Source organism: Rhipicephalus microplus, chromosome 2 (genome assembly GCF_043290135.1).
Source record: "Rhipicephalus microplus isolate Deutch F79 chromosome 2, USDA_Rmic, whole genome shotgun sequence".
Taxonomy (NCBI): Eukaryota; Metazoa; Arthropoda; class Arachnida; order Ixodida; family Ixodidae; genus Rhipicephalus; species Rhipicephalus microplus.
In genome coordinates this window covers 260,704,063-260,776,151 of record NC_134701.1, presented here as the reverse complement: position 1 = coordinate 260,776,151, position 72,089 = coordinate 260,704,063, and positions in this window count along the sequence as shown.

Genomic DNA, 72,089 nt, shown 5'->3' with positions numbered 1-72,089 from the left:
TAAAAAATGTAACACGTAACTTCTTATATCGTTCGGCGGAGTTAAGAAAAACCAATTGGTTCATTCCCCCGCCCCGACTTTTTTTTCTAGACAACGTTCCAGATTTTGTGCTTGAGTTAGATGCAAAATACAGTTCTCTCTCTGTCAGGTGTTAATAGAGTGCTTTCTCTCTTTCTCGTTGATTTGATACTGTATCATTGGAGAGAGAAAGGGAAAGGAAGAAAAAGGGCTTAATAACAGTATATTAGGAGAAATGAAGGAAAGATTAGTACTCTATTCACAATAGACGCTCGAATTGAAGCTCTGGCTATGTGATGCACGTTCTTCTTCAAACAGAAGAGGTGATTTGACGAGAAAAATGGTGCTGTCGTGTGATCGGTTAAATGATCAATTTGAAATATTTATTCGTTTGGGGCTCACAAAGAACGAAACTGAAGAATTACCGTGTCTACAATATCTTCGTCGGCGACAATGTCACATCTCAAGGTAATAACTTTTTATAATGGTATGTGTAACACAAATAATGAACCCCTTATTAGTGTGTAATGTTTCTATAACCATGGTGTTAGCGTATGCATACGTGCACTTGGTTTCTGTCAAGCAAAGCACATGTGCCTTTCCCCCTTACATTCTTAGCACTGGTGTCTGGAACAGAGAGCTAAAGGAGTTTTCAGAAAAATGTGTGTCACTTAGTAATTATCTTCAAACAGCATTGGTAACAATGCTACGTCACAGCCTTGGGATAGGAGTGTCACTGTTTTTTTCTTCTTTTCTCACTTGTCGGTTGTATGAAAAAAAGAAGAGATGGCAGGACCCACTGAACGCTGAAGGCTGTATTGAAAGTAACGTACATAACAAACAATTATGGAGTTTTGCGCACCAGCCAGGTGATATAATTATGAAGTATGCCGCAGTGAGGCATTTCACAATAAAAACTGTCTAGGCATAACTTTCCAAATGTGTGCTTAAATTCAAATACATGGACGTGTTTTCATTTGGGCAGTTTTGAATTAAAGCATCACGTTGCCGGGGATGAATTCTGCGTGGTCGAATTGAATGGCACAACTCCTAACTGTTGGTTGGTTGAGTTGTTAGGATGTACAGCCGTGACCAATATGACAGGATACACTGAAATAAACCTTCGAAGTTCATAGGCATTCTCAAGACTAAATGCTCTAGCTTGACCCCTTTCGATTCATTGCGTCACATTCGTATCGACGTATTGCAAGTATTTGTTGAGTAGACACTAATTTGGTGTTCATTCGCATATTTCTTACGAATTTAAGTTCACGAAGTCACTCAGGCCCAGAGACACTATTGTGGATGGCTTCCAATAATTTCGATCACCTAGGGTATTTGAACGTGCACTAACATCGCACAGTACATACATGGACCTATATGCAGAACAAAATCACCATGGTTTGCTTCGAGGGTGTTGAAAACTCCCCGCTCAGTCCTTTTTTTTTTCTTTGTTTGCTAGTCGAAAGTTCGCAAGCCCGACACGTTTATAAATGACAGAACGGAAAGGGTGGGGAAAGCGAAAGCCCGGTAATCTCCACGGTGTTTGGGTCTGGTTTGAGAGCGAGTAGTTTCCGCACCTACAGCATAGATTGCTTTAAAGTTTCAACACGGAGTTTCCCCTCATGTGGTCGCGAGTGCTGGTGCGGCGGGAGGGCGACGTGGTCGGCATGTCAACTGGGGTGGTTGCAGGCGACACGAGGCAGTTCAGGCCTTCCTGGCCGTGCGCTGGCCCGTCGCTTCTGTGGTTGAGAACCTGAAGAGGTCATACACTTTTTCCCTTTTACTAGAGTCGAACTAGAACAATAAAATTCGTTTTCAGGTGATTATAGGAATGGGGGTGTTGGTGGAACGAGGTCTTATTTTATATTAAAGACGAAAGTCTTAGATGCCTTTTCAAACGCGAAAATTGACCGGCTATCCGCATCACTATTTCCCGTCGACCTTTACACCAGGGATGGGAGAAAAATGATCACGTCGTGACGTCGCCACGTGACGCCATCATGACGTCGCAAACCACTGAAACTTGTGACGTCACAAGACGTCTTATGGTGACGTCTTCACATGCACCTTAGTCTGATCAAGCATGGGACCATTACGCAAAACCAGGTGACGTGCCTCCGATCCTAGTGTCGATGTAAAACCCCTTAAGCTTTTAGAGGGTGGTGGCACAGGAACAATACATCGACTGAGAAGAAACAGAAGACGACTTTCCACTTCCAGCCATCTGAGGTGGCAGCATAAGGGTTCATGAGTGTTTTGTTTTATAAAATGCGTTTAAGAAGAGCTTGGTGCCCACGTATAACTCCTGCTACACCAAATCACAAGCATAATGATTTGTATCAGGGAGTGATCAATAGGCACGAGATATGTTCATATTTTGGCGTAACGTTCATCAAGTGGATCACACAACGGTCCCTCGCCACTTGCCTGCACTTTAAACACAGCTGTAACGAAACACGACAAACACAAGAAAACACGTGAAGTGTGTGACCAAAAGCATCCGACACTAGATAGCAAAGCAAACAGCAGATGCTTGTTTGAATCAGCCTCTTACTGATATACCTGGATCTTCTAAAAAAATGTACCTGTGTGCGTGGAGAAATCTCTTCAAACGTTTATATTGATCACGTGCTCATAATGTTTTATAGTGGTAGGCTATTAAGCCTATTTAGTTTTTTGAAGAATCTCTCACGGTGATCAGCATGTTGTGAAACATCGCTATAACTTTTCTGTGACTATTATGTAACAAACTAAACACGCAAGCTACGTTACTACGCTGATTCTGCAATAAAAAAGGGCTGAAAACTTTGATGGACATGTGAACATCTTGGCACGATCTTGTCTTCCCGAATATCAAGCAAAACTTGTTATTTATTTGTTTATTCCTTGATTCATTCATTACTATCATTCATTCATTTGAGCTGACATGGGGGTACAGTAATAGCTGTGCTCGGCTGCTGTCCAGAAGGAAACGGGTGTCTGACTTCAACCACGGCGATATCATTTCAATGAAGGCGACATACTGGAGGCCTGTATGTTTGAATAAAGTGCGTGTTAACTATCTCCAGGGGGACGAAATTTCCACAAGCTTCAATGGCACGACTCGTATCATATCATGGTTGTGGCATATACAACAGTATTTATTATTTGGCACGCAAAACGTCATTGTTCTTTAAACATATGGTCACACGCATATATTTAAGAGAAATAACAACGACGTCAGGTAATAACTACATTCGTTTTTTTATGTGTCTGAAAAAAAGAAACTTGATGGCAGAAACGCAAACGACACACTCACACAAATCCGAACCCTCACCTTCCCTCGAAAGAGTGGTCTGTGGTGGCGCCCTATGCTCAGCCCAATGTGGTGACTTCTTTTCGCTTTCGCTTTGTCGCCCTTTCTTTTCCCGTTCACAATAGGCCTTGTACGACGCCATACGCTTGTATTTTTTCGTGGTCTCTATTGAACGGCCCCCGCATCGGCATGGAACACTGCTCGACTGCAAAGTACTAGGCGTCAAAAAACAAAGCGTTAAACCTTGAAACAAGCAGCCTGGGAAGGGGCAGAACACATACGCAGAAATTCGGGGAGGCCGAGGCGAAATGCGGAACGTTCTGAGAACGGCTGCCCACGCAATCGAAGAGCGTCTATGGGGGAGCTGGATATCGGCGGAAAACGTATAAGTGCATGGCAAGATGGTAAAATGGCGGGAGGAAGTAGAGAGGGGGCAACTGAGATTGGTGCAAATAAGCAAAGCAAAAAACTTAACGGCACGGCGTTGTAACAGGGAGGCATCGTAGAAAACTGTCGCGATGGCGGCGCACTTGCGGTGGCTGTGTGAAACCGGGGCTCCTGTTGTCTCTCCGAGTCCGTTGTGAGAGGGTTTTGTTGTCGTTGCTTTCGCAACGGCTTCAACATGTCTTACATGCAGATGACCTCGCGTGTCTGTATGGACTTCACGTGAAATACTTCATTGCTGACGCACTCACTACAGCGTTCGGGAGAAACAAAAGCGGCTGTGGAAAACGCGGCATTGTCCAGTGACCACGTGACCCCATAACGTCACGTAGGATGTGTGTACTATAATGCGGTAGCTCTTTGAAATACGAATGGTTCGATGGTTCCAGATCTTGTAGAATAACGATTTTATTTATATTTGGTTGTGGAAAAAGGGATCGCAGCTGCTGATGTTGTAAAACAATGTCGGAACCATAACATGTCTTTTACAGCGCAGACGATTTCTTCTTTGGCACTTATTTACAGACAGGTTCATCAAAACCAGTCATACGACATGAATAATTATGTACGACTGTCAGAATATTGTCACCACATCTCCATATTATAGTACGTCACTCTATCTTTTTATGTTTGCGAGCACTTTTATTACAAAGAAAATTTCATTTTTAAAAGGTACAACCGCTCTCACCTTTTCCTGCGTCCCTTATTATTATCTGCAGTGTATCTGTATTCCAGCACCGCGGGATTCACAGATTAGGTGAACACATGCGTTAGGTTATAAAGAAGGTTTCGAGCGTGAATGCCACCTATCAGCGGAGTTGTCTCGCTTCTGACTTCAGTGGGCGCGCATTTGCTTCCTTCGGCTCACATAAATGGGCGGATGCCTTTTGGAGTGGATTTGGAATAATTTGCAATTTATTTGCGTGGTCGACGAGACTACAATAGCTGCTATTAGCGGCTTGAAGTAAACTTTGCTGCTTCATACACAGGCCAGCTCCACAAATGACAGGTAGAATAGGTTTCTGCATTTATTATGCACAAGCAGTTAGAATTTCAACTTCAAGCAGAAAAATATAAACATTTTGTTCAAACGTAACAAAAAAGTTGGTCGAATGAGCATAAGCCTCTTCCAGGAGTATTTTCAATCGTACATATATACGATGTAGCACTTTTAAAAACAAAAAAATGTTATATTTTCTGCTATATTATTCGTCGTGCCTGCCCCTCGTACCCAGGCGGCCATGCCTATATTCTTCGTTTGTGTTCCAGCAGCACTCGGTGTAAAGTCTGCAAAATGCACAAGAAAAAAAATCGAATAAAGAAGCGACAGTAGACAAAGGGTCATTGTTGCTTGGGGCCCACGCAGCATTTCTTTACTATGGCGAAGCGTGACTCGTACGTGGTACAGCGAAGATCCAGGGGTGTGCTCGGGTTTCGTTGCATCAGCATGAAAACCGCTTGCGCGGAACGGTCCCACCGAGGCCATGGAAATGCGACGGGTGCCCAAACGAGGCGTCGGAGAAGAATCGAACCGAGTGTCTTTATTAAATCAAGCCGAGGAAAGCCCCTGGAAGCTGCTTAAGAGCATGCCGCGTCTGTCGGTTCGAATTTATTCGTAAACCATTTTGTAGTGGTCGTCATGAAATAGTACATTTTTTTTATTGCCTATGTTTCCTCTACCAGTGCTAGCACGAAGGTCGCGAAAGTGCTTTGGGTGCCAAGGCTCCGGATGGGAAGGGAAAGTGGAACGTCGCGCTACGTTTGATTTATTGATTGATCGATGTGTGCGGTTTAACGCCCCAAAACCACCATATGAATGGGAGACGTCGCATTGGAGGGCTCCGAAAATTGGACCATCTGGGGTTCTTTAACGTGTATCCAGATTAGAGCACACGGGCCAACGGTATTTTCGCCTCCATCGAAAATGAAGCTGCCACAGCCGGGATTCAATACAGCGACCTCCGGGTCATCAGCCGAGTACCTAAGCCACAAGACCACTGCAGCGGGACTTTGCGCTGCGTTTGGCAGCTAGGCAGTGCCTTCGGCTCATACGACCATGCTTAACACCATCCCTCTATTTTCCCTCGTTCTCTTTCTGTAGCTGAAACAATTATGAATATTTAGGTTCGTTCACCAGATTCTGGTGATGTTGTTTAATGTCTGAAACTCTATCCAGCTTTTGTCAATAAATGCATTTTTTGATCTATGTAATGCATTAGTAAATGAATTTGAGGCGTTTCAATTTCTGTTGGTTTTATACTGTCTTTAGCTATAACCAGAGTTATATAGAGGTTGAAATTCTTTCAGACGCACTAGAACAAAAGTGATAATATTAATAATAATAATAATACTTTATTCTGGCATGTGTACACATGCATGTATTAGAATAACATTATTGAAGGAACTGCCAGTAATGTGAGAATTTAGACCAATAAACAACTTTTTAAAAGCCTACCAATAGCCTGTAGCTTGTCTAAATGCATTAAAGGCTCCTAGGTGTATATATTCATTGTTTTTACAAAAGTATTGAACATTATATAGAGGTGGCCTTAGAACATTTCCTAAAGAGGGATCAACCACACTTTTGTATTCGACTTCTCGCATTTTTTTTTCTTCGGCTGCGAATTTGATACGAATGTTTGCTTAACCAGCAATGGCTGAGCTATAACACTGTGTCAGCTTATGGGCGTGATTTAGTTCTGGAAAAAGAAGGTCTTGATTGCATATGCACTGTATGCAACTGAAAGTACAGAGCATCAAAAGTTGCAATACCTTAGAAAAAACCAAGTCTTGTTGTTGTTGTTTTCCTCTTTCTTTTTTTCATTTTTTTAGACTGCATAGAAGAAATCCATTCAAACAATCAGTGCGTTGTTATACAACGGGGCTACGAATCTGAAAATTTTTAGAGAAAGTGTGATTGCTATATAAGTGCGTGTTCTTGGTGACATTAAGCAAGCTGCTATATGCTAAACTGTGACCCGTACCTACCAGCAGTTATAGAACTATTGGAAATGTAGGATGGCCTAATAAAGCTTGAGCTACACATGATTTCCAGGCTAATCTTTCGTCACAACCTGAGGGCATTAGACGGTATATTTTCACCATGACACAGTTCGTGCTTACCCAGTTAAATAGTTTTAGGGTTAAGATCACGTAAACAGACACGTCCCAATAAACGCTAATACTTAACAGTAAAGCTTGCGTGTTTGGGCGAAAATGTTGTATTTATCACTAATCAACAAATAGTGTCACTTTGTCAGCTTTCTTTCAGTCAGTCTTTATTAAAAAATTGTGGTCTCTGCAGGCCATAAGGCATCAAACAGTGCAGGGCTATACGAAACGCAGACATCGTCGCTTATACTAAAATTAATACAGAGATATAAACTGTACAAAGTGGTAATGGGTTGGAAGAAGCAACAGTCCAGGTGCCTTGAGAAGCGCGCAACGAACATCCGTTACATCATGGTTGTGCAGATAGGCCATGAATAGTTATTTTTGTTCAGTTGCTGCTATGCCCCCTGCTTGGAAGGAAATATCTGTGCAAAGCTCACTAAAGACTGTGTGGGAAAAAAAAACTCCTAAGTTATGCACCCCTTCAAAAGCAGAATGTCATCCTGAGTGAATACAATTTCCAAGCATACGTTTACACCTATTGAAACTGGCGCTTTCGCAGCTAGTTTTGCAGAAATTTCGGCGTTGGCGTCGTTAGTTTTGAGCGAAAAATTGTGATCTTATGTGTGACCGAAACATCGAGAACGACGCAAATAAAATAAATGATATAAATTTTGAGTCAGAGTGCGGATCGAACCTGGGTCGTGATTATCATAACGACTTCGTAGTTTAAAAGTGGTTACCCACTGCAAAAGGTACACACGCTACTGCGCCCCTTTCCTTAAGGCCACGTACTGCGTGCATAGCAAGTTCGAAACGGTTTCATGCACTAAGTGTTTGACGTACGCAGTAGGAACAGGATATCACTACCCCGTTCAACTCCCTAAGACGTTGATTTAGCGTCCCCTAATTTTTTTCTCACTCTTTATCATGCCAAGCCTAGCTTAATTAGTTGTTCACCAACCAGATATTCATCAAACAGTTTTTAGGAATAGAATGCTCGCTGAAATTATTTATTAAGTGAATAAATAAATAAATAAATAAATAAATAAATAAATAATGATTGAAAGAAACATAGAACGAAAGAAAAAAAGAAAGATGCAGGGATTTTTTAAAACAAAGTTGAGTGCTACCGGAGCGACTGATTCGGAAAGACTTTACCAACAGACCAGTGGTCTTTCTAAATTCTATAACATCACAAGTAAACAAACCAAAACTCCATATATATAGCGCTTGTTGGATCACCAACAAACGCCCAAGAACCCAAGTGCGTGCAATGCGACGGGATATAATCACCCTGTTTTCTTTTCCTAAATTCTCTTCTGTCTCTTTCAGTGCTCGTCTTTAGTGAGCATAGCGTCTCACTGAACGTCCCCTTGCTCTTGGAGGACGTGTATGTAGTCTTTGGAAGTATACGATACGCTCATGCTATTGCTCGCATTCTGCCAATCGAGATTATTGAGATGCCCGCTTTCCACTTTCATTCCGTGCATCGTCTATTTTTATTTCAACGGTCGAGGGTCTCTCTTCGACGTTAAGACATGCGCTGGCCGCCTTGTGCGCGCGCCGTTTTCAAAAAAAAAAAAAGAAAAGCTGACGCCATTTTCGTTCTAGCCTGGCGTCGCCCAGTATCGTGTGTCTGCCAATGTGGCTCGAGGCAGAGCCATCTCACGCTTGACCGGACCCTTCCTCTTCCCCAGCCTGTCGTCATCGAGTGGATAAAATACTGCTCCTCCTTCGCAACGCCACATCAAGAACAAGAAAAATGAGGAAAACAAAGACGCTTGCGTGTGTGTGCGGGGAAGTGAAACTCACTCACTCACTACTCTCACTCGCGTCACCAACTCCGTTATTCTCTCCCTCCTTCCCTTTCCATGCAAATATTTGCACCATGCGTGAGACACACTCCGAGGGTGTCAGCTTGCGCGAGCCCCGCACTCTACGGCCCCGCTCGACGATGCGTCTCGGACCGATATCTAATTTTGAGACTGATGCTACATTGGGTTCCTCAGAACCCGAGCACGTCCCATCGACAGGAAGGACGTTTCGGGAATTTCCATTCTTCCTCCAGCTTCGTCGCTGTCCCCTTCTTTCTCTCGTTATCTGCCTAGTCTTCTTTTCCTGTATACAATTGAATGGTATGAAGTATTATTCATGATTAGTCGGTACTAAGGTTGCTGGTGCGTTTAAACCAATGAAGTACGTTGGACTATGTCAGGTACTTTCAGCGCATATAATCAAGCGACGATAGCTGTATATACTTACTATGCGCGAAAACAACAAAAGAGCATCAGTCAGCAAAATAATACTGTAGATTCATGCCGTGAATGCTGATAATAGAGTGAAGCTATTCGGAAGCAAGTCTATGTCATTTTTATTTTATTAAGTGCGGCGCCATTAAACGATGCGCGAGCGCGGCACGGTCTAAGTGAGAGTGGTTTGCGAGCAATTCAGCGCGTTGTACACGGCTTTTATGCGCGCTTTTGGGTACGACTACGAAGAGCGCGGTGCCAGCGCGACACTTGCGCGTGGTCTGCACACAAGCTGCATGTGCTATGCCAACGATTCTGCCAATGACGTCACGACCTTCATCAATACGTTTCCTGAGTGTGTGTCGGAGCAGCGCCGCAGCTGTTTCGACGGCCGACGAAGACCTGCGACAACAACCGCGACAACGAACACTGTGCGAGCCCGAGGAGCTTCGCAGCTAAAAACAACTCCTTCGTTTTCTCATTCGGGGGTTGTTATTTTTGCAAACAAAATGTGAGGAATTATTACATAGCATCGGGGAACATTAAAGCACAAAAATAGACATTCACATAGAACGAGAGACGCAGGGTCAAGTTTTTATGTGCACGTTATGCGGACACCACAGGTTTTTTTTTCATATGGCTCCTACATTACTGGTCGGTAAGCTTCAAAGTGTGTTTACTGGTTGTAGCTTCAAAGTGTGTTCTATACCCAATTTTTTAATACTTCTGTATGACTGCATCTGTCAAATTTATTGTGGTAACAATATTTTCGCAAAAGACAACGCCGAAGGCCATCCTTTTTTTCTTGCTTATAACCCAAATACCAGTTAATAACTTCAAAGCCAAGTTGCGGTGTAAGGCCATAGTTATTATTCCTCTTTTTATAATTAAAAGTGACCGTTGTCATCGTTATAACCTCTTAATATCATTGACCGCAACGTAGCAGTCATCTACCGAGTTTTCCTTGGTGCTTGTGTAAACGAAGTTCACTGCAGTGGCCATGTACTGATAATTCTTAGGACTTGGTCGGCGCTCACACTGACATAACTGCGTAATGCGTTTCGCCTTGATTCAAGCTCTGCGATCACCAGTAAGATGCATTGTGCCATTTTATTAAACGTCACCCTAGCCGATTCAAAGGTGCGTTCGGGCTCAATTGTAGTGAAGATTCGATGACACTGCGCAGTTGGAAGTTAATCACTATAATTGTCAAATGCCTTACGACTAAACTCAGGGCATGTGAATGAAAATTCAGTGATAGTATATGCCGAATCTCTGCAAAGAGTGCTTGTGGAAATGAAAAAAAAAAAGAACGAACGTTGGGCGTAGCACAGCTTCTCTACAAGCTGTAACCCCGCAATTCCGAGACGCGTATCCACGCAGATTTATACGCTGCTACGGGCCAGGCGCTCGTTAATTTGACGCGAACGGCCCCGTAATTGATTTTCGGAGTTTCGCGAAAGTTGGATGCAATTTAGAATTCATCGGAGAAGTTCCGCTAATGAGGGCTTTGCTACGTCAGGCTTTCGGAGGTGGTCCGTCCTCTTGTAGGGTATAGAGACTCGCCACCGCGACGGCGACCGAGCGCTACGGTTCAGTGGGGAGCATTAATTCATCATTATTTTGTTTACATCCACCGACAACATCTAGAGTCTGTTGCTTATTAGTGTCTTACTTGTGCTAATAATTACTACAGGAAAACAGTGCATGGGCACTGACACGGTCGCAAAAACGTGGAAAGGCACTGTTCCCAGTTGTTCCGAACACACACCAGAGCAAACAGTTTCTAAACATCCAATTCAACATACCCAAGTTGATCAAGAAGGTTCACGTGGTTAGATGGTGCAATGTAATACCCTGACGAAATAATTATTGTTGGGGTTCAACGCCCCTCAAACCACGATCGCGGCCGCTGGATAAAAAAACAATGTGCGGGCTGCTGCGTCGCTTTGCCGTCAATGGGCGAGTGCGTTAGGGCAAAGTTGACAGTTACGACGGCATGTTTGGGGAGGGCGATGACTCTCCACCTATCAAAGCGGATGGCACTTCGTGTTTCAGTGTGGTTGCGTGAGGATTTGTGCTTGTCCGTGGGCTTTTTCATGTGCTTTCTCATGCTTATTTTGTGTGTGATCATGTGTGGAGGGCAGTGTGACTCATGTTTCCTGTGATAAAGTACGATTCTTTGGTGCGCGCATCTGCCGCAGATCGTTTTTTAGTGGTGTGACGCTGCGAAGCTGTTGTGTGCCACAGAGCAGCTCAAACGCGAAAAAAGACGCTACATTAAAGCAAGACCTATCCACCAGTGATCTACAGCTTCAAGAAACGTATCAGAATGCGTATTTATTCGTAACAGAGCACTTAGTTTTGTCACGAACGAGCGTTGAAGCAGACGCGCACCGCCGCCACCAGCCGACCACATCAAATCAACGTGCCAAGCGTTTCCGGTGCTCTCGCAGTGCTTTTCGGTGGGCCGATACGTCAGCCCTTGGAATCTGCCCGTCGATTGCCCCCCTATGAACGGAATCAGTGGCCATTTTCAGTTCAAGTCAATTGAACGGCCAGCGTTCATGGATAGTATTGAGATCAATACTCCACGAATGATTGGCCCTCCTAGGGCGACTGTTCACATATGTGGGGTAATAGGTACTCCTAACTGTTCAAAATCCTACTTGTGATACGCAGCTAGAAAACACATTATTTATGGCCTACTTTCCCGCGCTGAAATGCGTGTGAAAGCGTTTCTCTTGGGAGAGGTGGTGGCGCCAGAACGGGCGCGAGGTGAACTAAGCCCGTCGCGCTACTTTGGCGGCATACAGTGGGCCGCACAATGTTTTAAATTCGAAGCATTTCTTAGCAAACTTCGGTGACTTTTAGCGTATCTATCTATCTATCTATCTATCTATCTATCTATCTATCTATCTAGCCACCTACGACTTTTAGCTCTCCTGGCCGTTTCGATAATGGTATCGATACCAAACTTGTTATGGCATACCATGAGTGTATGAAAAAACATATTTGACTATCATTCATTAATTATAAAAATCAATGAATGAGCAGACAATATGTCTACCATACTATCTTTCCGAGGTGCTGTCGGGAATACCAGAGAGAAAAATCAAGTGAGAAGAAATACTTGTGCACCAAGAAATTCACACCATCTTCCACTGGAGGCAACTATAAGTAGCATGCGAAGGAGCGCATAGGTCTGTTCATAACGGCCACTTTGCCCAAGTTCAAGTTTCGTTCATCACGGCCACCTTGCCCGATGCTAACGTGTCCTTGCAAGTGATGCACGCCATGAATTCACTCAAGTTTCTGTTGCTGTTACTCGTCCCAAACTCTTGTTGGAGCACTCCACGCAGGTTTATCACCCCGCTACGCAGGAGCATGTAGGGCTTAATGCGAACCTGCCGAATATCGTTCCTTGTCGCCATCGTGTGATTGCTGTGAGAATGTATAGAGAAGAAGCCACATCCTCTTACACAGCCACTTACGCATGCCCGAAAATGCTAGCACGTGCCAGCGAGTTCTGGGTCTAAAGCGTTGGTTATTCTCGCATCCGCAGAATCTCGTTCCCCGATGCCTTTGCATGATTGCTGAGAGAGTTTAATGGGGGGAGGGGGAGGCAACAGTGCCTTAACTAGCCCTTTACAGAGGGCAGAACGCGCTAGCACACGAGCGTGTTATGGCAGTGCTTGGTTTAGTGGTTGCGCATTGGCAATAAGGGTTGTCACGCCGCACACCACTGGATTGAACTGCGCCATGAGCTTTGCATCTAAAACTGTATTGAGTACTATATCAAGGAACGTAGTGCAGCATCTTTTTACATAACCACTAAAGAGCGTTTTTAGAACACAGCGAATTTTCCAAGAGTTCAATATTCTCAAAAGCTGAGAGTACAATGACACTTTTCTGGTGGTAGTATCAAAACGCCTAGCAGACGTCGTGCTCTCGTCTCATATAATTGTTTGTATTTTTTTATAAAATTATGAAACAACCCATGTCGAAGAGTTGGATCTGAAATTTTGGTGCTGAGGAGAGTGTCGGTGCCACAATTGCTAATTAGTGGTAGCCTCATCAAGTGCGTTCGATGTGCCAAAACTCAAGTGCAATGCTATGAAATCATAAGCCTTAAGTAAAAGCGTGCGTAGCACTTGAACTAGAAAAGTGATCGTCTGTGGCGTTGGCGTCAGCGTGAACAATAAAAAATAATCAGCAGGTGACAGTGTCAGTTTACGTTATTGTGAAGAGGTCAGAAAGATTTGTTGAGCTATCACGAAGTAACAACTGCGTCACACAAAATGGTGTCACATGACGAAGTCGTCAGCTGAGATCACCTCTTTGTCAAAGACTACCACAGGGAAACTCCAAAGCCCCGTGAGGTGGATAAAGAAGATTCCGATTTTCCTGGTGCTAAAACATGTTAGAGGCAAAAGGCTTTCAGGAGGGAAGAGTAGAAATTAATACAATCGACTGAGATTTAAAAGAGTAGGAACATGGCTTTCGCCTTCGAGTCGTCTAGGCAGGCAGTATGAAGGACCGTGTGAGATCTTTTGGTTCACGCCCCGCCGCTGTGGTCTAGTGGCTAAGGTACTCGGCTGCTGACCCGCAGGGCGCGGGTTCGAATCCCGGCTGCGGCGGTTGCATTTCCTATGGAGGCGGAAATGTTGTAGGCCTGTGTGCTCAGATTTGGGTGCACGTTAAAGAACCCCAGGTGGTCAAAATTTCCGGAGCCCTCCACTACGGCGTCTCTCATAATCATATCGTGGTTTTGGGACGTTAAACCCCACAAATCAATCAATCACATCAATCACTCTTTCGGTTCACGCTAAACAAACTGGTGTTGTCAAAACAAATTGACAGCTCATAAACGAGATCTATTCCACACCTAATACACCGAGGCAGAATGTCTTAATTAGTTTGGTATTCATATTTCGCACTTTCTGTCTACTTTTTATTCCAAATGTTCTACTTATCTTCCTCCCAGCCGATCTTGCAATGGGCGATTCTGGAATGCGCTTTCTCACAACTACGTGCCTGTAAAGCGTGCTTTGCTTTTAACGTGGTTGTGAGTGAAAGAAGCCAACCTTGTTTATACGCGTGCTGAATTTTCTAAATCAAGAATTTTTAATTTATTCGCACACAAGATTAACACTCTTGATGCGTTTAATTTCTTAGCATAGCGTATATAAATACTTGGGTTACAATTATATATTACTTATTGCAACAACTATCCTTGATAATGTTGCGGGGCTCCACAAACCACATTACTTCTTTTCTGCTTTGAATATGTACAGAATGCTGTATAAATGACATACGTAATCACCAAGTCGACTGCGATCCCAAGGGCAACGGCACAGGTTCTCTTCGGAGTGCTGTAAAAAAAGGCGTCATTTTTATTGCATCACACAATACAAGTCCCTACAACTGTGAGTACATGTCGCTGGACGTGCTCTCAAATATTTCTAAAGATCCAGGTCGGAGATGAATTGCGGGACTTTTTTCGAAAAATAGCCGCTGTCTTCGAATACTTTGTAAAAATATTTACATATAAACAGAAGATTATTTCTTTTTAGAAGACCAGATTTATGGACAAGGTGATATATTATTCAATACCGATTTCTGCATCTTTCGTTTTTTTACGGAAAAAGCCTCATGTGCCTCATCAAACGCGAAAATTGGCCATTGGCCTAGTGCCACGTTAACACGAGTGATGCAAGAAATTGTGGTGAAGTCGCCATACGACGCCAGCATGGCGTCAAATATCTTCAGATTTGGTGACGTCACTGTGTAGTCATCATGACGCCAAAGAGCATCACGTCACTTGAAGACACTATCACATTACATTGTCGATTTGTCAAGAGCGTAACCAATATTTAGGCAGTACAAGTTCTTTCTTTTCTGTATTGCTGGCAATGCTTTCGGTAGCAGTGATGTCTCCTTGAGAGCTAGAGGTAAAGTTCTACAACACACACAGAGAGACAGAAAAAGACACGTAGTCGTTATAGAGAGATTAAAATGAGAAAAAGGCAGAACCGGAAATTGGAGAAACCGGTTTGCTACCCTGCACTAAGAGAAGGGGGAATGGGGAATAAAGATGGGAGAGAAAGCGAAGAGTAAAATAGATGCGCGAAAAAGAAAAAATGTGAGCTGAGGTGCTATAGCCTATACACTATTTATATACAATCATTTATATTACTTGGACTTGCGAATGGTAGGTGAAGCTTCTCACCCCACATCAGTGCTTTAATTGCACAAGGAAAATATCTGTGCCTGATTGTCTTTGTTTCTCTTTCTGAATTGGGCTTTATACACTAAGTGTAAGTCACAGATAGATGAATAAATGGAGGCTAATCAAAAGTAGTAAGTTCGTGTTTGCTGAGTTGGCACGCGAGTAGGATGTCTCGTGCCATCGCTTTCCCTCTGATGTACATTGGTCGGTGCAGATGAACTCGGTGAATAAACGGCTGCCACTGCATTAGCGATTAGAACTTGCTAGCGGGACACTTTTTCACTTTGCTTCAATTACGCTGAAGCACTGAATAAGCGCGTTTTTGGCATCCGGAACCCATGCAATTTTTTTTCGGTGCTGAAGGTGGCGCCTCTGAACTTCACCGAGGGTGTAGCATTGAGCCGCTTTCTTATGGAGTGATTCCAAAATAGAAGCAGTAGGCCTGAGAACGACGCAAATCTGTTTGGACTGTTAGTGGGGTCCAGAACCTGAGGCCAGCCGGGGTTCGCCGTTCACGCGTGCTTTTTCAGAAAAAGAGTCTGCTGTGAGACTAACTGGTGAGAGGTCCACCGCAGTTATTGCTGCTGGATACCATTAATTGTGTTAATTGACTGAAAGCAATGCCTTCGTTCGCAACTCACACAACCATTGTTCGAGCCATACAGAAACCACACTGCTCAGAACTAGTGTATTACAGGACTTGCAATGCTAACGTGAGGACCAAGCAGTGAAGGATCTCTTTAGTTAAGAATTTTTATCATCTTGTTAAAAACTAAACTCTGTTCGCTTAATATTTTCATCATATTATGCGTTGATAACGGTGATATGGCTTCACTCCAGATCACACTGACAGAAACAACGTTTATGGAATTGGTCCGAAGGTGTAACCTGACACAATGTTTTAGGCCACTACTCATTAAAGGGATCAGCAACGCATAAATAAAGTGTGTTATTGATAGCGTCAATCATTAGTGGACAGTCATTTATTGTAGTTTTTTGTTTTAATTACGCGTGGCTCCTATAGGTGTGCTTTTTTCGAAATGTTTAACTTCTGTATTGTATGATCTCTGACAATTCGATTAATTTTAGTATTGCATGAACAAAGAACACGCCTTAAAATTAAGAATATTTGGTTTGTTTTTTTTTGTCTCAATACACGTGAAGCAGCTGTTGTTTGGGATCGCCCAAAGACTGAAAAAAAAATTTTTTTTTTGAATTTAGAGGTGTGTAGCAAATAAGTGCAGTTGAATACCGTCATAATTCGTGCAGATCACTCCAGCGATCGCATTACTCTAAAGAATATGTAGCTGCAGGGAAACTTTTCTTATTCACGTTGCGCGGTTTATATGCCATTCTAGATCAGTGGACGATTGACATTATTCTACATTTGCCTTCTCGCAAGTAAACGTGGCGCCGACAGTTCAACGAGCACGACAACATGTGCAAGTTTCTCACAGATATCCCTATTCTCCTCTCTCCACTGTTCACTCACTCTCTCTCTCACTCATTCACTCACTCACTCATGTCTAGTCTAGTTTAGACTTCCTTATATTGTCCGCTCGATGCCCGAGTAGTTGGCCATGGTTTAATACGCCGACTGAGCATTTCGAGTAAACCTTATACAGACAAAGTTAGGTTCGCATACGCCTCAAAACTATATAAATATTTGAAGAATTGAACTAGCTGCAGCGGTTCGCTCACTGGTGTGGTGCTAGCGATAGTAAGGCACTCGTCTTTTTGTGCTATCGGTCTCAGCCACAAGTGGAAAGGAGGAGGGGCAGCACCAGAACGCAAGGTGAGGAAGAGGAACAAAAAATCCAGAGTATGAATAAATGAAAGATGGCCAGGTCACCACCTATCTCCCACCCGATGACTGACGGCGGTAATTTGCAAATTTTCTACCGCAGGACGCCACTTGATTGAGGCATCGATCGGCACTGCACGGCGCGATAATCACGACGTGTGAGAGCATGCCCCCGAGCATATCCATGCCGGCACAACAACAACCAAAAAGGTGGTAGGAAGGGAGGAAGGGCAGGAGCTACGTGGCTTGCTGAAGGTCCCTCGGGCAGTGGAGGCATGCCTGCGTTATAGGCTTTTGGCATCGTAGGCCCCATCGCAGTCATTACACTAGCGACACCACCGCTTCTCAGATGCCTAAAAGCGAAAAGAGAGAACAAACTACTCTGGAGGTTTTCTGGCGTTCAACCGCACTGCTTACGGCCTCCCCTCGTGTCCAGCGCCCATAGTAAAAGCCAGTGGTGCGCACCCTCAAACTCCCGCAGAGCACCACGGCCGTTTTGAAACGGGACTCTTTTTTCCGATGGCGCTGAGTTAGCCAGGATCCGGCGATCTGTCACGAATACGTTCTAGGCGATATCCTCACTTTTCAGAATTGCATGGCGCTTGACCTTCGGAGCCGACGCCAAACTGCATCAAGCTTTTTCGCCAACATAACATTACCTCTTACCCAGTTTTCCTCCGGCTCCCGCTACGCCGAAGCAATTACATTGTGAGACCCCCCTACACACTCGCGCACACGCACACGCACAGGTTAATTCGTTCGTCCCCTCGATCATAATTTCTTTTTCTTAATTTTCGATTGACAAGCACTGATATTCAAATATTCCCGGGCAGATCATGAAGGCTTCCCAAAATAGCAGAGTAAGAGTCCTGCAATGACTGCGCCATAGCATGCAACCCTAATTGTCGTGGCTTGTTCGCTATAACTGCAAGTGAGGCGGGAGCACTCCTGTGTGAGCGTTCTATGTAGCCACTGCTCCACCTGGCACTTTGTATGTACCCAAACAGAAAACAGGAGCGCGTGGCGCGCGTCCCTCAAGTCAGCGCTAAGAGGATGGGTCAGTGTATATACGTTTTTGTGTTGCTGTATCCGCATTTACTGTGTGCTGTTTTTCAGCCAGTGGTCATAAGCCACGCAACTTTGTTGCAGCGTTGTTGGCTCTATTTAAAAAAAACGGAGCTGCTCCACACCTACTTTTTTCTGAACACCCTTCTCCTTTCTTATGATATTCGCATCTTTGCCAATCAGCCAAATTCGGGTTGGTAGGAAGAGGCTTTTCAACCATAGCTCAGGTGTTTGCAAAAACGCTCGTGTTCATGAGATCAACAGTGGTGAGCTCTACTACGTGGGCTCTCTCAGAACATCAACTTGCTTTGTAACGTCTTCATCTATACTTCTTTTTGTTGTTTTTGTATTTTGAATTCATATTGTTCTTTTTGTTGTTCTTGTTGTTCTTTTCTTCACATATTTCGCTTCTTTTTTAATGCATTCGGTCGGGAAGTCAGTGGCATCTTTATAACAGCTATGACAGCGAAGCGAGCACATGGACAATACAAGAGTACAAAAAAAAAGATACGCTACCAGCCCGTATGCTCCACCAAGGCGACTCACAACAATGATTGAACTTAGGGCGAAAGCGTGCAACTTGAGAAAATCTTTTTCTTAGCCTAGCATTTCAGAAAAATGAACTCGACAAGGTATTTAGCATTAGCAAAGATATTGTGCTATGCAGCAGCTGGAAACACTCAGGAGGACCTATCTCTCTGCCATCGAAGTGGCGGCAGCGGCACGGATCCAAGGTGGCCGTCGAACGCCGAGGCTGGAGGACTTGTGGTCGTCTGAGATATCATTCTTTCTTCCTTATTTTTGTTTTTGTTGAAAGCTTTTAATTTATAAGTCAAGGAGTTAGTTTTTCATTATAAATGTTTAATAATTTAGCAGTGCAGGGAATAACTGATCGATTCTTATTGTAATGATGGAAGGAAGAAGCCAAAAGACAGGAAGGTGTTGTGTTTTATCAATAATGGTTTTGTTTATACCTGCAACCGAGTATATAAATGACCGAGTATCTAAATCTACACAGAAAGACGCGCGTTTTTCGGCACCTGCGTTGTGATCTTAACGCTTTCGCGATTGAAATCGGCGACCTATTCCTTGTGCACAAAACGCCAACATAGCCATATAGGCGTCAGTCCGCCCGGTTTGCCGCATCTCAGTGTAAGTGCAGGGAAGGCACTGGAGGCTCTCTGCCGAAGTCCGTGATGCTCAAGGAGAGTGAATGCTTCCCGGTGAACGATCTATGTGTATCCTCCTCTCCCCTGCCATTGTCTCATCGCCTCCGGTTCCGGACGGCACGCGTAGCATGTGAGGGGCTTCATCTCCTCCCGCGCCTCTTCCGTGCCAAATATACTAGCGACGCTATCGGCTCTGTTTCTTCGCTTCCACGCATCTTGTGGACGTCTGCCGCTTTATACCTCTACTCACCATCTTTCTCCTCTTTGGAACCTTCCGCCCTAACCCCCTCTTTCTCCTTTGTCTTCATGAATTTAGTGGGGCTTCGAGAACCACTCGGGCTGCCCGTCGTTTTGACCCTCTCCTTTCCCTGAAAGTGGTCTTACTTTTCCGTGTGATTTGAACTGCGTTACCCGTTCTGGCACAGCCTTCGCTTATACGCCAAATTTGATGTCAGCTTGCATTAAGCAGGACAAAGCGAGACGACCTCCGCGCGCGGCGCTATAGCCCTCGATGCGACGCTTTTGAACGCTGTCCCGCCATCGATTCTGCTCCCAATGGGCGTACTTTGTCTCTACCCCCTTTCAACAGCGTTCACTCGCAGAAACATTCTTTATTCTCGATTCGTTATCTAATTCTTTGTTTCTTTCGTGGGGACTTTCATTTTTTTCACGTTGCCGTATATATTAAGGATAAAAACATTTTGTTATTGTGGAAAGAAAGTGGTGAAGGTCCCTATTTGGGGACACCTATGGCAAACTCTGTGACAGCCCGGGCCCCCTGACCAAGCGCACTACAGAGTTTGGGGTTGCCATCGGGAAGAGTGCCTTCCCACTCCGCTGCTCGGGATATGGGTGGACCGAAGGATCGGTGGGAGGGTAGGGAAGTAGGCAGCGGCGCATTCTACGGGGACGTGAAAAGTCACGGGGACTTTGCAAAAGGTAGAAGAGCACCATGTTGGGCTAGTTGATTAGGCTCATTCTACTGCACACGTGCTGCATTTTACTTTCTTGGTTCCCTTGTTTCTATTATCGCAGATAGACTATTCAAGACTATGCAAAAAGTGTTTTTATTTCATACTTCCGCTTTGACAAACAATTTCTCTTGAGCCTTTGAACGCATAATTGCACGGACATTCACTTCACGAGTAAAAAGCTACCGGTACCCGGTACACCTCAGTAGATTGTCATTGCATGTAGTGGTCACAGTATACAAGTTTAGACAGATGAATATACGTATCCTGCATCGTTTGGCCTTTTGTCTTTTTTACATGCAACACTGACATAATATTACAAGGCTTTATTGGGAGATAAAAAGCCTTGTCCCCATTTTTGTGGCCTTTCGGTAGAGGAGGTATAGAAAAAATGACCTGCTCACCCTTAAACGCATCAGGATACGAAAACCCAGCTTTGCGGCACATGGTAGGCAAGATATTACTTACAGGTGTTAACTCGTACATTCGTGTTCTCTATGGTCTCATGCACTGTCCTTTTGTTATTCAGTTTCTTTTGTTGCTTATCTATTATGTTCATCGTTCGCTATTTTGATCTTATTGAGTTTGAACAGCGACCTTCCACTTTTTGTATTCATTTCGCTGCGACCCTCCTTCGCTGTGTCTCTCTCTCTGTTTTATCTTCTCCAGTGCACGGTATTCATCCTAGTGTGCCACGGCTGAACAGTTCTTTTGGTGCTCGTCAGCTGACCCGAAAGCCACGAGTTATATTCCAGCCATGGTGCTCACATTTCGATGTAGGTGCTGCTGTGCTGGAGACCAGCGTACTACTTCACGGAGCTCTTCCCTTCAGCGTATCTCATAACCACGTATTGGTGTTGGCACGTAAAATTATAGATAATACCATCAGTAATAATTGTCATTTGGACTCGGTGTTGCTCATCTGCCTAACTTTTATCTCCCGACTCTTGAAATTATGGTCTTTCTTGGCCTATCATGTAATTTGAATGCGATTACAACCGAAAAAATGGCCCCACCCTGATGATGCACTGCCGTAAAACACGTGTTTAGTGATGTTACTTCATCTGTCAAGTTTAGTTGCATACCCCCACCACTGAATAGCAGTAGCTAGCTTTGATTGGTGTGGTATAGGTGATGGCTAATGACGACTGGCGTTGAAAATGGCGGGCTAATTACGGCTATGTCTTTGCTATTTTTTGTTATAACACCATCATTGTATCCGCTAAATGTTGACGCAGTGATTGTGTTGTGTACCAACTGCACAAGGTCTTTTTCATAGCGGGGAACTACTGTCATTTCACTCTTCTCCTCCACTCTTTCTATTTGTCGCTATATCTACTCTCTCCAGTGCAAGAGACCAGAGCATCCATGCGTTGGGCTAATCTGGATGTCTTTCCTATATTTCTTTCTATTTGACTCACTTCAACACACTAACAACCATTCGTTTGGATATGGTCATCATTCTCATAGCCGTCAATTTAATATGAAATGTTGTGTCACAGGCAATAGCTTGACCTTCTAACAGAAAGCTTTAAAAAAGATTGGTATACCTTGTTGGGTGTGCATATTTTTGTAATAGCAACCGCTAACAGGTACACTAACAATACAGTTGTGTCACGAATGAAATTTGTGAAGCACATAAAAAGAATGCGTGCACTCTTTCTTTCTTTTTTGGTAGTAGTTGAGTTTTTATTTAGAAGAAAGAACTTGGAAGCCTTATATAATCGCTCTTGTGGTTCAATGGCTTGAGAGTTGTATAGTTTAGTCCGACATACTTGCATTGTCTATGGGACAGAATACACCCGTGAACAGCACTGAAGAAAGCCAGGCATTGAAAAAATAATCTGATAATGAAAACTGCTTTTTCACATGCAGAGTTTCACATTAACCGGACCAATCGTAAACCCCATCTCTCCTCTTTGATGCATATCTGCATGCATACTGGACTATGCTGAAGAAAGGCCACTTTGTTTAACGCTTATGACTGGGGGCATTGACGAAACTATTTTTTATTCTGCTTTGAAGTAGCCATCCTCGCTTCCTGCGATACCTCTAGGTGTGAGTAGATGCTACAGCATGCTCTCTGTGACTGTGGAGAAAATAATGTTCGAAGGCAGTCTACCACTATACCACGGATAAAAGTTTGTTGAAACCCTTCTTACATTTCGTCGAGAGAGGGCATCACAGCTGACGGTGACGAGTGCGCTCCTGGGGTTTTTATATAAATAGACTTGGACAAGCAGCTCTCACAGGTATGTCGTGTATTCCGAAAGCATGAAAGACTGTGACTGATTGTGTGTGCTGTGTTATATACTGTCTTTCTTTTACTTTTCATCTTTCCATCTTTCCCAGCATGTTCCTAAATGTAAGTTATCAGTATGATGGTCGTAAACTGGTTAACCTCCCTGCCTTTTTATCTTTGCCATCTCTTTTCCCTGTACGCATTTATTCTCCCAGCTCAGTTACAGTCCACCAAGATGTTTATATCATGTCTCTCATGTGGGCGGGATTTCACTAGCGAATTTGACTGCACCAAGGATCCTATGTCCCCAGAGTAAACTGTCGCTTTTGCGTCTACTTGCGCTCTAATCATTTGTCGATTATGAAAACAGCAGCACTGCGACCTGTCTCGAACACTCACGCGCAGTACCTTTATTGCATAAAAAGACATTTTAGTACTGCTAACGCGTGACTGCACTAGCAGTGCAGTTATTGCATATCATGCATATGGTCTTGATCGAGCCTGTTGATATAGTAAGCAGATGAAACCATCAGAAAAAACGTTGACGAGCGATGTCATCAGAACCGAGTCATTGCACCGCCTCATTGCGTAAACACCGAAGAATACAGGTGCCTTCGTAACGAGCTATAGCTCTCTCATATGCAGCGCATATGGATAACGTATGTTTCCTGTCGCGTCACCTCTCTGCTCGACTTCTCTTGCATAATGTGGCCGTGTTACGTATTACTTCGATCTTCTTTTGTCGGTTACCATAACCATCATGTTACAGTGGTCTACGGATGTACCGAGTTGGCACGTTGACCAATCGCTCTATGCTGTGAAACTTTCGCCACCTCAAAACGCTGCAAATTTGTACTGAACCTTCTCGAACATGCGTGAGAACGAGTGTACAATCACCACCCGCCAACGATCACTTGTATTATTTATTTATTCGTTTACTTATAGTTCATTTATTTACTCATTTATTTACTTAATTATTTATTTAGGTACCCTAAGGGTCCGTAGCGCATTAGATAGGGGGTGATTACTAAGGAGTGAAATACAATAACATTTCAGGCATTGAGCAGCTGAAAAAGGAATAAAATGCAGAAACAACATTTCACAGAAAAAAAACCGATTACACCAAGAAAATTTTCTGAGTTTGTTCTGTTTTTGTAACGAGCACAATAAAAGACGACACGCAGTATATAATACAACGAAGGAAATTGCAGAAAAGTGTTGTTATGCTCGAGAAAAAAAAGTGGAGTGCTTACAGGTAATACTACCACGTTCCATTTCCCAAGTTTTTGTTATCGTCCCAAAACACCACACCATTCTCAGCGCGAACCGCGCCTGCAGTTTTCGAGAAGGTTCCGGGCTGTAGTAGATCATTTCGATAAGATCACGCCCACTGTGCGAACGGTACAGATTGTTCTGGAACCTACGCCGCCGCCAGCGATAACGCTAGAACATTCGACGGCAAGAGTATAAATGCCGACGCGCTTCGCCGCTTGTCAGTTGTTGATCGAAGGCCAACGCTCCGTCCGCCGCTATCAGTCCGAGACTGCTATCTGTGCGAGACTGCTGCTGTAATTGGACTTTCCGTTTACCGGGCACAGGTCCGCCCAAATAAACAGTTAAATCCCAACACGAAGTCTCCTGTCTTCGGCCACGTCACGACCCCGTGACATCTGGTGGAGGTGCTGCTTCGTTCATGTACCGGACGCCCCCGTCAAGCCGTGAACCCAGCCCACGTCGCGGAGAAGACACCGACGCCAACCAGGAGCAGCGAACAAGTCGCCGACAGCAAGGGCTACCACCGGAGTACGGGATTCTAGAAGACAAGGCGCGGAAGACCAAGGCCATGACCCCGACTGCAGCGACAATGACAACCGCCGCATCCCAGCGCACGATGGTCATGCATCAACCCAGAAAACCACCAATTTTCCATGGGTCATCGTTCGAAGACCCGGAGTCCTGGCTGGAAACATACGACCGTGTGGCCGCCCTCAACCACTGGGACAACGAAGAAAAGCTCCGTCGTGTGAACTTCTACCTGGAAGACACCGCAAGGACCTGGCTAGAGAATCGTGAGTCCACGCTCCGAACGTGGGATATCTTCTGCGGCGCATTTCTGCAAACGTTCGCGAGCGTCGCTCGCAAAGAAAGGGCCGCTGCTCAAATAGAGACCCGGGTTCAGCTACTAAATGAGAAGGTTGGAATTTTCACAGAGTAGATGACCCGCCTATTTCGTCACGCTGACCCAGACATGCCTGAGGAGAAGAAAGTTCGTTTCCTCATGCGAGGGGTCAAACAGGAGCTCTTCGCGGGACTAATGAGGAATCCACTGAACACCGTCCAAGAATTTGTATCTGAGGCGACCACCATCGAAAAAACCCTTGACACGCGCACCAGACAGTATAATCATCGCATGACTCCAGAATGCGCTGCTGCTCAAACCAGTGACTCCGAAAACCTGCGTGAAACGATCCGAGCGATCGTGCGGGAAGAGCTGCGCAAACTGTTGCCTTCGGCGCACCCTCAAGTGGATTCGATCGCCGACATTGTGCGAGAAGAAGTTCGGCAATCACTTCGAATTCCCCAAACACCGCTGCCCGAGCCAGAAACTATGAGCTACGCCGCTGCAGTGCGCCACAACGCTCCTCCCCGTCCACGCCAAAACGCCGCGCCGTCGCACTTCCGTCGCCGGACACCACCGCCGCCACCACCCCCACCGACGACCTACCGTTCACCAGCGGGCCAGCGCAGTGCGCCGAGGAAAACCGACGTTTGGCGCACCCCTGACCACCGCCCACTGTGCTACCACTGCGGCGAGGCCGGGCACACTTACCGCCGTTGCCAGTACCGACAGATGGGACTGCGTGGCTTCGCCATCGATGCACCACGTCCGCAGCCAGGGGAACGGCCACGTGACATCGCCGACTACCTGACAGGAACTCAATGGACACGCCGAAGTCCTTCCCGTTCGCCGTCGCCCAGCCGCCGCATGTCACCGCACCCCCGGCAGTACTCCGGCCCAACGCGGGGCCGGTCTCCTAGCCCGTATCCGGGAAACTAAGGGCAGCAACCGGTGGAAGTGCGGTTGCTGTGCGACGAACTACCGAAGATCCTCCGACGACGACGACGCCGCGACGGAGCTTTCCGAACACAATGCCAACCAAGCAAAGCCCTGACGGCTAAAGCTCACTTACCGGAGGTGGCCTGACGACGCAACATCGAAGCAGCGGATCAAGCCGACGCAGCCGTGATTCGACGCCACGCCCTAACTGTAATGCGAGACGGCGAACTAGCGACATCGACGTTCTTATTGACGGCCACAGTGTGACCGCTCTCGTCGATACTGGAGCCGACTATTCTTTCATCAATGGGTCGTTCGCCACGAAGTTAAAGAAAGTTAGGACAGCTTGGAAAGGCCCTGAAATCCGCACAGCCGGAGGTCATCTTGTAACGCCTGCAGGAATCTGCACAGCGAGAGTCACCATTAACGGCCGTATTTATCCTACAGACTTCGTAGTCCTACAGCGTTGCTCGAGAGATGTCATCCTTGGCATGGACTTCTTATGCCTCCAAGGTGCAGTCATCAACCTAAAAACAAAGTCGATAACGTAATCCACAGAAGAAGCACTACCACCACGCACGCCATCAGGGCACCATGCTTTGAATGTGCTGGAAGAACAAGTCACCATTCCGCCTCGCTCAAGCGTCATTATTTCAGTCGGCGCTCCTAAATCACCTGACTTGGAAGGCGTCGTTGAAGGCAGTCAGCATCTGTTGGTCACCCGAAATATTTGCGTCGCAAGAGGAATAGCAGAGCTGCGGGGAGGCAAAGCAACGGTTATGCTCACGAATTTCAGCAATGAGTACAAGCATGTGAACAAAGGAACAACGGTCGCATACATCGAAGAAATTGTCGAAGCCACCAGTGCTTTCGCCCTCGCCGATTCTGCGGAACCTGCTCAGAGGAACCAAGCCCCTCCCATAGCTTTCGACGTCAATCCCAGACTACCGAACGATAAGCAAGAACAGCTCAAGGCCCTGCTCCTGCAATACGAAGATTGCTTTTCGTCGTCATCGAAAATTCGGCAGACCCCAATCACGAAACATCGCATCATAACCGAAGAAAATGCCAGACCACTCCGTCAGAGTCCGTACAAGGTTTCGACGCGAGAACGTGAGGCCATGAAGAGACAAGTTGATGAAATGCTGCGGGATGACATTATCCAGCCATCCAAGAGTCCATGGGCATCCCCCGTGGTGTTAGTGAAGAAAAAGGATGGGACACTACGTTTCTGCGTCGATTATCGCCGCCTGAACAAAATCACAAGAAAGGACGTGTATCCTCTCCCACGAATACACGACGCACTTGATCGGCTCCATAACGCCAAGTACTTTTCGTCAATGGACCTCAAGACTGGCTATTGGCAAATCGAAGTCGATGAAAGAGACCGAGAGAAGACGGCGTTTATAACACCGGACGGCCTCTTCGAGTTTAAGGTGATGCCCTTCGGCCTTTGCTCAGCGCCTGCAACTTTTCAACGCGTTATGAATACAGTACTGGCAGGATTGAAGTGGCAAACTTGCCTTGTGTACTTGGACGAGGTCGTCGTGTTTTCTTCGAGTTTCGACGAGCATCTTCGGCGCCTTGAAGCTGTACTTCAAGCCATCAAGACGTTCGAACTCACACTGAAGCCAGAAAAGTGCAGATTTGCGTATGAGGAGCTCTTGTTTCTGGGACACGTTATCAGCAAGTCTGGAGTTCGTCCCGATTCACGGAAAACAGCCGCCATCGCCGACTTCCCGCCGCCCACTGACAAGAAGGCCGTGCGCCGATTTCTGGGCCTGTGCGCCTATTATAGGCGGTTCGTGAAAAACTTTGCCCGCATGACTGATCCTCTCACTAACCTTACCAAGGCCGACGTGGAGTTCAAGTGGAAAACGCCACAGGAACACGCTTTCCAGGAGCTTAAACATCGCCTCCAGACGCCTCCGTTACTTGCCCATTTCGATGAATTCGCCGAGACAGAAATACATACTGACGCAAGCAGCGTAGGCCTTGGCGCCGTTCTTGTGCAGAGGGCTGACGGACTTGAAAGGGTTATTAGTTACGCCAGCCGATCGCTATCCAAAGCAGAAGCAAATTATTCCACCACAGAAAAGGAGTGCCTCGCCATCATCGTAGTGCCTCGCCATCATCTGGGCTACGTCGAAATTTCGCCCCTACCTCTACGGCAGGCCCTTCAAAGTTGTGAGCGACCACCACGCCTTGTGTTGGCTAGCCACCTTGAAGGACCCTTCAGGTCCCCTCGCACGGTGGAGCCTGAGATTTCAAGAGTATGACATTACTGTCATTTACAATTCCGGCAAAAAACACTCTGACGCCGACTGTCTCTCTCGTGCGCCTGTCGACCAACCGCTACCTGACGACCCGGATGACGAGTACTTCTTGGGAACGATAACTACCGACGACTTCGCTGAACGACAGCGGGCCGACCCGGAACTTAAGGCCCTAATAGAATACCTCGAAGGCAGGACCGCCGAAGTCCCGAAGGTATTCAAGCGCGCACTTGCGTGGTTCTTTCTACGAAACGGTCTTCTACAAAAGAAAAACCTTTCACCGCTTCGAGCTAAGTACCTCCTTGTGGTGCCTTCAGCTCTGCGACCAGAACTCCTGCAGGCCCTGCACGACGATCCGACGGCAGGGCACCTCGGTGTTTCCCGCACGCTCGCGAGGATACAAGAAAGGTACTACTGGCCATGCCTTACCACCGACGTCACTCGTTATGTGAGGACATGCCGGGACTGTCAGCGACGCAAGACACCGCCGACAAGGCCAGCGGGACTTCTGCAGCCAATTGATCCACCTTGCCGACCTTTCCAGCAGATTGGTATGGACCTACTGGGGCCGTTCCCGACGTCGACTTTCGGAAACAAGTGGATCGTGGTAGCTACCGACTACCTCACCCCCTACGCCGAGACAAAAGCCCTGCCAAAAGGCAGTGCATCCGAGGTAGCTAAGTTTTTCGTCGAAAATATCGTCCTACGTCACGGCGCCCCGGAGGTCCTTATCACCGACAGAGGAACGGCATTCACTGCCGACTTAACTCAAGCGATCTTGGCCTACAGCCAAACAAACCACCGCCGGACGACAGCGTACCACCCACAGACCAACGGCCTCACCGAGCGGCTTAACAAGACGATCGCCGACATGCTGTCAATGTACGTCGATGTCGAACACAAGACGTGGGACGCCATTCTTCCGTATGTGATCTTCGCATACAACACGGTGGTGCAGGAGACGACGCAGATATCTCCATACAAATTGGTCTACGGAAGGAGCCCGGCAACGACGCTCGATGCCATGTTACCCAACGTCACCGACGAAGAAAACCTCGATGTGAGCGAGTACCTTCAACGCGCCGAAGAAGCCCGACAACTTGCGCGTCTCGGTATCAAGAATCAACAGACGACCGACAGCCACCGTTACAACCTTCGACGACGCTTCGTGGAATACCAGCCCGGTGAACGTGTTTGGGTGTGGACGCCGATACGCCGACGTGGACTAAGTAAAAAGCTTCTGCGACGGTACTTCGGACCGTACAGGGTGGTTCGACGTCTCGGCCCACTTGATTACGAGGTTGTCCCTGACGTCATTACGAACTCTCAACGACGCCGATCGCGACCTGAAGTCGTACATGTCGCGCGCCTCAAGCCGTTTCATGCGCGTTAGCAAACTGAAACAGTGTTTTTTTTTTTGTATTATAGTTGTATCGTAACTTATTCATTGTACTTTCTAGCATTATTATTGGACCTTCCTCTTTAGTTAAAGCATCGGGACGATGCCTTTTTTTCAGAGGGGGGCAACGCCACGTTCCGTTTCCCAAGTTTTTGTTATCGTCCCGAAACACCACACCATTCTCAGCGCGAACCGCGCCTGCAGTTTTCGAGAAGGTTCCGGGCTGTAGTAGATCATTTCGATAAGATCACGCCCACTGTGCGAACGGTACAGATTGTTCTAGAACCTACGCAACCGCCAGCGATAACGCTAGAACATTCGACGGCAAGAGTATAAATGCCGACGCGCTTCGCCGCTTGTCAGTTGTTGATCGAATTAAGGGCGACGCTCCGTCCACCGCTATCTGTCCGAGACTGCTATCTGTGCGAGACTGCTGCTTTAATTGGACTTTCCGTTTACCGGGCACAGGTTCGCCCAAATAAACAGTTAAATCCCAACACGAAGTCTCCTGTCTTTGGCCACGTCACGACCCCGTGACAATACTGATTTTTGTTGATAGTGGCAGTGATAGATGGCAGTGAAATAAATTTATCTATTGGTAGTGCAAGAGGTCACTCCGGTATTTTTTAGTGTGAGAAGAAAATGGTTTGACTTTATAGGCGTGGTCTAACCTGTACGAGACGTGGTTCGCGAAATTATGTGATCGCGAAAAAACCTGCAGCTGTGGTAAAGCTACTGAAAGAAGAATAACTTTGAAATCGAGAATAAGATAGAATGAAACGGGCTTCTTTTTTTTAAACTGTCTCGCCGTGATTAAACCAAGTAAGGTGATGGGCATGCCAAAGAATGAATGCCTAATCTAATGAAGGACGAATGAGTGAGTTATAGGTTAATAACCTCGTGTCACGGTTCACGAGATGGAAGCATCGCTTTAAGAGGCCGAGCTTCTTAAGGGCTTTAGAAGTTGTGTACTCTTTGTTGTTGTTCCAGGTCAAGATCGAAATAAATATTACACCTTACTAAATATATGTCGAAATTCACAATTGAGTTTGTTTAAACACTTGCAATATATATGATGTAAAGAAGCACAAAGACGAAGAAGATATGCTTTAAATATATTATTTCAGCCTGAGTAAAAAAAGAAGTACCAGTGCTTGGTATTGTCTGACAATTCACAATCATCGTTTACCTTTACGACGTACTGAAAATCAGAAAGGTCACATTGATAATTCATTTGCGATTCAGAACCTCAGGTTTCTCTCATTCAAGTAAAATGTTACGCTAAGGTATTTATGCTCCAAGAAAAGGGCAAAGATTTTTGATGTCAATATATTTGTTATTGAAAATAAACGAGTATTAATCGTAATCTCCTTAGAACTATGCCGTAGAGCTTTGAGTAAATACGGGTTGGTAGCCATTATCCTTAGGCATCAATCGTTAACGTGTTTGTACGCATTAGGAAGCAAAGCGTAGATAAACGGAGCATTAGTTTACAAAAATTCATTTCTTTGACATAAACTTAAGCGTTTGAGGCACATGTAATTTTTATTGTTTTCGCTGAACACTAAAGCGTTGATGAAGCAGTCACTGACAGCCTTAGAATACAAGCGTTCAGTGTGATTGTAGCGAGTAATTAAAACTTTCTGTCGAGTTAGATAATGATCCTTGACTTCCTGAACTTCGGGGACACCACAAATAAACTCTCCCCAGCGATGATTTTCGCGATTCAATCACCCCTGTGCATATGCGTATACCTTACACAGAAAGAGTCACCGGTGCTAATCCTTTTAATCCACTCAACACATTCCTTATTCTTGCCCCTAATGATAGACAGAAATGAAAGATACAAGAGGATATAAAAGGTGATGGCGTAATCCTCTTAGCAATCCCCTAAGCGACACACTTCATAAAGTTGCCTAGGTATGCTTAATTTCCCTAGAATCGTGCGACTACCGCTTCATCAATCAACCGGTAATCCTTCCTTTTTATACAAATTATTTTCTTAATACCAAGCAAACAATTGAGCAGGTTGACACTTCAGGGAGGGACATGATTACTTCGTCTTCTGAACTCTGAAGCGCTCCCTATACCTTCTTGTAAAGATCTTATTCTTGGCTGGTTCATTTAATTTGACGATCAGAGCTTGAATGCTTGTGAACTCTGCGTCAAGCACCAAATTCTTCCTTTGGAAGTGTGGGTGCACTGTAGGGGTCATTAACAGTTTTGAGAACAATCTAAGCTAACTAAAACGTGGGATCTTATAAACAGTAGTAGCAGGCTGCATACTTTGATGAATTCCTTTGTTTTTGTCCCTCACAATTACGCTTCGTCCAAAAAACAGAACGAAGGAGAGCTAAATAATTTTAGAATGTCATCTCTTTCTTTCGATACCATACGTGAATTCATTAGGGTAAGCCAGAAACTGTATAACTGATATCGTCTTTTTTCATGGGCTGACACAATTAGTAAAGCAACCGACCAGAGCACAAAACACATTAGATATTTTTTTCATAAACAACCACGTCCTACAGCGCAACCCAAAAGTCTTTATACTTGAGAGAATTTCAGATCACAAAATGGTGTCTTACGCTAACAATAAACATACGATTAAATCCTCCTAAAAGTCAGCATTTCATTCCTGTTTTCTCACGTGCTAGCAATGTCGACATTCTTGATGCTTTAGGTAATGAGTTTTCTAAGTTTAGTAAGCCTTTCGAAATGCTTTAGTAAACCTTTCTAAATCACACGATGTATCCATTTATAGATGATGGTCCTTCTTTAAAAAAACTTGTTCACTAGTGCATCGGCAATTTTGTGCCAAAAAAAAACACGAAAAGTTATATGTGAAACGAATCCCTGGATGACACGAGATCTGTTGCGTCTTCGGCGAAAATTGAAAAAAAGCAAGGAAGAAGCACAAAGCTCGGCCATCCAGGACCAATTCCGATAAGCTAAGCAAATTTTGCTGACAGTTCAAAATTGGTATATCTAAAGCAAAAGACAACTACCAGAATGTTTCTCGTCAAACACTTTTTTTGTCATCCCAGGATAAGTTCTGGGAATACTTGTTGCCAAAACAGACCCACGTGTCTGATATTTGTGTTGACGGCACCATACTAACCGACAATCTTTAAGTTGTAAATGCTTCGAACGAGTACTTCTGCTCCCTATTTATGAATGACAATGGCGAGATACCACACAGAGCAATTGTTGAAGAGATTCAACCCATAGGTCCTCTCGATGTGAATGAAGCGGCAGTGCTGAGCATGCTTCTTGACTGGGATGTAAAAAAATAGCAGGGTGTCGATGAAATACCGAATGCCTTCCTCCGGAGATACGCCAAATGGTGCGCCAAATATCTTTGCATTATTTTCAAAAAATCGCTTTCACGTGCAAAAATACCTCATGATTGGAAGCATGCGAAAATTATACCTATCCCTATATTAACAAATCATTCACTGCTTGCCTCTTATCGTCCTATTTTGTTACTTTGCACCTCATCGAAATTCATGTAACACATTATATTTAAACACATTTCAGGCTTTATTGAAAATAATAACCAAGATCAGATTGACATATTTTTCATAGATCTTTAGAAGGCCTTTAACCGTGTATCCCATCAAATGTTGTTATTAAAACTAAAGCCTTTTCTTAAATATGACTGCCTTCTTCGATGGATAGAGGCGTATTTGACTAATAGGCGGCAGACAGTTGTTGTTGAAGACGCTGGATCTGTCTCATCCAATGTGCAGTCTGGCGTACCACAAGGATCAGTCCTAGGTCCTCTATTTTTCCTACTGTTTAGTAATGACATAGTAAAAAACATACAAGGTAAAATTCGGCTGTTTGCAGACGACTGTATACTTTACCAAGAAATTCGCAGTGAGGTAGATCAGGCCCTGCTGAATACATCTTTATCCGAAATACCTACAATGTGCTTAGAGTTTCAGATAAACCTTAACCTAAAAAAAGCAGTTTCGATGGTCATAACACGCAAAAAGAATCCATTACTCTTTGTATACAGCATCAACGGTCATAACTTATCATTTGTTACTGAATATAATATCTCGGCCTAGTGATTACGTTGGACTTTATGTGGAATAGTCACATAGCTTACATTAAAAATAAAGCCCTGATGAAGCTTGGATATCTGAGGAGGACCTTGCATAAATGCACGAGTAACTTAATATTACTGGCATACAAGACATACTTTAGGCCACTGTTAGAATATGCTGCTCCTGTCCCAGGTCCCTACAACCAGTCAACCACAAGTGAAATCTAGAGCATCTAACGAAAATCAGTCAGATTCATTTTCAATTTCTATCAGAGTCACACATCCGTAAGTGCTTTACTACAAGACGCGAACCTCTAGAGACACAACGCCATCGAGAAATACTTAAAGTTTTATACCTAATTCACCATGAACACATTAAAATAGACAAGGATTTGTACATCAAACCGTATGGCTGGCGCCCCACTCGCTTATCTCATTCGCTCAAATTAACTGAATATTCCTGCCGAACCAACATTTTCAAACAGTCTTTTTTTCCTCGTGCCATCCACGAATGGAATGCAATGCCTGAATACGTACTGCAGAGCAAAACCATATCGCCGTTTGTCCATGCTCTTATTATTCTATGACACAAAGTGTTTCAACACATATTCTTTTTGTCTGAGCTGACCACTCAGTAATCAAGTGCTGTTTTGCGCATTCTTGTAACGTTTTTTTTTCATTCCTCTAGCATTACTTTTTCTAGCTATGGTTTGTTTCTTTTGTTTTGTTTTTTTATCCATGTACTTGCTTGCCGGCATTTTTACCTGCAATGTTATGTGTTTTTTTATATTATACTGTTTCAACTATTTCAGACGCTGTAAATACTGTTCAAGACAGATCTCCTAACTTTTTTTTTCACACAACGTGTATTCAAAGATTGTTGCTTTTGTTTATTTTAGCTTTTTGTACATTTGTACAACCCACTTCTGCTTATGGCTTGCAAAGCAAACCAGCGATATATATATATATATATATATATATATATATATATATATATATATATATATATATATATATATATATATATATATGTATATATATATATATATATATATATATATATATATTAGAGGACCTAACAGAAGCTCTATAATGTCGGAACAACGTCCTCGAAAACAATGTATTTTTGTGCTTTTGTGTGACTGTCCGAAATTTTAAAAAAAATTAAATTGTGTCTTTCTGCTTGATTTTGCCTTAGACGTGGAATGACCTGACTGCTGACTGGTGTGATGCACCGGCTCGACGTTCCGTCGAATATCCCTCTGCTGGTGACCGGCGCTCTCCGCTCGTTGGGCGATGTCGTAGGCTTTGGAGAAGGTGAGACCCGTCTCCGCGAACAGGCGTTGTTGTAGGCCTGCGTCACGCAGTCCGCACACAAAACGGTCACGCAACATAACGTCCAAGAGGAGCATAGTGGTGTTAGCAGGTGTGGCAGTCGATCCTCCCTCCTGCGCAGTAGCTGCAGTTGTTGCGGTCAACGTCCCGAAATTGCAGTCAGCAGCGAGCTTTTTGAGAGCCGCTACGTATTCGGCCACTTTTTCGCCTTCCAGTTGGTCTCGCCGTTGGAAGCGGGCTCGACAGTAGACCTCCGATGGCCTTGGGTCATAGTGCTCTTGTAGCGCTGCTACGATGTCTTTGTAGTCAACGGCTGCTGGAGTGCGTGGCTGAATCAGGGCACAGAATGTGTCGTATGTCTGCTCCCCACACAGCGTTAGCAGGTTGGCCCTCTTCATTGCTACATCAGTGATGTTGTTAGCCTCGAAGTAAAATTGCAGGCGGTCAAACCACAATGAACATGATGAGCCGTTGAATTCGGGTAGCCGATTTGGGAGCCCGTGCGTAGCCATAGCTTGTAGCTTGTCAATATTGTTGCGTAGCGTTGGTCCAAATCCACTTCCTCGTCGCCACTGTTATGTCCGGTGTTGTCGTCGGCCCATAGACGTACGCGTTGGTCGCGGTAGTCCAAAAAGCTTAGACAGCCACGAACGGTTAAAGAAACAAGTTTATTCCCATTCGGATGGAGGCGGCGGCCGAACTGCCGGGGGAAACGACGGTGGCTCGTTTGCGCCGAGCGGGGAAAGGGGAGGAGTCAACATCTGGAAGCAGTTTCCGCAACCGGTTCTCCGCGGTTCGGAGCGCTCGTGACACAGGGGTGCTTGGAACACAACAACTTTAAACGACGGAAAATGGTTCAACTGGTATTGTCATTGAAGCCGTCATTGTGTCATTGTTTGTTAAAAATGAAGAGGTGTCCTGAGGGGGAACATCTTCTCCGGCAACATTCTGCGTTTCGTGATTTGTCATCACTGAAAACTGGCGTGTTTTAATGTTTCTCTGAGACGCAGAGAAAGATATTTAGGAGCGCCCACCTTGATTTGTATGGGATCTCTGTAAACCATCGTTTTAAAAACACAATATAAAGAATATACGATTTTCAAAAAATAATAGAGGCAGCATTTAAGACAACGTTTGTCCCACTGCTTAGACGAGCTACGCAAATGGAGTATCGATACGGACAAAGTTATCTTACAATTTCAATTGACCATTTTCTACTACTTAGCCATGTTTCATTCTGAAAAAAAAAGGTTTCTAAGGTCAGTGATGAACGATTGAATAATTTTCGTACCAAGAAGTATTTGTGACAGAATGAGTTAAATGTGGGCATGCAGAGTATGACTGATTTGCTGGCTTTAGTACTGAATATTCTATTGTTGGAATCAAACAGTGAAGCTTGGTTGCAAAAAAAAAAATTCCGCCATATCCACGAAGTGAATGATGATGAGTGGGCGAAGCTCCGGAGGTAAACCTGGTAAACCATGAATCCTCTGTACATTTTGCCCACTCGATTTTATTACATCGCTCCCCCTAGCGTACGTCGCCGCACTAAATCGAACGATTGCCTTCAACCAATGACACGCGCCATATGTGACATCATTCCTATTTATAAGATCTCGCGTCTTTCATCAACTACAAGTACCGCTTTCTAGTTTATAACATCTTGCATCTTTTCATCATCAGCTACAAGTACCACCATCTAGTAAACACTACAAGAACTAAACGAGAGGTGGCTACATACAGGAGACAGTACCGCCATCTAGTGAACACTGCAAGAACTAAACTAGAGGTGGCTACATACAGGGGACGGTACCGCCATCCAGTGAACACTGCAAGAACTAAACTAGAGGTGGCTACATACAGGGGACGGTACCGCCATCTAGTGAACACTGCAAGAACTAAACTAGAGGTGGCTACATACAGGCTACAGGGGACGCACAGCCCACGCCCTAAGGAGCTTCGCCCCTAAAAAAGAAGCGCGTAAAGCAAAGACCAGGCTCACCACCAAGGCTTGCCGCTCACCCCTTAACGCGTGTGTTATACACTTAAAATCCAAGCTGTTTACAATTTGACTCCAGTGCTTGTTGCCTTTTAACACACATTCCAACTTGAACTACAACTGATACTTTTGTTTGATAAATCAAAGTCGTTACCTACCGGAAAAACTGCTGCTACTCCCCCCCCCCCCCTGCCTCTTTACGTTCTAGACGCACGCATCTGCGAGTCTTCCGAGAGAGAAGTGCGAAGAAGTACTTATAAAAACAGGGTAAAATAAACAGACAGGTGTCGTTGTTTTCCGCAATGGTCGTTTGCTTCTCATCTCTCCGGTGTTTTCCTTTTGTGTTTGTTTAACCATCTCGGTCTTTCTAGTTTGGTATCGCGGGAGAGACATGCCGTAGAAAGAAGCGTCCGTCTCTTCTTCCGTCTTCTGCTCCAGATATATTGGAGCGGCCGCGCCATCGAGACCAGCCCTATTTTCGCGTTGTAATTGGCACTGTTTTCATATTGCTTTAGTTTTTCTTTTCATTCGTGGCAATGCGCTTCTTTTCACAGCTTCTAACAAAAAAGAAGAACATTTCAGCATCGGCGCTGAAAAGGTCGTGCACTGTTATGACGTATTTTCCTACCTTCCTACATCATTTCGCCTGTTTTGACGTCTTTGTTTCTGAGTCGATTCTTTCACTTTGTTATGACGTCTTGTCTTTTTGCTTAGTATATTGGAGTTTTGGTACGGATATATATATTTTTTTGCTGACTCGCTGTACCACTATGGCGCCTATATTTTTTATTCGTGGCATATTGTGCTATAGATACTGTGATGCTTTGCTTTCTTTGCGTAGTTATATTACTACGTTATGATATCTCTTCTTGCTTTATCTGTACGTGTTGTTCTGACATTTTTTTTCTTGATGAGTCCTTTCGAAATGTTATGGCGTCCTTCTTTTTGCTTCTTCTTATTTCATGCTCTTGCAACACCTTTACTCATTTTAGTTACACATGTCGCTTTTTTACGTTTTCCTTTTTTCTTATTTCGCTCCTTCTTGCGGAAACGCGCATTTTACTCTTTTGTCCCACCTGTGGTATTCTCTTCCGTGTCTTGCATTTGACCTTCGTACTTATTCGTCATTCACTGTCTGATTCCCGCCTCCGTTTGAGAGAGTACCAATAACGATGACAGGGAAAGGTGGGAGCTTGGGCAAGACGCACATCTGGTCAGGCGGTCCTATACACATGAGAAGAACGACGTAAGGGATAGAGAACGGTTTTAAAAAATAGGACAACAAAAGGACTTTGCCAAGTTCAAAAGCTAGCGCCACTTTGATCTTGCACTTTTTTCATTACTTCTTTTCTGTCAAATCATTTTCACTTCTTTTTTTCTCTTCCGAGCTACACTCTTGTGACACGGCTCGAGAGGATAATCCGTCTACTATAGACGTGTGTACTGTGCAGTTATTTATATTATGACTTCGTGGTATATGTACAGCCAGCCCAGTTTCCAGCTATCGTGCCCACTGGCCACTTTTTCTTTGTCTTTTAGCGCCATATGACAAAACTAAGTTGCGAAAAAATATTTCGTGGGCATGTGCTTGGCGAACATGCATTCGGCCACATGCTTTTTGGAACTTAATTTAGTCGTATGGCAAAGATACACAGTAAAAAGATCCGCTCCTGCATACTAGTTGAACATTTGGTCTACAGTACACCCTTGTACGATGGCAGTGTAACTGCAGACCTATAAGCTCACATGAAGAGGAAGCACTTTTTTGTTTACTGAAGACGATGGCGTTATACGAATGTCCTCGACTATGCGGTGCAGTTTCACGGTGGTCAGTAAGTTAATTGTATCTTTATTCAGGCGACAGCCTTATAAGCCTCCTTTAACGCGGAAAGTGGCCACCGGCGTAATTGGTGTTGTCAGGGGGGGGAAGGGGCTGGGGGCTTCAAGTCTTTCATATTTTTCAGTTATATATATATATATATATATATATATATATATATATATATATATATATATATATATATATATATATATATATATATATATATATATATATATATATATATACTGACACTCCCACGTTCAAGTTGACATAGATACCCAATAAAGTGACTGGGGGGATAGCTGTCGTGGTAGCTCAGTGGTAGAGCATCGAACGCGTTATACAAAGGTCGCAGGTTCTGATCCTGCCCATGACAAGTTGTCTTTTCACCCACTTTTTTTCTTCTCATTTACATTACAATTGGCCTAATAATTTCCCCTATACCTTCCTTGGCATTACTGTCTGTTATATCTCATTATTATTGTGTAAACACGAAAAACGAGCCCTTAAGTATACACTTGTTTCTCTTATTCATTACGAGGGTCTCGTACTGGCAGACTTGGTGCCTTTAGGTTGTATACGAGGGACTATTGGTCAGCTGCCAGTTCGTAATAAGTTCACGTGCTACGGGACGCCAAACAGGCTCATAATGAGTGTGCTACACTCGCCGCCATGGCTACTAGTGGCGCTGACTGACACTCCCACGTTTAAATTGACATAGATACCCAATAAAGTGGCTGGGGGATAGCTCTCGTGGTAGCTCAGTGGTAGAACATCGAATGCGTTACTCGAAGGTCACAGGTTCGAATCCTGCCCACGGCAAGTTATCTTTTCACCCACTTTTCTTTCTTCTCATTTACATTACAATTGGCCTAATTATTTCCCCTATACCTTTCTTGGCATTATTGTCTGTTATATCTCATTATTATTGTGTGAACACGAAAAACGAGCCCTTAAGTATACACTTGTTTCTCTTTTTCATTGCGAGGGTCTCGTACTGGCAGACTTAGTGCCTTTAGGTTGTATACGAGGGACTATTAGTCAGCTGCCAGTTCGTAATAAGTTCACGTGCTACGGGACGCCAAACAGGCTCATAATGAGTGTGCTACACTCGCCGCCGTGGCTACTAGTGGCGCTGACTGACACTCCCACGTTTAAATTGACATAGATACCCAATAAAGTGGCTGGGGGATAGCTCTCGTGGTAGCTCAGTGGTAGAACATCGAACGCGTTATTCGAAGGTCGCAGGTTCGGATCCTGCCCACGGCAAGTTATCTTTTCACCCACTTTTCTTTCTTCTCATTTACATTACAATTGGCCTAATTATTTCCCCTATACCTTCCTTGGCATTACTGTCTGTTATATCTCATTATTATTGTGTAAACACGAAAAACGAGCCCTTAAGTATACACTTTTTTCTCTTATATATATATATATATAAATATAAATATATATATATATATATATATATATATATATATATATATATATATTTATTTATTTATTTATTTATTTACCAACATTCCCATAACCACATTCACAATACCCCAATATATATGTACCCACATTCATGAAAACACACACATACTTACCTTTACAACACCTCCCCCCCCCTCCCCCATACCGCCAAGAAATTTCTGTCTAGAGTAAAGGTCGGTGTTGGCGGCGTCCCAGCAACCTTAGAGGTACAATAAATTATTATCAGCGAATGAAGAAGGAGAAAGAGAAGAAGAGGGAAGGGAAAGTGGCACTTGATCTCCCCTTCTCGTCTCCTTCGGTTGTGGGAGAGGGAAGCAAGCAAACAGATACGTTGCTAAGTGAGGCGGATGCAGCCTTGAAAAACACAAGACAGCTTGTCAAAACCTTGGCTAAGAATGTTTCATGCTGTAACGCTCTCACTTTGCCTTGAGCTTCTTTTTCATTTGGATTTCCTAATCGACTCCTCATGGTTCGAATGTCCACTCTCTCGTCGTCGGAAACTAGTGCCGTTCTCAAATGCTTCTTGCTTTGTCATTGTAACGGCTTACAGGAAACAGTGTGAATTGTGCAGTAGTACCAACATTGTCTCGAACTTTCTAGCTGAAAACCCCCTTTTTAAACACCAAAAAGCAGTGCTCTTAGCCGCACTAGGCCCGCTGGACAACTTCCGCTTACAGAAAGCAAATTTTTGTTCCCTGAAGTGCTAGTCGCTAGAAACGCGTTTGAGCGTTTACTACAAAACACCGAATTGGACGACGTACTGTCACTGTGCATTTTGCAGCGATTTTGTGAGTTGAAAATTGACATTGTCATCATGTATTCATGGGGCCTTCTAAACGTTTCTCGAATTGTAGATTTCATCACCCATTTTCCTACTTTCTCAAGTTAAGTATGTGCTGGTATCCAATTGGAGATTTTCTCAGGTCAACCGTAATGTATATCAGTTCTGTTTTCATCTCTCTCTCTCTCTCTCACTCACTATCTATCTCTACCTCTCTCTTTATCTCTCTTTTTCTGTCTCTTTTTGTCTCTTGTGTTATGTTAATATAGATTCTAAAGCTTTGATCTCTACGTTGCAGTAGTTACAGTATGGCTGTTTTAATTAGGCAGACTACGCCAATAGTCTGAGTCTTCTGTGTAAGATGACTAGAATGATTAACATGTAACAATAGTTGATGCTTTCTGTAATACCCGTGTGAGCTCCATAACGCTATTGGTTGTGCGCGAACGTCACTGTAGCGTACACTCACGTTGCCGTCGTTATGTATGGTTCAGGACTGCACCACCGGGCTGTAGAGTTTCTGAGAGCGTACAGAGCAGGTAGAGGTGATGCAGTACTAAACTACAGGACATAACCAGAACGGCAACTGAGGGGTGGCGCGCAGATAGTTCGGCTGCTGTGTGAAACACGGCTTCGGTTCTCTGCTGAGCGAGAAAGGAAGTGCGATGAACGTTTATGTAGAAGACAAGAACTCAACCGGGTCCTTGACGTGGCAGGATTTTCGCCGGGGCTATCAGCGTAGTACGTAGAAACGCGCTGCCAACAGGGGAGCGGTGGGAGACAAACACGGCACTGCCCGAGCACCTCGGCTGTGGACAATGCGGGCTGACTAGGCGTGAAAAGGGACTGGTATCTTTCATGGGGAAAGAAAGGCTGTTTCTATCTACGTACGACATTATCTTCATTTATTGATTTCTTGAGCGTGATGGCGTTGGTTCCTTCATCCTAAACTGACAGGCTGAAAGGCCTTATGCAGGAACGTCTAGCGTTGTTATTGTTTCTTTCTTAATTTCTATTCCTAAGGCTTATGCTACGAAAAATAAAATGCATTGAAAAACAAAAAAACAAAAATGGTCTCGGTACAAAAGAAAACTCGGAGAGATTATAAAACAAGCGGTATATCCGAGTAAGGAACCTAACAGGGGTTTTTCGTCTGATGCCTGCGCATGTCTTGGGAGTGAAGCAAGTCATGATAGACTCCGAGAGGATTTATGCTGTCAGAGGCGCTCTTTCCAGTTGCGCATGTGTGGACAGAGTTTCGTTGCTTTGCGAGGAGGGGTCACTTTTATTTTAGTTACTTATGGACGCTACCCTACCACGACGATCATGTTAGTGCTCATTCACTGTCCAGTATTAATCGCCGAAACAGAATTCTGGCCTTGATTAAGGTTCTTTCGATTCTATTGTTTACACGTTTATCTAGAATATTGCGAAATAAGTGACGTAACGTACATTGAAGGAAGTGGAAATTGTGACTATTATAGTCGTATTCATTTCTAAATACCATTTCACTACATATAAGGGATTCACAAGTTTTAAAACAAGTTGAGGCATCATCGAGCCCAAAGAAGATATTGTTTTCATACACAGCTTTTGTCTAACCAAAGACATGCTTGCGATATTTTCATGCAGGTGAAACACTGAGGGCCTGTGTTCTGCGCGACGACAGGGAAACTTGAGTAACACCAGATTGTCTAACATTTCCGGAAACCTCCACAACTGTGTGTATCATGATGATTTCGTAGTTATTACACGTAAAGCCTGTATATTGTAGTTACTTACACATTTTTTTCTTGGCAATAACTATTGCACTAATTGAAGACCATACTGAAGAGCCCAACGTAAACAAATTATATTAGCTAAGATTGCTGGAGAAAACGTCTTGCGGCGTAATTCTGTGTTATTCACAATTTTTCGCCTGAGATGCGAATAACCTAAACGTGCGCGGAAAGCTGAAATGTGACTTTTAAGTAGGACGTCAATAATGAATATGCACCCGACATGGTGGTGAAGTGGCTAAGAAACACGGCTGCTGGCTCGCAGTTCACGGGATCGAATCCCTGTCGCGGCGGCCACGTTTTCCATGGAGGCGAAAATGCTTGAGGCCCGTGTGCATAGATTTAGGTGCGTGTTAAACCCCTGGTGGTTGAAATTTCCCAAGCCCTCGACTTCAGTGTCTCTCACAATCACATGGAGATTTTCGGTAGTTAAACGTCATTAATTATTATAATTAATAGGTAATATGTATGCACGTAAAAATCACAGAACAAATGGTTAGACTTTGCTAATCTTCTTTTTTCATTCAGTTCAAAACATTTCTTATCATGAATGGTTCATGAAAGGCGAAATACATCGACGGCGGTTCGCGTGGTGTTTTCTAAAAGCATTCGCCTAGTCTTTGAGATAGCGAAAACAGAGCAGCCGGATTATTCGGAGATGAACAAAGTTCAGCTTCATGCATGGCGCAGTTACTCATGGCCTGTTTATCGTCAACCGTGAAACTTGGCTCTCGGCGGCAGCCTCCGAAATTGCGGCACGAGGAAAACAGCGTACTTCGGCAACGTTGTCCCAGAGGGCGCGAATAAAGGTTCCTGTTTTCTGATGACTTAGTGCTTCAGAAATCGTGCACCATTGCTGAACATAATTCAGATTGGCGGTGTCACCGCGAATAATTACCGCCCTTTCAATCAATCCTCACTGAAAGTCACATCCTCGAGCGTGAAGTCGGAAGTTATTTGAGCATCGTAGAAATACGGGCGTATGCGAGAATAAGACTTCTAGACGACCAATTAAATGTTGAACAGCATATTATAAGGAAACAGGAACGGGTACGTTGTATTATTATACACTAAGTACGATGACTGGAAGTAGATGGTCGTGTCATTTCTGAACACATATGTGATCCTACATGACAGCATTTTCATCAACTTAATGAGGCTTATGTGTTCCCTTCATACACATATGTCCTGTATATAGATGCAAGTACCTTGGCTGTTATATGATACGTTTGGCGTGCATAGAAATATAAACAAGCAAATATTGTGCACAAGTCAGCCAGTGAATTTGTAAAAAAGCCACGTTACAATAGGTGTTGGGATGTGGGCGTGTGGCAGATGGCAAGAGAGTGAGAGAGAAAGAGTTGGGGAGAGCTTTTTATGGAAACGCTGAGAACTCCGCCAGCGTATACAAATGACCGATTTGTCACTCTGTGTGGGGAAGGAAATGTGTGAAGGGAAAGACGAGAGGAGAAATGCACGAGAAAGTAAAGTATATGTTAAAACAATAGACGCAGATGAAGTTTGCCTAGCGGACAAATGCTATCTGAATATGTAAATAATAATTTCATTGCATGTCTCTGTTGGGTGAGGCATGCTAAAAAGCCTAAGGTAGGTGGTAGTGGTGGTGGTGGTTGCTGTTGCAACAGTCTGGGTTAGCCTGTTCTAAATGAGCAGCAATCGTCTTGGCTAAACATCTCCTGAATAAGAGTGGTGCTTCACGAATATTACACAGCCTAAGGTACAGTTCAATGGCTTGTGTGCTTATTGTCCTTTAGTCGCTTGAATTCTGTGCATGTAGAAATCCTCGTGCTGACATATTATTGTTCTTCTTTAACGGCACTGATCTAGATTACAAGGAAATATGCGTAAGAGCCAAAATGATAACAGGCAGGGTTTTTTTTTCACGCTTGTCTAATGAAGCAGCTATTTGGAAGCATGTACACAAAGCAGGTTTCTTTTTTCTTTGTTGTTTGTTTCTCATAGCGAAGAACGAGACACATAGTCTTGTTAAGCAGTGCCGGTACTGTAAGTATAGATTGCAACAGCAACTTGCTCGGCGGCAGGAAGTCTTCCCTCTGTACGCCCAATCCTCACGCCTCGACTGAAGAAAAACGTTTTCTGCTGACTTGCTGAGTCGGTAAGGTGAATTGCTGCAGGGTATACTATCTTCTATACGAGACAGTACGATCAAACTGTGCGGAGTCCAGACAGCGCTTCCCATTTCGTTTCCCTGTACGGGCCTAATGCCTTGCATTGTCACCCGCTACAAACATCGGCACTCAACAGTCCCTTTTTCAAGAGAAAAAATAAATGGAAGAGCAAATGAGCACGACCAGACAACATGGCGATTCCGGTCTTGCAGAGAGACATCCTCGAGAACTAGGTCTCCCTCGATCGTGGCCACAAATATACCGCGAGTTTTACTGGAAATCTAAGACAGTAGAGAGAGGAGGGAGCGAGTCAAGATGAAGTGCTACAGTGAATATGTTCGCAGCAGCAGCATCGGTGGCCGGGTTCTACACCAAGCACCAGGACGTCGAGCGTTACAGAGTACTGCCGCTTTGGGTGCTAACGTTTGTTTCGACCTGTTTCGTCCGAGGACAATGTGATAGCCAGAAAGCGTGCTTGTGCGTCTCTGTGGAAGAGAAGACGTGACTGACGGAGGCATTTCACGCAAAGCCCTCGTCCTCGCGGATGTTGCCAGCTCGGTTGACTAAAATAGAACACCTTTCTTACTTTTCTATTTCTATTTTTTACGAGCATCAGGCATTTTATTTTCATTCACCGCTGTGCGTGTGACGAAGATTGCCATGGACGGTGGCAGCGTCGAGAAACATTCTGCAGATTTCTGGCAAGAAAACTTTAACGGATTGACAGTAAGAAGAGCAAGTAACAACATAAGACAAAAACTTTAAAATGTTGAGTCGAACAGGAATGGTGTGAAGAGACGCTCGTAGCTGTTAAGCGACTCTTGTTCCCGAGTGCGCGTGGCGCTCCACATGTGATGCGCGGTGAATGCCGAAGAGCTCGGCTGTGGGACGGGGAATCGACTCGCGAGGGGAATCTAACGACGTGGACCGGTGCCAGCGCCTTCCGCCGCCCAGGGAACGCGCTTCAACGCTCTGGCTTTCCGCTGAGATGTTCTCGGCATTCGCTGCTACGCAAATTTTGGTTGCGTGTGGCCGCCTATTGTGAGAGATCGGCTTTCTTCTCGCTGGGATTTGGGAAGAATTCTGGCTGAGAAGTTTTGCTGGCTTTGTTTTTTTCGGTTCAAATATTTTGTTCCCTCAAGACGTATGCTCTAATTGCGTGGGTTACTTTTGATGTAGTCGTATATTTGGGAAATAATGACGTAATATTGTTGTGCGACCTTTACAAGTCCTTGTCGTTTTTACTGTTGTAGTTTTCTATACCTCGTCGCACGAACGCGTTTAATCAATAATAATATTTTGGTGCCTACTTATTGCAGTTTTTTAAGGAAAATATCTGTATAGCTTGAAGCAAACACCCTGTTTTACGAAAGCTATCTAAAATGTCTCAGAACTTCTATTACTTTGTATCTTCAACGCCAAAGCGTGAAGGCGTGATAAATTAGAGGGAATAAAAATATGAACGTTCGCCTACTTTACCATGGCTTCAGAAGATACGTCTTTCAGACACTGCAGGGAATAAAAAAAACTGTTTCTTTTATTCAGACGTTATTGGCAAAACAATTGTTTGTAATGAACTTCCTAAAAAATAAGAAACTAGAAAACCTTGCCGTATGCCGCACAGCCTGAAGTTGCGAAAGCGGGCGGTTCTGAAAACCAATATGATTTCGTCTGTATTTTCTAAGATAGGTGATACAGGTTGTATTTAGGTTGCTTCTTGGTCATTAATAGGCTTCATCTAGATGGCGTTGCGTCGTTACCACGTTGATTCTCATGCGCCTAGAGGTTCCAGTCAAACCACAAAGAATCCCAAACACGACACGGATATCCAAATCACAGAGACAGAAGCTCGAGCTGAAACCGATCATTCAGATCTACGGGCACGTCATCATTAGGAAAAGCCTTACATTGCTTTTGTGTCTTGTCACAGCCGCATTTGTCTTTCTTGTCTCCTATAGTGGTCTCACGTTATGCGTACGTAGCTTCTTCGTGTTACCGCCTTCGCTTCTTGAAAATTTGTTGTTGGTCTGTCTGTTTTTTTTTAAAGTGGCTGATTGGGCGAGTTGGTGACGCATGATTATTTAAAATACGAGCGCGATACGCAGATGCGCTTGTCTCTGTACTTTCTGTCCCTGTCTGAATATGACGCTCGTATTTCAAACTAACTGTTGCCTTATTCATCTTAGTTGAGCAGTCTTTAATAGCAAGATTTACAAAATTTCTATGGCCCATACACATATAGGATCCCACTTTTCGCGTAATATTTTTGGGGCATACCCTTAAGGCCACACAGATTAGGGCTATCATTGCCAGTTTCATTGTTAAAAGCACAGAATTTGTCGGAGCAACATAGTTATAGTTGTTCCTTATGCATTGTGTTGCTGCTCTCGTCTAAGTATTGTTTGCTTGTGGTGAAGTTAGTAAAGGTTAGTTCATAGAAACACTATTTGTAAACTCGTAGCCTAATTCAGTGCGACAGCGTCGCATAATTATGTGCTTTATAGGTCGGATAGGTATGCGGAATAGATGTGGACGACTGGGTTTGTTGGGGAAACGGGACAGGTGAATAGTTTAAAACAACAAGAGCTAGGAAATCGAACAACCATATTACAGAAAAGGACCCCCGTTAATGTACATCTTTACCTTGTCTTCAAAAACGTTATCACCAGTTCCTTCTTTGTGATATTTAATATAAAGCAAAACAAAGGTGGGTGGAGGCGAACCTACTTGTAGCTGGTATTTGTATTCTTGTTGGAATCTTTCGTTACAAATTGAGATAAATACTGCTGCGTCAATACAAGAAATGTCGGTTGTGCAATCATATGGGTTTATTGAGTGCATAAGTAACAAAAGAGCGATTAATAAGATAAAATGTAAGTAAATGTACGTGTTTTCTTGTCATCTTTAACTCATTCGTGTTGTTTTTGTATGTTTTGTTTTACAAGCGCGAACAAGAGTTCTTAGAGCGCAAGTATCTAGAGATGCATATATTCACAAACATAAATATTACTATTGAACGAATCAATCTGGCACGAAAAATTAGATTGTGTGATGCACTTTGAAAATCATAGTTGCACTAGACAACTCTTTCGTTCGCGCAGGAAGCAATAGCTACAAAGTTATATCGAATGTGACCCTAGTCTAAAGGCGCAATGGCACAACCCATATGGAGATGCAGTGTATATATGATACGATAAACCTTAAGCATTTGAATGCTATCGGCAGCTCTGCTCTTTGATTTACGAATTTTCAAAAGATTTCTTCCACTCCGGCCATTTCCAAGCCAAGAAGTAGTTTGTGGAGGGGGGTATGAAAGGGGTTGTTTCGAATAGCTTCAAAATGTCTTATTCCGCCCTCTATTTGCGGCAGGTGCCCGTGTTTTTGCGGTGAAGTCCTTCACCTCGGAGACACGAGCCCCTCTGGTGAAACTATAACCACCAGTTACTGCTGACCCGTCGTTCACGACACGCGAGCAGATTTGAACTATCGTCAAAGTCGAGGACAGCTCTGATGGCGGGAGGAGGAGACCTCGGCCCAGACTTTCTGGTTTTGATAGTTCGTTCTTGCATTTGTGGAAGCCGTTTTTTACGAGCAGGTTCCCCTGTCCGTCATTGCGATGTCCCGAGCAACTGTGTGTGGCGAATCGAGAAAGAAAAAGGAGTCCCTACCCTCACCACCCGCTGTGACGTCCTTTTATGCGCTACCAATTCAGGAAGCAGCAGGGGTTCGTTTCATGTGCGCGCCCTTTTCGTGGGCATCGCTCTTTACCGCGGCATGGTGCTGCGGTTGATTGGCGGCTGGTGCTTTTATCTCGGCTCGTAGATTTCCAACGCGGACCACGGCCGCAGAGGCGGCGCAAACTGGCATTTGGAGCGCCCGGGTGTTTTTACACCTGCGATCTAGCCGCCGCATAGCGTATCTCTTTATGTTGCCTGACTTCGTCAGGAAGATTCTCAACTGACAGATATGAAGAAATAGTAGAGCGCGTCTACGGGAAAAAAGGGAAGCATACCTTGTTTTCTCGTTTGCTGTGGCGGCGTCTTCCTCTATAAAACTGTTGCACCGCTTTCTCTTGTAATGAACGGTGCTGGTGTTTCGAATTCAAAGACACACAATTTATCGCCTTGAATGTGTCTAGATTTCCATTTCATTAGGCGCACCTACACTGTATGCGCTACAGGAACAAAGTTTTGCTTTTTTTTCCTCCCCGTGGCGGGGCGTTTGTAAAATATAAACAAGACGCAACAAAGCTGGTGGTGCCGGTAGTGCTATGCCTCGGGTGCGTCGGTAACATTTTTTTTTTGGGGGGGGGGGGGGGACGAAAATTTGAACTGTGGGAGCCTCGGCGGTGCATCGATGTACTCAGAAATATATCGTTTCCTCTGGAGTGGTGTTCGTTCGCATAAGTATGTGCCACCTCGCGATGCGTTCTTAGGTGTATGCATTTGGAAGGGCAGCAGCTTTGGGGTGAAGCTCGAGTCTACGCCACTGGCAGCGCCATGCTTTCTGCTATTTTTGTTTCCATCCTGAAAAACAAGTTTGAAAAACATGTGTCTAAGATAATTCGGAACTCCGTAAACTGGTACCCAGGTGCGTTTGCGGACCCATTCAACTTCGTTTAAATTACGCTCTGACATTTGCATCTGTACTAAGATTGCGTAGTGTTAACATTTAAAGAAAGCATTCTGGCCTTGTTTACCGGCAGGAAATATTTAGGCTTCCCCTAGCAGGTGCCATAGCGATTGATGTAGGCAAAATGATTGAGACCCACGTATTAGGAAATAGGTGCACCTTAGATAACCTAAAGTGGTCGAACAATTAGGAGTCCTCCACTATCGTATGAATCATAATTATATCGCCTTCCACCTCATGAACGCCCCGCAATTTTATTAAGGCATGCAAATAATCAAGCTGCACCATGCGGGAATACTTATGAGGGAGTATATAAACTTCATATATATTATGCAGGAATATATAGACTAGTCTGGCAGCTATTGCAGCTGTAGGTATTGATCCAAGCATAGCTCATAAAATAGTCCCGATGTATACTCCACGCGAGGCCTAATTAACTCGAACTTGTCTGTCTGTGGGTAATACGAAACTTCTTCTTATGTGCTTCGCCGAATGCTTTTTTATTCCGCACGAAACACGAATCTGCAATACCGAACATGTATAAAATGAATGGAACTTCTGAATGAAGAATAAAACAGAGCTTATACTCCATGAGTTTCCGAATTTACCTCGAAAGTAGTGACCACGCAGACTGAATGATTGACGTGACAGTGACCTACAGAAGTGCATCTCTCCGTGCGACCCACACAGGAAGCGTGCACGGGAAGAAGAACGAAGCCTGCAGAGTTTACAAGCACTCTGTGCAGCTCACGAAAAGTTGAACCTTTTCCATTTGATTTCTTTCGTTATTTAGCTTGCTGTTGTTAGTCTTTAATTGTCCATCTTGACCAGTTTACTCTACGTTTCGAGTAACGTTGACACAATGCTGCTAGGGCCGAGCGTGTCAAGTTACGAAGTCCATTGAAAGCTGAAAAAAGTAAAAATTGGTAATATTGATGGCGGACTTTGCGCAGGGTTCGAGAGCACACGCATTATGATGGATACATGGCACGCCTTGGTTGAAGTGAGTAAACTTAGGAATAAGAAAGATACAAGACTCTATTTCGCCCCCCCCCTCCCGCATCTTTAGAATCCTATGGCAGGGTGACCGAGGAGAAAGACGTCACCTTGGAAGACTGGGCCGCGATGGCGAGGCTTCAGCGCTCGCAAGATCGATTAACCCGCATTAGGAATTGCGAACGCTCCATCATCTCTGGCTGCCGACTCTCCAAGAGCTGCACCACCGAGGACGTGGGCCCGCCCAGCGTGGACAAAACGCCATTGTGCACCGACCAGAATATCTTGTGGCGGTTTGCAACGAAACAGGTCCCGTTCTTTCGCTGGAACTACACTTCAAAGCTCTACTTTCGTCTGTATCTTTGTGCCGCTGAAAAGGCAAAGCCCTGATTTTATTGAACCGAGCAACTTTTGACGTCTCAGGTCTCAGGAACGGCAGCAGACTCGACTTTCAACAGAAGAGAGTCAGGGGGTTGATCGTTAACATCTTAGGGTAATGCTTGAAGAAATAGATGTGGGAAGAGGGGTTTTGTGTATATCAATATAATCTTTAGAAATAAAAATTTTACATCAACCTACTCCAGCATGCATATCTTGGCGTACGCTAGTGCAAATGGGGTAGCCATAGAAGTGTGAAAAATCTCTGGGAAGTTGTTTGAATGAAATTCAAAATAATTAAGTGTGATGAATTACCATATATTCGACATTATGTGTTTGCTCGCTTTCCATGAAAGATTTATGTTGCGGAGTCACATGCCACGGCATCTGCCATAGTTAATTAGTAGTAGAGGTATTCCGCCACTAAGCCCAACACGGTGGCTAAAAGTCCGTTCGCATAATCTGCGTTGCTGGGTGGGTGTAAAGCAAATGCGCTTGTGCCTTGACATCAGCTACGCATCAATGTGACCCTGGTTGTAAAAGAAAAGCGACCCCATTGCACGACTAAGGAACCTGAGTGAGACGCTCAACTGACTGCTTTAAAGAACTTGCGATTAACTGTTAGTTAGCTCCTTCTTTTCAATGTATTGATCTTGACCCCTAACGTGCTTTTGTGTGGCCTTCAAGATTGAGGTCAGCGCAAGCTTTCTCCACCAACGCCTAACTAAGATTATATACCTTTCGGGATCCACAGACCCTTCACCATGCGTTATTTTCGTGTGGTGTCGTCATTATGCGACTACACTATGGCGTCATATTTACGTCACTTGTGGCAGCGTGTGACGTCCCGATGACGTAATCAAGCTGCAATCTGTGATCACATGTGTTTTTGCATTGTTCGTATTGACCCCAATGGTCGCTTGTCGTGCGTGATGAGGTATTTAGAGCTTGTGCCTTAAAACATAATGTGTCATTTGAATGGCATCAATCAATTTTATTCCTATTCGCTGGATCATTTATACTAATGGTTATACTGACTTCTGGTGATGTTGTGATTCCAGCTTTAATTCAAGACATTTCTCTGTTTCTTTATGGCATACAACTCTTATCTGTACTCATATCATCACATTTATTTGTTTTTATTTTTATCTCTGTTTTAGTACAACTTGCGCTGGGGCATGACAGAATCATCTGCAATATGACAAAGGGTGTCACTCGGTATTTTCATTATTGAAATTAAGCGACAAGTCCCCAATAAAGCATTTCCCATGGCCCTTGTTTTCCATTAGCATGTCAAAAACTACCAATAGTACAGCAAGACGTGTCTATCAGCAGACAGCGGTTGTAGCTAAAGTACCACTTGCCGCACTGGTCATGAGTCAATAAGCCTAGAGGGTGCTATAGCGTCTGAGAGAAGCCACATTATCCTCCATGCAGGTTTATGCGGCACCTGGAGAGAAAAAAAAAAGCTAGAAGGAGTTCGAGAAGTCAACCTATGTATGATCCTCTCTCATGAACGCACGTGTACGAGAAGTGAGCTCATAGCAACTTAGCGTCCAGAGAAAAAAAAAATTATCTGCAGTAAATACGTTACACTGCACGCTTAGGAACAAGGTCATCTTTACATGCGCTCACCTCCGCTGAAGCAACGAGCTCCATTTTTGGAACTAGCCGGCTTGTGCGGCAATTAAAGTTGCCTGATTGTTCTGAGTAGGTGGAACTTGAGCCCTTAGCCATTTTTACGCTAGAAAAGCAGCTCGGTCCCACTACCTCAGAGCAGCATTCTATCTCACTCATTTTCCTCTCTCTCGCCTAACGACTCCAACGTATTGTTCACGCGGTGACTAAAGCTGTGAAAGCCTGCGTGCTTTATTAAAAAAGCCCTGGTGTTTCCAGTGGCTAAAGAAACCTCGAAAGTTCCGCATTTCTTTTCACGCATTTTTTTTTTACCTACCTGACTTCTCCGTGGCAGCGTTGCTTTGTTCACTCTTTCTCTTTTTTCTTGTTCGCACCTTAAATAGAAGCCCAGCTTGTGACAAGCACTTGAGAAAGAAAAGAATAGAAACGCAATTCGGGGAGGTTGGCTTCCTTTTAATGCCGCAAAGTATAGGGGGCCTGAATAGGAGTTCAACGCTTGTGTCGTTCCGGGGATAGACGTGGTGGTAGTAGTATGGGTGGTCTGGTGGCTGCACGCAACGCGTGACAAATTGTTCTAAAACTTGATCATGACGGAGCTTGCAGGGGAGGCTTTCTTCGGAACGACTCCGTTGCTCGGCGATCAGCCTCGTCGTCTTTTCCCCGTGATGACATCATCCCGCCCTGCAGCTTTCATAACGGGCAATCATTTAGTTCCGCATATTTAGGCAGCGGCCGGCGCTCCGGCCTGCCCTAATCAGTTCATTCCGAACTCTTCGCCTGCCTCAGCTGCGTTCCACGCTCGTCAAACCCCGTCACTGCGTTTGCGACTAAATTAGTTTGTCTATTTCTCTTCCGGCTACAGTGCGTCTTGTTAGCTCGATGTATTTAACACCAACTTGGATTGCTCGTTCGTTCAATCTGCTCTGTGTCTTAGTCGGCTGCCTTTTTTTAATCTGTTCTATTTGATGACGTCATCCGACGTGCGAATAAGTCTGAAGGCATTTTGCTTGTCGTTCTTTTTTTCGGTTATTTACTTACTTAGGCGTCCAATGGTTAGTGCAAATTATGTTTTTTCGCCAACTTTACTCAATCGATACATACATACATACTATGACGAGAACCGATACATACATACATACTATGACGAGAACCGACACATACATACATACTATGACGAGAACCGACACATACATACATACATACATACATACATACATACATACATACATACATACATACATACATACATACATACATACATACATACATACATACATACATACATACATACATACATACATACATACATACATACATACATACATACATACATACATACATGCATACATGCATACATACATACATACATACATACATACATACATACATGCATACATACATACATACATACATACATACATACATACATACATACATACATACATACATACATACATACATACATACATACATACATACATACATACATACATACATACATACATACATACATACATACATACATACATACATACATACATACATACATACATACATACATACATACATACATACATACATACATACATACATACATACATACATACATACATACATACATACATACATACATTGCTAATGTATTCAGTACCGGCAATATTGGTAAAGTATTATGCTTGTGTCTGGCAATATACAGATGATATTTAAGTATGTGCAGGCCCCCAACACTAAAATTTTTCGCCTGACAGCCCAGCCATTTGCCAGGAATGTGCGTCCAAACAGTGTCAAAAAGTGTTACAAGGACTGATTTCGTATTTATCAAAAGCACTGGACTGCGTACTAAGCTGTAGGGTACTATGCTATATGCTAAGTGGCTTCTGTTCGTATGAACCACCTCTCTCTGTCCCCATCATCACCCTTCATCACTCTTTTTCCCATTTGATTATTCCCTGTGTACAGTAGCAGGCTAGAGTGCACTAGCTCCGGCTGACCTTTCTGCCCTATAATATACTATCACTCTCTCGCACCACCTCTGCAACGACCGCTTTGTAGTTGAAGGAGATTAAGGTCTTCTTTGACGGCACAAGTGACTTCTAAGCCACCCGTATCTCTGCTGTCGTCTCTTTAATCTGACACTGGTGGGGCGAGGTCTTCTGGCAGAAAAGTTGTTGTGGCGGCTTTTACGCCTTGTGTCACCAGCTCCATCGCGTCATTATCTGAAGAACGCATCCCGTGAACTTACCAAGTTGATCTGCCCTCGTGTTTCCAACAGGTCTTGCTTTGCTGGTATCTATGCCAGTGCCATGCTGATGTGAGACAGTGTGTTATGTAGGAGAGAGAATGAACAGGATGCTTTCGCTAGTGAGGTCAGCCACTATTCGTTCATATAGGCCCACCTCATGCCCATGAGCAGTTCGTGAAGTAACGAGAAGCCCAAGGAAAGCTTACTGCCCCGCCCCGGTGGTCTAGTGGCTAAGGTACTCGGCTGATGACCTGCAGGTTACGGGAACGAATTCCGGCTGCGGCGGCTGCATATCCGATGGAGGCGGATATGTAGTGGGCCCGTGTGCTCAGTTTGGGGTGCATGTTAAAGAACCCCAAGTGGTCGAAATTTCTGGAGCCCTCTACTACGGCGTCTCTCATAATCATATGGTGGTTTCGGGACGTTAAAACGCACATATCAATCAATCAATCAATCAAAGCTTACTAACAAGACGTTTACTACTAAAAGAGACATAAAAATACACATATCTTAACTTTGTCAGAGGACAGCACGTTCTGGGCTGGGCACATGATGTTCGAGAGCAAAGGCTGCTTGAATGAATGAATTTGCGAGATCAGGGGCTCCTTGAAATATTCTCTTCGACGTGATTCATGCGGGAAACAAGAAAAAAAACTGGGGACCATAACGTTTCGTTTTAGGGCCGAAGCTCGTAATAGCGGCACCCGTTCGTCCCTCGTAGTCGTAGTAGTAGTGTGTAACCAGTCTTACATTTTGACCTCCAAGGTGGTGCCGGTGCGAGATTTCTTCTGTGCGTTGTTGAACAATAAAAAATTCGCAGCGTGCGCGTTAACTAAAAGCCGAATTCTCCTGTCTCGCATACCCCCCTTAGCAGTCATTGGCATGTACATTGAGCACTATCTGACAGGAAAAGGTTGCTACGTTGTACTCGCTGGGCGTAACCTCCTTGGTTTTAGAAAGGTTTAGTGAGCGTTGAGCCGCAGTGCCATGAATACAGTGAACTAGTCTATACCATGAACTCGAGGTGGTTAAAGGTGGGAAGTAGACCTGAAGCGCAAGCCGTAAGAAAGTGTGCGTGTGCCACCTCTCATTTAGTCCTTGGAATGTCCGCTGGATGGCGGTACTTCACTATGGGGATTATGTGATGAAAAGATGCGAGATGGTGGTACTTGGAGTGTTGAATAGATGGATGAACGGACACACAGACAGATGCATAGATGGACGCATGAACGGACGCAGGGGTGGATGCATGGACGAACGAAGGGACGGACGTAGGAACAGACGCACGCACGGACGGGTGGATGGACGCATGGACGGTCACACACACGGTCGCATGGATGGACGAAAGCAAGAGCGAATGGATGGACGAATGCTTCGCCCCACTCTCCATCATTCACTTCGTGGATATGCTGCCAATTTTTTTTCTTTCTTGCAGTATCTCTATATTTTATGTGTATATACACATTATTCACCAGCATTCGCAAAGCTCGCTCTATCTACTTATGCACCTTCAACTTTTTCAATGTGTCTAATAAACCAAACATTTAATCGCTTGCTCCTCGGTGCACCTGCACATCCCCTTAGCTTTGTTACCTGTTCTACAGAATGGGCGTTAACCAATCGCGATTGAGGCTCAGCATTTCGTACATCCATACGTGACCTTCATATGCTGTGAAGGCCTAGAAGCATGAAGAGGTCATACGGGAAACTATTTTCTTGAACAGGCAGAAAACAAATACTGTAGGCGTCAATTAATAGCTTCTTCTTGAAGTTCTCTGCAGGACATCCCAATAAAACACAGCATAACACGAGTATATAAAAACAAGTTCCACAGTTCTGTTTTGTTGCACAGCATACAAAATACAAAAAGAGAAAAAAGACAAGGGGCTGGTGGCACAACATTCGCTTGCCATGCAAATGACCCTGGTTCGATCCACACTCGAAACCAAGTGACCATGTTTTGGTTGCCACTGTGGCCCAGGATATTTTTATCATTTATTTTATTTCCACCATTTTGGATTGTGCGATCATGCATAAGATGATGATTTTTCGCTCACAACCAACGAAGCCGACACCGACGTCAGAATTTCTGTAAAACGAGCTTTTTCAAGCGATCGCTTGCCATCCCCGTCATATCTACAAAGTGAATGATGCTAGAGGAGCTGGCTCGGAGGTGCACGGGGTGTTTCTTGGCGCGACCATTTCTTTAGAAAGGCTTGTTAATGACCCGACGCATGATGTGTACATTGAAGGCACCTTTGTCGGGCACGTTTCACGGCCGGAACAGCAAAGTGTTGGCCACCTCGATAGGCACGTTAACCACCTCCCCTTTATGACATACTGGCCCTTGCTGTGAATCTAACGCCTAACGCTCACTCATAGCAGACCTGGAGCTATCAGGGGTTCTTCAAAGAGGTTGACAGCAGGCCGATGAGGTGGTCTGGAAGGATATTGTTACCAGCCCGTAACAATGACAATAGGAACTTGTCACATCCTGCCGTGTCTATGACGCGACGAGAACGAGGTGGACGTATTCGCGAGGAGGTGAGTACGCAGGCCAACGAAAACCAACGATGACGATGATGATGATAATGATTTAAGGCTCATCCCTTTGTATCGGGCGGGCCAGATTAATCTGCCCTAGCCAGTGGAAAAAAACACTTAAAAAGTAAATAAACAAAACACTTCACAGACACACACACTCGCATCTGCCCACCTTTAATTTTGTCCACATAAATCATTGCCGCTGCGTCGTGCGCCACCACTGCACCAGCCTTGTTTTGTGGGTGCGTACTGCCGCATAGTTCACTGTACCAGCCACTCCATCGCCTGTGGGTGGCCCCGGGTCATCTTAGGGAACAAACCCTAGAGCCGCGGGCAGTGTGGTGCCCTTTCGTTGGTGTGGGCCCAAACACGCACAGCGCAGCACTAAATGACGACTTTGGTAGCGGCGCGCCAACTAGTGAGTATTGTTGAAATCTCCAGAGCAGTGACCTTGAGCAGTGACCCGAAAAGTGTAGGCAGGCAACACTGGTGTACACACCGGCGGCTACCAGTCAAGGCGTGAGCTTCAGGAGCAAGCTTTCAAAGATCCCGTAAGAAAGAAGGGGGATTAAATCTCTGGGCACTGTACTAACGAGGTGCTGGGTCCAGTTGTAGCCAGTCTTGTGAAAACAACAACAAAACTAGGGAGTGATACAGCACCACCGAAGTGCCTTTGAAAATTCGTCAACTCAGGCCAATATGCTTGATTCTCGGGATTCAAGCGACACTCGGGGATACAGGCGACCATTCTGGCGGACTTAGTCCCCTTAACGTGTATTAGAAGTGCAATGGTATGCTATAAGTCACAGGAGGGAACATACCTTTGAAAGAAAAATCTCGAGGTCTGGGTATGGGGCTTGAGCTCCCTTCTTCTGGTTCGCCCTGCTTTCCGCAGTTTCTTTTACGTCCAAAACAGCACCGAGCAAAAGTGTGTATCGGGTACGCAAAAAGGAAGAAGGAGATCACAAGAAAAGTGAAAGGGACTGGTGGTGAGGTGTTACTTTTGGCAGGGCCTGGCGATCCGTAGCAATCGACGTTTGCTCAAGCTGCCGGTTTCTGACCCGATGTTGTTTTTCGGACGACGCCGAAAGAATGACTTGGCTTTCTGAGTTTGTTGCTTCTTCTGGCCGCTAAATTTCAGGACAGAATAGTGGTGTCTCCTTTTTCGTCCCTTCCTTGTTTTCGACACCGCCAGGGTCAAGTTGGGCAAAAGTCATTCGCGAATTTGCAGTCATATGTCATATGCGTATCTGTCATATGTGTTGAGATATATGAAAAGCGGGGACGGTGGTCGCGTCTACGCATCTGAGTGGCCACTGGCAGGCGCCAAAGGGATTACGCTCCTGGTGCTTAACGTATTACTTTCAGATTCAGATCGTTAAAAAACGAAGAAAGCTCAGAGGTATAATAAGAAAACGTGTGGCAAGACCATTGTTGGCGTGAAAACACACAAACACATCTACATGCGTACAGACGAATGCAAAAACGCACAAGTATGCACACCAAAAAAGAAGCCTGCTGTTCGTTCTCATGTAGACTGATATGTAAGGTTTAACGTCTTAAACCATCATATGATTACGAGAGACGCGTTCATTACAGAGTACTTATAGTACCTAAAAGTACTAAAGAACCTAAAAGCTTCGAAAGAAATAAGCAAGGCTTTTTTAATGTGAAAGCTTCCCAGTTGGAAGAAAATCAGTCGTGTCCCATCGCTTCACAGTTTCGGAGGCTGCATTTCAATACTACATGCCCCGTATGGCGCTTCTCAGGGTCGTGTCTGTAGCTTATATAGTTAGTCAATCCTGTTCTTATGCAGAGAGAGAGAGGGGAAGACAATTATTTTAATGGGTAGCTGGAGAGCCTGGTTATTCACTTGACAGGCAACTCCAGGTGTCGGGTGATGACGCACAAACACATACAGAGACATACACGCCTAACAGTCACATAACACATACAGTCACCCCCACGCACTGCACTATTTACAGATTGGCTCGTAAGAATGTAAGTAGTGCTTTTGCGGAGTCTAACGCACTGGAGCTGTTCTGCCATGGGCCTAGATTATTTTTCAACGCCAAGCTTGTGTCCTGTAATATCTTTAAGGCCATCTTCTGAGACTGTGTCTCTGATGCGTATATCGTGCACTCACAGAGCACATTCTTGTGGTCTTCATCGACGTTACATCGTGCACAAAATTCTGAGTCTGACAAATGTTTCAATACTAGCCTACGCAGGTCACAAATATTCGTCTAGACGTTCGGCGTGACATGCGCTCAGGTGCATACAAATTCCTCGAAATCAAGAATATATCAGTATGCATGGTTTCCCTCCATGGCGTCTTTCATAATCATATAGTGGTTTTGGGACGTTAAACCCCACATATCAATCCATTCCTTCCATAGCTTCAAACTGCAGAAGAGGATATCACATATTCAGGGGTGGGGTGGGATGGGGGTATATAAAGGTAGGCGTTTTCCAGTAACCTTCCTTCATCTTGTTACTTGGAGAGCTCATAACAATATCTACTAATTTGGAGGGTTTTACGTCACAGGAGATGCATTATAAAATATTTATACCACCTGGGACTCTTTACGGCGTACATAAGTCTAAACTGTCGATCATGTAGGCCTTTAACCTCTATAACAACTCAGGTATCGCGGCCATGATCCTCTCCCACGACCTTCTAGCCAGCATTAAAGCACTTTAACCATAATCACGATGAATGGTGGGCCACCAAACTCTTGAGCGAGACACACAAATAATACAAGCAGTTATTGGTTAGAGATTTGTCGTAACTTGCGTGGTACTACTACGGGAAATTAAGGCAACGCATATTGTTTGCTTTACTATGCCGTAAGTACTTTCGTATTACGCGTAGCCAGAAATCAGCGTGCGCACACACGCGCCAGAAAGAAGTAAAGAATCATATAGCATCTGGATGCTTAACGCTTATTCTTTATATGTAATAAATTCTACATTGCCAATACGTGTCGAACACTTTACGCAGTTCTTTTTCTTGACCTCAGGCGCTTCAGGCTAAGAAGAAAGTTCCGCAGAAAGTGCCGCAGTGTTTGCCAATAGTCGCCTCGGTCATTACTCTTTAACCGTGTTCTACCTCGAAGCGAGGTAAGCCACGAGCCAGAGAAAGAAGTATCGACTTCTTTAGAAAGGCATGAGTGCGCCATTAATAATTTCATTATCATAGCACGGTGGAAAAGAAGGCATGCAATACCTTCATGGCCCGCTTTTCCTCGGGTGCAGGAAATATTTCGCCTAGACATTTCACGGGGTCCCATTGGACTTCATCGATCAAATCATAATCTGTGCTACAAAAACACGCTCATAAATATAGATTTCTTCCCGAAACCTCCCCTTCCTTCATTTTTCCTCCTCCATTTTTCACTTAATGATGACTAACTCCGTTCAACCGAGTTCTCTGTTTATGGACATTCTCCGGCATCACTCCCCCAACCACCACGTTGGTGGTGGAGTTGTGGCGCTCTTTGCGGCCGGAAAGTCACGGCATAGAATTCCTGCCGCGGTGGCACACATTTACATGGGAGCTGAAATTCCGCCACCCCGTGTGCTTAAATTCTGGGGCACGTTCAACCACCACAGGGGAAAATTTCAGACTCTTCTACTGCGGGGGCGTCCCTCATAATGATATCCTGGTTTTGAAACGTAAAACACCAATAATTATGATGACTATTATGTTGTGTAAGCACTAAGCAGTTTGGCCCTTGCTTATTGTTAATTCATCTGAACTAAGTGGCGTGAGCTGTGCCAGAAACGAAGGCCTTAGAGAACTCGTTCTTGGTTTTGCGTTGCCCGTCGTGCTTGTCCGATGAAAGCGGAGTACTTTGAGAAATGAGTTACATTGTGTTCGCTTTTGCGCGCCCGTATTAATTCCACAAGCATGTCGGCAACGTCGACGCTTATCGCACCTGGTTTAGTATCCGGATTGGCAGATCCATGGCAGCGGAGCATAACATCACTGCTGCTTTTTGAAAGCACTCACGATGCAACTGCTAGCGTCGTATTGGAAGCGCAGCACCCGGACCGAGTGTCGACTCTTTAGGCCCGAACTTCTAGACACATGTATTGGTGCGTGCATATACATGATTTTAACAATAGCTGAAAATGGAGCAGCCTTATTGGCAAAGAAAGATTCTGAATTCACGTGCTGACACCGCGACAACAGTTTTGCGCCAATCAGAGGGGGCTTGTACGTGAAATGTGCAAGTTAGCGAGAGATAAAGCTTCATTATATCGAGGAACTTCAGTAATGCATTTGAGAAGAGAAGGCACTTTTTTATCTAACAACCGCGGTCTTGGCACTAACTGCACATACAACAAACTAATACAGTTTTTGCACCAAGTTTATTTCCCCCATTTTTTTGTTAGTGTGTTCTTCGTTACACATAGTTTTAATGGTGATGATGTAAGGGTAGTGAACATGCAGTATGAAAGTGCATAACTGCCATAAGACAGTAAGTTTATTTGTGAACATATATAGTTGGTTAACGCAACCCATACGTAGTACTGACCTATAATGAACGTGGTTATCACCTTTGTTGCTTTGTGCGAACCGTCATACGGCCGCGACAGGAACAACGTCTCTCGGCGAGTGCGTTTGGCTGCTGTGCGGTCACGTTGTGTCGGATAACCATATCGTGCTGCTTGCAGAAGGACCCGCAGACATGCCAACAAAAACAGCTGCTGCCATCCAGTCGATTCTGCTGCCCACCACGCACGCAAAAATGACACGCATGGCATAAGCAGACAAGGGGCCACGTTTGGCCAACTGCTTGCCGTGCGCCAGGGACATGTGGGGTCCTTCTCGACTTTCTAGCTGCTTCGCTCTTTCACTCGCTCGTTGGGTAAAAAGGCATCATATTTAGATACAGACTCGGTGAGATGACACACGCCATCTACGGCCAGCCGCGTTCGTCATTCGTGGCACGACACTGACCGCCATCCACGCTGTACTATATAATCTTGCCCGCTTTTTCGCAAGCTGCGTTTCTCAACACCGCGATAACAAATGATTGTCAGTGACGAACGTAGGAGTGACTATTTGAATACATCTTTTTGTTTGCTGTTCCACACACGAAACTTGCATGTCCATATACGCGAAGAATTTGTGCGGAACTCTACGTTTTATCATTACACGTAAGCTCTGGCGTCCTTTTCTGAAGCAGCTCCTACTGTATCAACAAAAGCACACTTGGGAGAGAGTTGTTTGTTAAAAATTGTATTGTGCGTCATTTTCGGAAGGTGATTTATGATCTGGGTATAAAAACTCGTCCAATGTTATCCACTTTTCTTGTGTGAATAGCTCAGTGATAGCACACAAGTGTACTAGAAGTCTCTGTTACATCAACCAGCCCCAGTGAATTTGCATTTAAACCTCAAGAGCACTCTAACATTATAGTTAATCACTTGTTGCGTCACAAAATAGGCAGTGGTGAAACGTCATCATCACAAGCCAGCATGTGTCGCTGCATTTTGCCATGCGGCCACCGTCTCGGTGAAAAAAATTACCCTTTTGCTACCGACTGATCCTCCTCAATTCGTCATGGAAGAGTCACAATATTATCTACACTTGAGATGGCTGATTGACTTGTTCTTGAAATTTTGAAACAAAATCATTTCATAGTTCACTAATGCGCTAAATTTAGAGGCCACTGTGTCTGAGAGAACTTTATATTCCTCAGTGACTATGAGTGTATTAGGTCGAATAGCACTGTGAATGTTGTTATCGCGTTTTAGAACAGGACGGTAATATCACTTTAAAGCAACCTGATAAATCAGCAGAAATGTCTTTCATGTCTTTCGTGGTCCTTAAACCTTTTAGGTTCACTGCACAGTTCAAGAAAAAGCTTCCGCAGCGAAGCGCAGGGTGGCCTGTCCCACTCCCTATCCTGGCTCGCGCTGTTTTATGTTTTCATTAAAGAATATTTAACTAGAGCCGTACAACAGTGTGCAGCTGACAGTGATTGCACTGACGCTCTATTGAAAAGAGACTGGCACTGTCGACCTTTTTTGCGGTGACGTACCATCAGCAGATTTCGTTAGCAAAAAAAAAACACAAAATATAGGCGCGGGAAAAAAAAGTAGGTGTACATAAGTAGAAGCGTTTAAAGCAACACGGCGGTGCTGTTTAAGATAAGTTGATATATTCAAAAAACTATAACAGAAAATTTCCCACAAGTTAACTAAGAAAGAAGTGCAAATTCAAGAGCTCGTTTTTTGTTAGACAAAATAATGAGAACTAATAGTTAGTGATACCAAGGATAGTACAGGGGATGTCATTAGAAGTAATCGTAATGTAAATGTGAAAAAAGGTTTACGCCAGTCACGAGTTACCGTTTCGTTCTCTTCCTTCACATTTAAATTGTACTTTTTTCTGAAAACATGCCATATACTTTCCTCTGCGTCTTGTCTACTAGCTCTCATGAATATTGTGTCCACATATTAACTGTTATATTTTTGCCAGCACACACTTGATTTGACTGACGACTGGTCTTGTTAAGTGAGATGAGGTTAAAGCTGAAAGTGGAAACACACGAAATTACACTCACTATTGGCATTTCTAATGATCTGCAATGCCAACAACAATAAAGGCTTAGAGGCCGTGAAAAATGCTCTATTGCATCGCTTTTAACAGCGAAGCGAATCTAGATGGGGGTAAAATGTCCCGATTCAAAGTTATCATTATCACCTGCAGGTGTTCGCTTCGTCATCTTCTGCTTCGCTCCCAGAACACTTGCGCCAGTTTTTCCGGCGTATAGAAAGAGTAAGCGCGAAGCAAAATAATAACGTCAGATTCAGAATGAGAGCGTATAAGGAAAAAAACAGCGAAACAGGGAAAAAAGATACAGGAAGTATACCCCACGAAGAAAGGTTTCTTATGAGGCGGTGGTATTTGAATTTCTGTACCCGCGATCCGGAGGCGAGCGTCTTAACCGGTCGGATATCGAGGGATACTCTTGGGACAGATTTTTTGTGTGCTAGTGGGCAGAAAATTAAAGTGGGGGTCAGGAAGAGGGGAGAGAGTACGGCATATGATACAAAGAATGCGAAAGGGAGTCGTACAGAGAATAAAAAAAAGCTGGGTAGAGAATTAAAGAAAGAAAAAAAACAAATGAAGAGCAAAAAAAAGACAGAAGTAAAAAAAAAATGTCCGAAACAGAGAGAGAGCGAGAGATAGATAGGAAAGGAAGACAGATAAACTAGAAGGATAACGGAGAAGGAGGAAGTGAGAGAAAAAAAGAAGGTGAAATAAGCAGAGACAAAAAGACAGAAAAAGTCAGAGAGAAAAAAAAACTAAAGTTTGTTGGTTGTGCCACAACTTCGAAGCAAAGAGTACAAGCGAGAACTCGAAAGGCCACCCGTACAACCACCAACAGCTTGAAACTTGAAGCGTACCACCAAAGCATGAAGAGCGAAAGAAGGCACTTGAAAAGATCGCGAAGGTACAACTAGGACAAGCGCTAACCAACAACTATGTGTTTGAGCAGCGCGCTCAAACACATTGTAAAGTGCCGATTATGCAGAACCCTTTTTTTTTTATTCTGCCGTGAGTATAGTGACCACTTCGCGCGTGGCGTCTTACGCAAGATCGACCCGGTAATCGTTCTTTTTTCCCCTTCCTAAACCCGATTAAGTATACAGCAAGGGGCCACATTTTCGTTCAAGTTTCAGGGCAGTTTTTTTTTTTTTTGTCGAATCGAAATGTAGGTGGGTTGCGTAATAGACAACATGCTCAAGCTTCTTCGAGGTCCGTTTACCGCCAGTGGTGAATTACGTCAACGAATATTTCACCGTTATTTTATGGCGCATTCAGCGTGGTTAAGTGAAGCGGCGGGCTGTGAAGAAGTTGTCACTGGTGCGAAGCGAATTCCCAGTAAGTAGCGTGGTTCGGAATTTAGTTCTTTTGATTTAATGTTTCTGTGTTTCTTGTATATATATATATATATATATATATATATATATATATATATATATATATATATATATATATATATATATATATATATATATATATATATATATATGCGGGAACATGTAAACGTTGACGGCAATCGCAGAAATACGGGAGAATGTCCACATGATTCCTGTCACAATAAAAAATTAGGAACACACAATAAATACTGAGGGTCGCCCAACTCTATAAAAGAATACGGAGAATTAGACAAATACGCTACCTGGAGAGTGGCAACTGGCCTGTTCTTTACTGTGCCGAGCTTTGCGTGACATTATGCAAATTTTCTGCCCATTTCTGGTTCTGTGATTTGCAAGTTACACATTGTAGCATCAAGAATCTGAGGTGCTAATGCATGGTACCGAAGGATTTGGCATTTAAGTGAAGATACAACATAGTTACTTTCCGATGGAGGCGGGAATACTGTAGGCCCGTGCGCTCATATTTGGGTGCGCGTTAAAGAACTTCAGGTGGTCAAAATTTTCGGAGCCCTCCACTAAAGCGTCTCACTTATTCATAAGGTGGTTTCGGGACGTTAAAACCCTATATATCAAATCAACAAGAAAGTTACTATAAGGATGTTATCATAACTTACTATATGTAGCTAGGTGAATTCTTTTTCTTCTTTTCAGCATAATATGTCAATCTGCATAGCCTAGTAATTTATTCCGACTAGCGAAACTACGGGTGCAACAAGTTTCCAATTGCAAGAACAAAAAAAAAATTTTTTTTTCTCCTCCACACTATGCATTGGCGCTTGAGCGATGCCCACTTTGCACCGAATGCCTTCTGGTCTCAATCGCTTCCCCTTGGACAATCAAATTTTTTCACCAGTAATTAGGCGCATGCTAATTGAGGCAATGGGCGATGCGCCGTATTATTCTTATCTGGAGCCCCTTCACAGGTCGTACAGTTCAAAACGCAAAGTTGCGCTCAAGCTCTGCTACTATTTTCTTGCCTTAAACTGTTCATTAATCGCTACGGAAACGGGTAACGTCTTCTGCTTCGCGATCCGACCGGCTGCGAGGAATCGGCCACGCATACGTATTTAGCGAGAGCAGATGCCCCAGCCGGGCAGAAATTGCTCCCATCCTTGGAAAAAAAAACAAAAAAAAAACTGGTTGCTGCCTTTAGGAATCTTCTCGTGCGCCAGATAGGCGCAACACTTGCCCAACAGCCATATCGAAGGCAGAGTATTGCCTTTGTGCGATGGTGGTGGCGCACGTGAAATAAGGAACGCGCCGTGGTCGTTTGCATATTGACGGCGGCAGTTACTGGCACGAAATGAACCAGCCGTGAAGGTCCTTAATATGGTGCAGCATGCAAAACAGCTGCATAGCGCGTGTTGCTACAATAACTTTTTATCTCTTAATTTCTTTTTATAGCGATGCTTTTGTCGTTGGTTTCATACTTACTTCTGGTCTTTAAGAAGAACGAAACATTTTGTTTTGGAGGAATCTTGGCATACGAATACAGCGAATTGAGTTGTTAGTAGCTGACCCGTCATACGTATTTTAACTTTCAATATAACATTGAAATCGAGAGTTTCACGCTTCACGATAATATAATTAGGGCCACCGCAGGAGAAGACATCGAAATTTTATTTTACCGTTGGATGTCCTTTAAGTGCACTTACATTGTACGTGCCTCCAAAGCTTCACCTTTATCGATGTCTGACTGCCGCGGCCTTGATTGAACTTTCGGGCCAGCACACATAGAGCCTTACCGCTGTATCACTGAGGTAGACTAACACTTTCCGCACACCGTGTTGTTTCTTCCTTAGTTTTCTGGGTACGCAGCAGTGACGAGTTCAGCGCATATAAGCCAATCCACCGCGAAAGTTTACAGTGTGTAAAATTTAATGAAGTTATTTCTAAGAGATATGTTACCGGCACTTCCTTATTATGGCATGCTGTGCGTCTGGATAACGACGAGAATTGAGGAATGAGGTGACGCTAGCACTAAGTACAGTACGTCACAAAATTTGAGACAAATTTCTGTGAAACAAAAGATCAAATGTGATCAGCAAGTGAGTTCACCTCGTTCGTTTTTACCACGAAGACATACCATTGAAGAGTACTCCACGTAAAGGATAGTACTAATAGTATTAATAAGAATATTACAAACATCTATTTAAACCTAAAGGGCCAGGCGAGTGGTTTTGATGGAAGAAAATGAGAATGCATGAAGATAAACCACACGCAGGTCAAGTTGGTTTCCCTGCTCGAAAACATTCTTGGAGCCCCCTGCAGTGGCTCATCGGCTAATATTTAACACCACTAAGCAATGTGTGAAGATAATTAGGGTGTGTTACCTCATAAATTTATCGAGGACCTACGTTAAATATATCATCCAGCATGCTCATAACAATGAACACCAACATAAAACGTTGAGGTCACCAGTATCTACGGCTGAATGAAGTCCGATCTACTTCTCAGCAAGAAAACCCCTAAGGGTCCACATGCAGGGTCCCTAAGCCTTGTAATTTTAGTTTTTGTCGATGACATTTTATTACGTATTTTCCTAATATGGTCTCATAAAAGAACAAACAATACATTTACCCACTGGTGTGAGTATTCATACATTCACAGGCATGAAATCAAATAATGTTATCATTGCCCTGTGGTGATGACATGATAAAAAATTCCCAATTTATTCCCAGTACTCACTAGAGTCCACGAAATCTCAACCAACGTAGTATTTCAGGACTTCATCATCAACTTCAGGACTTCATCCCTAAAACACCGCTTTCCCGCCTCAGCTCACCCGCCTCGGTGTTACCCATGACTTCGATCAAGCTTATTCTTTACGGCTTCATAATCCGCAAAAAATAAACAACGACCGTTTTGATCGTGAAGGATATCTTTGAAGAAATACTCGTCCAAGAGTTAGAAGGTTTGGGTTTGTTTTCAAGATTCTAGGAGAAATGTTGTGTGGGTTAAACATACTTGAAGGTGGTAGCCATGTTTTTCTTTTCAGTCCATGTATTGATCCTTCCCTCCTCTGAAAGTTGTCGGTACTCTGCACATGACGTGGAATCGCACTGCCTCCGTGATTAGCACACCTTTGACAAGCTGACGATGTCACGTGATGACGACATAATGCGATATCACGTTATGTGACATCATAGTGGCGTCAGCATGATGTCGCAAATTTTGTAGATCTGAGACGTCATCATTTTCCGCATGAGTTGCCAATATTGCAGCCTGATAAGCTGCTAATTTTTTCATCAACTTTGCATGCAGATATGAACGGCCGATAACAATTACGTATCGACCCGATGCGCAGTAACGACTGACAGTTTCGGACATTCTTCGTTCCTGTGCTGGTGTATACTATACGAGTGCAATGAAACTTTTGACTCGAGAGAAGTATCGACGGCGGAGTTTGGCCATCCCGGTCTGAACCTTCAGTTTCGGACAATAAAATTTGGAATATTCGGCTTTTCTAAGTGTTTCTAGGTACACAGGACTTCTGGCGATAATAGGTTGCGCAGGGTCGGTGTTCTTCAACCCGAGACAGCCTCTCAAACAAAACTAAGAGGGATGCGTTTGAAGCTGGAGAGAAATGAATTGACCATTTGGTACAGTGGCATTTCTTTTCCCAGCAGCCCGGACACTCTCGAGCTCAATTTGTGTGCTCCGATTTGTGTAGCTGTCGTTCTTGAATTCAGCTCTCTGCACTTTTTGACCTCCTTGTTCACTCACATTCTGAAAATTGTATAATGATATAAAGGTCTTTATCTGATAACGTGGCACGGATCCTCCTGTTCAACATTGATGATATAGATTGCGAAGGTTTTGTGTGTGTGTGTGTGTGTGTGTGTGTGTGTGTGTGTGTGTGTGTGTGTGTGTGTGTGTGTGTGTGTGTGTGTGTGTGTGTGTGTGTGTGTGTCTGTGTGTTAGTTCAGTTGATGGTGGTGCTGTAGAGATAGAGCTTGATGTCTTATATTTTGGATGTGGATTTGGTAAGACATAAACCAGTCGCTTTCTTAAGCCGAACGACTATTACACTTTCGGGCTTGATTTTGTGTGCATTTTTCCTTGATATTTTTTAACCCCTTTCTCTCCTTTTTTCCTCGTTCCTTACCTTTCAGTCCCCCTTACCCATTGCCCAATGCACGTTAACGATACGCGTAGTTTTGTTCTGCGTAACCTCCATACCTTTCACTTAACCTTCCTGTCTCTCTCTCGTAAGCTTTTGCTTCCATGCGGAGTCCTTACTTTTGTATTAGCCCTTTGAGACGTTTTGTAAACACTTGTGTACACAGCTTGTATTTGCTCATTGCGTCGACTAAGAACTAAGTGCCAATTACACGTAGCTTTCAATTAAACTTAAACTTGTGCATACTAAATCAGTATACATATAACCTCGTTTAGGTGTGTACTCTCGCATATAATTATTATGCTGCAGTCACTATCATGTAGACAAGTAGTTACATGTGCCGCTTCCCGCAAACCACGTGCGATAAATATTTTTTTTTTTTTGCTGAAGGTGAACATAACTTGAAAATGAACAAGCACTATATTTCTATAGCTTTAGATTTGGTTTTACATATACGCAAACACAGCATGAATGACTTCTGTATAGGTTATAATAAATGAAAATTCAATTTTATTTATTTATTTATTATATATTGTATAAATCAACTTATTAGCAGTTTGTCTTGCAGTAAATTACAAAGTGTCTTAAAATAATGCAATTATTTTAATAAGTCAGTTGGGCGCGTTTACAGATGATTTTTTTATGGTGGCACCTGTAAGCTTTAGGATTTTTTCGCAGAGCGAGTGCTGCAATTCTCTCAAATTGCTCAGAGCACCATGTTTGGCACAAAATTGAGCTTTATAAAAGTTTCACGTTCGTCAGTGTGATGTTATACTCGATGCTTATACCGCAGAATAGGATTCTCTGGCGCAACCAAATCCTTCAAACTTTTTTTCGGCTCATGACTTTCGCTTGAGGTATAAGCTTTCGAAAGGCCGCAGTAATGGTTGTTCGTCCCAATCAACGAAATGGAGCTCATAAAGTTTAGCAAAGTAAAAAAGAAAAAAAGCAAAGAACTGCCCACGGAGCACATTTCGTCCCTTGTTGAGCTTCCATTACATCAACCACGGCAGAGAGACTAATCGCATTATTCCAGACTACCGAGCATAGCCGAGCGTTTCAGTAATGACTCGAGCACACCGCAACTACAGAGACGAATTGTTTGAGTACTGAGAAAAAAAATTGCCATAAAGAAATATGCGAGCGAGAACTAACTGGGAAAACAAATACTCTTCATTGTGCTGAAGCTTGCGCAGCCAGACGCTTCATTTCTCCTTGCTAACTTTCCTCTCCCCTTCTGTTTGCTTTAATGTTTCGTATATGCGTAGGATTGTGCTTTAAGAAAGTGTGGCAACTAGTGTGTTTTTTATAAACTTCGTGGCCATTGCATCAGTAGATGAGCAAGTGGCTTGTAGCGGCAATGATAGCTAGCTAATCACATAATCTCTCAACAGTTTTTCTGGTCAAGAACTTGCCACCACAGTTTAATATAGAGCTAGCGGTGGCCGCCAGGTGCTTCACAGTAGAAGAATGGCCACCAGAGAAGCGGTCGCTGTTGATACCCTCTAGGCAATGCTTATTTTGTTTTTGTTTTGTTTTTACGTACGTCGCGGTCAAAAGTTCCCCTCTTTTCAGAAAATGTTTGCAGTCAATTTCTTTAGCAATTACATGAATTAAATTTGAAACTTTGAGTAGGTTTTGGTACTGAAGACAAGGCACATACAAAAAGAAAAAAAAAACAATCTCAAGTTCAACTGGCGGCTCAGTGGCTTTGCATATGATGCTCATTGAGCTTTTTGTTACAATGAAATATTGTTTAGATAGCCCAACAGTCTCAACTGCTTTCGGTGGGAATGTGATAGCATATACAGGAAATAGGACATCGGTGGCATTAACCATAAATGCCTCACAACCGGAGCTGAAGGTCGAAAACTTTTGCTTACTATTCCACAAGTTCTTTTCCAGCAGTGGTGACGGACTATTTTTGGGACAAAGAAAAACTTTCTAGGACGTGAGTTTAACTTGCCGGTAGTCTGTTTGGAAAAGATATACATAAAGTAATGATAGAATATACTAACGGTTAACCGAGTGTATCGGCTGAGAAAGACGCAGTCTGTTAATTTCCCATAGCCGTGATGAACGAGCGAGCATTATGTAAGGATGAATCAACGCGCAAAAACTGTAAGTTATTATTGGGCTTCCATCTATCTTGTACCAGTTCTTCGCTCGCTCTTTCCGGCGCGCGAGCTTAACCCGCACGCACTTATGGTCACAGATGAACGAACGAATGAATGAATGAATTTCCATTTCGCCAGCATAGTTATTGACGTTCATAGTTTCAAAAAATACCAGTAAACGCCTTCATCAGCATCATCGACTTATCCTGGTAAGACGTAGGAACAACATAAAAAAGTAAGTGGAGTTTCTTAAGAATGTAAGAAAAGCTACAACTGAAAGTGATATTGCACGTGCTATACATAATTTCCTCCCACTTCATCTGTTGCATTTGTGGAATCTCGGCTCAGCGGCTACATGCGTGCGAAACGCACTGCAACAAAACTACATATGCAGATGTATGAACTAATGAGTCACCTGACCTGATCTTTTATTTGACTGCTCTGCTTGCATGCGATTCATTCTGTCTTCCCGCATGTGCCACGGTTTGGCTTCCCACGTTCTCTAACACAAAGAAATATAATTGACGGTGCCTTTGTAATATCTAAGGGTTGAGCTATAATAATAATAATAATAATAGTAATAATAATAATTATTATTATATTATTATTATTATTATTATTATTATTATTATTATTATTATTATTATTATTATTATTATTATTATTATTATTATTATTATTATTATTATTATTATTATTATTATTATTATTATTATT